The following is a 72,089-nucleotide window of genomic DNA, read 5'->3' on the forward strand; positions in this document are numbered from 1 at the left end:
GTAGCTCCCATTCTGTATCATGGCCCCCACAATGTATCATGGCCCCATTAGTAGCACCCACACTGTCATGGCTCCCTTACTAGCCTCTGCACTGTATGATATCCCCCTAGTAGCCCCCACTATGTATGATGGCTTCCCCTTAGTAGCCTCTAATATTTATGGGGGCCTGCTTAATATCCCCCACTATTTATAGAGGCCCCATTAGTAGCCTCACTATTTTTGCGGAACCCACACACACATTATGGCCATAACACAATTTTAAAAGAAAAAAATAATTATCATTGTAACGAATGGAAACAGAGGCACAGAAGTTGAAGTTCACATTCATTTTTATTAAGGTTTAACGTGGAACCTCTGGGCCACGGTCCAGGGGGCTCCAAAGGGGGCGTGACTACGTGAGCCCCAGACACCTGTGGTAAGTCCCCTCGAACAGGGTCAGAATGGTATGCCTCGGGGACATGAGTGCTACCTCCAGTTAGACCCCGGACTTGTGGTAGCTGTCCCAGTGGGACAAATGGACAAGCAGGGATAGTGGGAGGCGTGGAGCTAACCAGGTAGAACCAGGTGTACAGGTAGAAGCTGGTTCCAGCAGTACTGGTATTGTCCGGAGATGAGGATGGCAGATTGGCGGGACGAGATGGAACTGGCGTAGACAAAGCGAACATTGTCCAAGATAGCCAGGTAACTGATAGCTGATGATCTGTGGAAACAGACAGTATTAGCAGAGCACTGGCAGAGAGCTTTCAGAAACTGAAGCACATGCTGACAGGAACCGGAAGAAGCAACCATAGATACTTGTTGTTCCAGCGCCCTCCCTAAGGTGGAGGAGCTATAAATAGCATTGAACAACATGCCATTGGCCAGAAGCATATTTTAAAAAATGTGTGCTGTCTCTTTAAGAGACCAGGAGCGAGCGCGTGCGTGGCCTAAGCACTCTGCCTGAGAACCTGCTGGCAGCAGGAGCTTGGATATTCTCAGGACCAAAGCCCCTCCAATCCACCAGATAATAGGTCTTACCCCTTACTCTCTTAGTGGCCAAGATATTCTCTACCTCAAAAACATCTTCCTCACTGACGGGATCAGGAGTGTAACCTTGATCTTTAAAGAAGGAGTTCAAAACTACTGGTTTGCGAAGGGAAACATGAAAAGAGTTAAAGAAGGAGGCAATTTCAATTTGCACGAAACAGCGTTAATTTGTTTCAAGACCTCAAATGGACTGATGAAGTGGGGCCCAGTTTGTATGAGGGCATCTTCAGCTGGATATACCTGGAGGAAAGCCACACCTTATTTCCAGGCTGAAAGATTGTAGCGTCCAGACATCTTTTATCTGCATGCCTCTTCATACGTTGAGGCTTTCTCCAAGGCGATTTTTGTGTCACTTTATATCTTCGAGAATTCCCCAGTAAAGGTGTCAGCTGCAGGAACCCCTGAAGGCCCAGAGATGGAAGAAGGAATCCCGGGTTGGAGTCCAAACACAATCTGACAAGGAGATTTTCCAGAGGATTCACTTACTTGATTATTGTATGAGAATTCTGCCCAAGGCAGCAACTTGATCCAGTCATCATGATGCACATTGACAAAGTGACGCAGCAATCCAGTCAGGATTTCATTGGTCCTCTCTACTTGCCTATTAGATTGAGGATGGTATGCAGAAGAGAAGTCCAGCTCCACTTGCACAGATTTACAAACCGCTCTCCAGAACTTGGAGGTGAACTGGACACCCCTGTCGGACACAATGTAGAGAGGAAATCCATGAAGACGAAAGATGTGCTGTATAAAACGCTCCGTGAGCTCAGAAGCAGACCGAAGATCAGGTAGCGGTACGAAATGAGCCATCTTCGAGAATCAATCCACCATTACCCAAATGACAGAACAGCTAGAAGAAACAGGAAGGTCAATAATGAAATCCATTGCGATGTGCTGCCAGGGAACTGAAGGAACAGAAAGAGGGAATACTGCCCAGAGGGCAGATGCTTAGCAGTCTTGTAGCAGGCACACGAAGGACAAGCAGCAACATATTCCTGGACATCTTTGCCCATGGTAGGCCACCAGTAGTAACTAGTGTTGAGCGATACCTTCCGATATTTTAAAGTATCGGTATCGGATTGTATCGGCCGATATCCAAAAAATATCGGACATTGCCGATACCCGATACCAATACAAGTCAATGGGACACAAATATCGGAAGTGATCCTGGATGGCTCCCAGGGTCTGAAGGAGAGGAAACTCTCCTTCAGGCCATGGGATCCATATTCCTGTAAAAAATAAAGAATAAAAATAAAAAATATGGATATACTCACCCTCGGACGGGCCCTGGCTGTCACCGCTGCAAGTGTCTGCCTCCGTTCCTAAGAATGCAGAGTGAAGGACCTTCGATGACGTTGCGGCTTGTGATTGGTCGCGTGATCGCTCATGTGACCGTTCACGCGACCAATCACAAGCCGCGACGTCATCGCAGGTCCTACACTCACTGCATTCTTAGGAACGGAGGCAGACGCTTGCAGCGGTGACGTCCAGGGGCCGTCGGAGGGGTGCGTATATCCATATTTTTTATTCTTTTTTTTTACATGAATATGGATCCCAGGGCCTGAAGGAGAGTCTCCTCTCCTCCAGACCCTGGGAACCATAAGCACCGCACACGCCTGGGAACTTATAGGAACTTCCGATTCCGATTTCCGATATCACAAAAATATCGGAACTCGGTATCGGAATTCCGATACAGCGAATATCAGCCGATACCCAATATTTGCAGTATCGGAATGCTCAACACTAGTAGTAACAAGAAATGAGTCGCAGAGTTTTCTTCTCCCAGGCATGACAGGCCAACTTAGAAGAGTGACCCCAGCGGAGAACTCTAATATTTTCAGAACTAGATACAAGAGTCTTACCCGGAGGGAGACGAGCAAGATTGACTGCAGCCACGGACACAAATCTGGATGGTTCAATGATGTGTTGCGGTTCTTCCTCAGAGTCAGGAGGCAGGAACACTCTAGAGAGTGCATCCAATTTCACATTCTTATCAGCTGGACGAAAATGAAGAACAAAATTAAATCGAGCAAAAAATAAGTCCCAATGGGCCTGATGAGGATTCAATCTTTCAGCGGATTGAAGATAAGCAAGGTTTTTATGATCAGTGAAGATGGCAACCTGATGAACAGCTCCCTCAAGGAGATGCCGCCACTCCTGCAGAGCTAACTTGATTGCCAACAATTCACGATCTCCTAGAGAATAATTCCTTTCCGAGGCAGAAAAAGCCTTGCAGAAGAAACCACAGGTAACCATCCGACCAGTAGACAACTTCTGGGTGAGAACCGCTCCAGCACCTATAAAAGAAGAAGCGTCCACCTCAAGAAAAAATTGTTGATCAGAATGCGGATGATGGAGAACAGGTGCAGAAGAAAAAGCTTGTTTTAGAGAAACAAAAGCCTCCTCCACCTCGGGAGTCCACTCCTTGGCGTTTGCGCCTTTCCGGGTCAAGGCCGAGATGGGTGCCACTCGGGTGGAGAAGTGTGGAATAAACAAATGGTAATAGTTGGTGAACCCCAGGAAGCGTTGTATGGCTTTCAGGCCAGATGGACGAGGCCATTTTAGGATATTGGAGACCTTCTCCAGATCCATCTTTAAACCTGTGGACAAGACTTTGTGTCCAAGGAAGGGCAGAGAAGCTTGTTCAAAGAGAAACTTTTCAAATTTAGCATAAAGTCTGTTCTCCCTGAGTCTTTGTAAGGCCAGACGTCTTTGTCTCCAATGAGAGGCTAAATCTGCAGAGAAGATCAGGATGTCGTCCAGGTAAACGACAACACACGAATAAAGCAAATCTCTGAAAATATAATTTACAAATTCCTGAAAAACTGCGGGTACATTGCTTAGGCCGAACAGCATTACCAGGTATTTGAAGTGTCCATCCTGGGTGTTAAAGGCGGTTTTCCACTCGTCTCCCTTATGAATGCGTATCAGTTTGGTGAAGATTTTAGAACCCCTAAGACGGTCAAACAACTCAGAAATTAGTGGCAATGGATACCTGTTCTTTACCGTAATCAGATTCAGCCCCCTGTAATCGATACATGGCCATAGGGAACCATCTTTTTTCTTCACGAAGAAGAATCCTGCTCCAGCTGGTGAGGATGACTTCTGGATAAATCTCCTAGCTAGGTTCTCCTGAATGAATTCAGACATGGATTGAGTCTCTGCTTGAGAAAGAGGATAGATTCGTCCTCGAGGAGATGTTCCGGGGAGCAGATCAATGTGGCAATCATATGACCTGTGCGGAGGTAATCTCTCGGCTTCCTTTTTCCCAAAGACGTCAGCGAAGGACCAGTAAGAAGACGGTGGACCCGGCAGGCAATAGGCTGGACTGGAGGGAGGACAGGACGGATGGGGGTGATACACCGATCCAAGCAGGAGTCTCCCCAGCGCAGAAACTCTCCCATCTTCCAATTTAAGACTGGTTCATGTATCTGAAACCAAGGTAGGCCTAAATGCAAGGGGTGAGACGAATCTGGCAACACATAAAAGCGGATTCTTTCAGAATGCATTGAACCTAGCCAGAGTTCCGACGGCTCAGTCTGGAACCGAACGGGCTCGGACAGGGGTTTGCCATCCACGGATGTCACCTGCAATGGCTCCAGAAGGCGTTGGACTGGAATCTGATGACAAACCACTAGCACCTGCTGAATGAGATTTCCAGCAGCTCCAGAATCCAGGTGACAAAGTTGCAAAAATGTTACCTTGCCGAAGACCACGGAGACAGTTATTTGCAGTGAAGGAGAGAGATGATCCTTACCTAGGGTAGCCTCTCCTACAGACCCTAGGCACTGGAGCTTCCCAACTTCTTTGGACAAGTGTGGATATAATCCTTGGAACTGCCACAGTAGAAACAGCTCCCCTCCAGGCAGCGTGCATCCTGACGGTGGTTGCCCAAGCTTACTCGATCCACATCCAGGAGGTTGATGATTTAAGATTATTAGAAACCTGATGATTGGACCCCTTTTCATGTTTGGTCTTCTTGGATCATTCTTGAAACTGTAAATCTATCCAAACTGCCAGGGAAATCAGATCATCCAGAATTGTAGGTACGTCCCGTCCCGCCAGCTCATCCTTAATTCTTCCATAAAGGCCCTGCCAGAAGGTAGCCACCAAGGCTTTGTTGTTCTAGGATAATTCAGACGATAGGGTACGAAACTACACTGCATACTGAGTGTTGTGAACTCTGTTTTTGGGCTCCCTCTTGTGGTCACAAGTGGTACTGTGTGAGTGCTGTACTTTGGGCTCCCTCTGGTGGCTCTTTGTGTCATTCTGCAAGTCTGGGGCTGGCTTCAGCTGTCTTGTTATCTGTTAGCTGGTTTCCTATTTAGCTCACCTGGACTTTCAGTGGTTGCCTGCTGTCGATGTATTCAGTGCTATTTTGATCTCTCCTGAATTCCTTCGTTATCAGTCTCTCCAAGAGAAGCTAAGTTTCTGTTTGGTTATTTTTTGCTCATCAGTGTTCAATATGTTTTTTGGTTATTTATTTGTCCTTGTCCAGCTTGCTAATATGTGATTTCCTTGCTTGCTGGTAGCTCTAGAGGGCTGAGTTTCTCCCCTCACACCGTTAGTTGGTGTGGGGGTTCTTGAATTCTCAGCGTGGATATTTTGTATAGGGTTTTTTACTGACCGCACAGTTCCCAGTCTGTCTTCTGCTATCTAGTATTAGTGGGCCTAATTTGCTGAATCTGTTTTCATTTCTACGTTTTGTATTTTCCCCTTACCTCACCGTTATTATTTGTTGGGGGCTTCCTATATCTTTGGGGTCATTTCTCTGAGGCAAGTGAGGTCTTACTTTCTATCTCTAGGGGTAGCAAGTTTCTCAGGCTGCGTCGAGACGTCCAGGAATTTAGGCACGTTCACCGGCTACCTTTAGTGTGTTGGTTAGGATCAGGTTGCGGTCAGTCCAGTTACCACCTCCCTAGAGCTTGTTCTATGTTCAGTAACTTAGCTAGTCCATTCTGTGATCCTCAGCCACTAAGGATCATAACAACTGAGCCACTGTAAGATCCTCCTGTCGTAGTCGAAGAAGAGCCGAGGCAGTTGACGCAGCACGACCAGGTTCATCGAAAGTCCTGCAAAATGCCTCTAGAAAGGACTGAAGATTAGAAACCACAGGATTCATTCTCTCCCACAGTGGATTCAACAAGGCAAGAGCCTCTCCATCAAGGTGGGACATGATGAAGCCCACCTTGGCCCAATCAGAAGTAAACATATGCCCCAGGAGTTCAAAGTGCAACGTGTACTGATTAATAAACCCCGACACTGAACGGGATCACCTCGAAAGCGAATAGGAGCCACCAGATGAGGCCATTTATTTGCAGAACAGCTAGATACCTGAATACCTGTAGCAGAGACAGGTGCAGTCGAGGAGACCAGGGTATCCATGCGAGCAGACACATTGTACAGAAAAGTCATGATCTTATCCTGTTGATCCTTCAGAAGGGTAACTTCTTGACATAGCTCCACGGCCGGAAGAGTCTGGGATCCAGCGGGTTCCATGGCTAGAGCAATCTGTAACGAATGGAAACAGAGGCACAGAAGTTGAAGTTCACATTAGTTTTTATTAAGGTTTAATGTGGAACCTCTGGGCCACGATCCGGGAAGCTCCAAAGGGGCGTGACTACGTGAGCCCCAGACACCCGTGGTATGTCCCCTTAAACAGGGTCAGAATGGTATGCATGGGGGACACGGGTGCTACCTCCAGTTAGACCCCAGACTCGTGGTAGCTGTTCCAGCGGGACAAACGGACAAGCAGGGTTAGCGGGAGACATGGAGCTAACCAGGTGAAACCGGGTGTACAGGTAGAAGCTGGTTCCAGCAGTACTGGCATTGTCCGGAGAGGAGGATGGCAGATTGGCGGAATGAGACGGAACTGGCATAGACAAAGCAAATGTCGTCCAAGATAGCCGGGTAACTGATAGCTGATGATCTGTGGAAACAGAGAGTATTAGCAGAGCACTGGCAGAGAACTTTCAGAAACTGAAGCACATGCTGACAGGAACCGGAAGAAGCAACCATAGATACTTGTTGCTCCGTAGCCCTCCCTAAGGTGGAGGAGCTATAAATAGCATTGAACAACACACCATTGGCCAGAAGCATATTTTAAAAAATGTGCGCTGTCTCTTTAAGAGACCAGGAGCGAGCGCGCTGTGGCCTAAGCACTCTGCCTGAGAACCTGCTGGCAGCACGCCAGGAAGCAGGAGAGGAAGGAGAGGCAGAAGCTGCATCCTGAGAGCGTGAAGCCAGCACAGAGCGGGAGTCCCAACGGGGACCCCGCAAAGGTACAAAGACCTGACCAGGTGTAACAATCATATATTCACCTCACCCAAGGGAGCTCAGCAGCAGTCAGCGGCAGGTCCCGACACTGATGTCATCATTCAAACATTCAAGTTCTGTGCATACATCGCGTTTCAATGCAGGAGGCTGCAGGTCTAAAGAGAACTACAGCCTACAGAATGGATAGCAGCAGTGCAGGTGGATCAGGTCTCCCTGCTCTGCCTCAGTGTAACTGCATTGGTGCACTGCACATGCTGATACAGTTAAAAGTAGCGTCATATTTCTGAGTCGCGCAGGGCCAGGTCGACTGCATACTCTTCCCTGCAGCTTCACTATAGGATAATAATAAAACAAAACATCCATCCACAGGAGAGGAATTTTGTCAAAAGCAAATAAGAAAAATTCCGTACATCAAATCGTTACACAAATAAAGTGTCTCTGAAGCCCTCTAATGAAGCACCCCCTGAAAAAAGTTGATAACACAAATGCTGATATATCATCTCCGTCTGAGCCCAATTTGACCTCTGTATTCTCTTTCTCTTTGATAAATGCACCCATGAACACACCTGGGAGGTTATTTCCAAGCTCCTTTAAATTCATTTTATTCATCGATGCAGAGAAACATTTAGAAGTAGTGTTGAGCATTCCGATGCTGCAAGTATCGGGTATCGGCCGATACTTGCTGTATCGGAATTCCGATACCGGGATTCCGATACTCTTGTGGTATCGGGTATCGGGTATCGGAACAACATTTTATTTTAATTCTCTCTTTTACACATTTTAACATTGTTAAAATGTGTAAAAGAGAGAATTAAAATAAAAAATATCGCTATACTCACCTGTCCGACGCAGCCGGGACCTCAGCGCAGGAACCGGCAGCGTTGTTTGTTTAAAATTCCCGCTTTTACATGGTTACGCGAACTCCCGGCTTGTGATTGGTCAGGGCGCCCATGTTGCCGGGCCGCGGACCAATCACAGCAAGCCGTGACGAAAATACGTCACGGCTTGCTGTGATTGGTCCGCGTCCCGGCAACATGGCCGCCATTAACCAATCACAAGCCGTGACGTCACGGGAGGCTGGACTTGCGCGCTTTTGAAAAAGCGCGCGTGTCCAGCCTCCAGTGACGTCCCGGCTTATGATTGGTTGCGCCGCGATCAACCAATCACAAGCCGGGAGGCTGGACACGCGCGCAATTTTAAAATGCGCGCTTGTCCTGCCTCCCGTGACGTCACGGCTTGTGATTGGTTAATTGCGGCCATGTTGCCGGGCCGCGGACCAATCACAGCAAGCCGTGACGTATTTTCGTCACGGCTTGCTGTGATTGGTCCGCGTCCCGGCAACATGGCGCCGTGACCAATCATAAGCCGGGACGTCACTGGAGGCTGGACACGCGCGCTTTTTCAAAAGCGCGCAAGTCCAGCCTCCCGTGACGTCACGGCTTGTGATTGGTTAATGGCGGCCATGTTGCCGGGACGCGGACCAATCACAGCAAGCCGTGACGTATTTTCGTCACGGCTTGCTGTGATTGGTCCGCGGCCCGGCAACATGGGCGCCCTGACCAATCACAAGCCGGGAGTTCGCGTAACCATGTAAAAGCGGGAATTTTAAACAAACAACGCTGCCGGTTCCTGCGCTGAGGTCCCGGCTGCGTCGGAGAGGTAAAGTATAGCGATATTTTTTATTTTAATTCTTTCTTTTACACATTTATATGGTTCCCAGGGCCTGAAGGAGAGTTTCCTCTCCTTCAGACCCTGGGAACCATCAGGAATACCGTCCGATACTTGAGTCCCATTGACTTGTATTGGTATCGGGTATCGGTATCGGATTGGATCCGATACTTTGCCGGTATCGGCCGATACTTTCCGATACCGATACTTTCAAGTATCGGACGGTATCGCTCAACACTATTTAGAAGCAATTAAATAACAGATAAAAAAAGATCCAGAACGAAACAATCAATTCCCTCTCTCTCGTGGAAACAAAAGTTGTCTCCAACCTTTCACCTTGTCTCACAGAGTCTGTCCCTACACATTTGTCCTCCACATCCTCACCTAAGACTAATGAACCCTCTAAACTCACCTTTTATTAATCGTTTTGAACTATATAGGCCCAATACCACATCTGAAATGATAACTCAAATGCATATAAACAATAGGTCCTCTGTATCTAATAACACGATCGATAATCACGATCGACAACATGATCATGTATAACACAAGATCTGTCCCTTTTTACCCAGAGCTGTTTCACGAAAAAAGGGACTCGTAACAAATGATTATACTCCAAAGTCATTAACCCCTTTCTGACATTAGACGTACTATCCCGTCGAGGTGGGGTGGGCCCGTATGACCACCGATGGGATAGTATGTCCAGCGCGATCGGCCGCGCTCAAGGGGGGAGTGCGGCCGATCGCGGCCGGGTGTCAGCTGACTATCGCAGCTGACATCTGGCACTATGTGCCAGGAGTGGTCACGGACCGCCCCCAGCACATTAACCCCCGGCACACTGCGATCAAACATGATCGCGGTGTGCCGGCGGTACAGGGAAGCATCGCGCAGGGAGGGGCTCCCTGCGGGCTTCCCTGAGACCCCCGGAGCAACGCGATGTGATCGAGTTGCTGCGAGGGTCTCTTACCTCTCCTCCCTGCTCCAGGCCCAGATCCAAAATGGCCGCGGCATCCGGCTCCTGCAGGGAGGGAGGAGGATTACCGAGTGCCTGCTCAGAGCAAGAGCTTGGTAAGCCTGCAGCACTGTAAGTCAGATCGCCGATCTGACAGAGTGCTGTGCAGACTGTCAGATCAGCGATCTGAGTTGTCCCCCCCGGGACAAAGCAAAAATGTATAAAAAAAAATTTCCACATGGGTAAAAAAAAATAAAAAATTCCTAAATAAAGAAAAAATATATATATTATTCCCATAAATACATTTCTTTATCTAAATTAAAAAAAAAAATAAAAGTACACATATTTAGTATCGCCGTGTCCGTAACGAACCAACCTATAAAACTGTCCCACTAGTTAACCCCTTCAGTGAACACCGTAGGAAAAAAAAAACAAACGAGGCAAAAAACAACGCTTTATTATCATACCGCCGAACAAAAAGTGGAATAACACGCGATCAAAAAGACGGATATAAATAACCATGGTACCACTAAAAACGACATCTTGTCCCACAAAAAACGAGCCGCGATACAGCATCATCAAAGAAAAAAGAAAAAAGTTATAGTCCTCAGAATAAGGTGATGCAAAAATAATTATTTTTTCTATAAAATAGTTTTTATCGTATAAAAGCGCCAAAACATAAAAAAAGATATAAATGAGGTATCGCTGTAATTGTACTGACCCAAAGAATAAAACTGCTTTATCAATTTTACCAAACGTGGAATGGTATAAACTAGGGTTGAGCGACTTTTATTTTTATAGGATCGGGTCGGGTTTCACGAAACCCGACTTTCTCAAAAGTCGGGTCGAGTGAAATCGGCCGATCCTATAAAAAAGTCGGGGTCGGGGTCGGCCGAAACACGAAACCCAATGCAGTGCAATGGGATACTATGGTTCCCAGGGTCTGAAGGAGAGGAAACTCTCCTTCAGGCCCTGGGATCCATATTAATGTGTAAAATAAAGAATCAAAATAAAAAATATATTGATATACTCACCCTTGGACGCACCTTGGTACTAACCGGCAGGCTTCCTTCCTAAGAATGAGCGCGTGAATGACCTGCGGTGATGTCGCGGCTTGTGATTGGTCGTGAGCGGTCACATGGACAAGCCGCGACGTCATCTAAGGTCCTTCACGCGCTCATTCTTAGGAAGGAAGGTTGCCGGAAAGAAGCAGGGCGCGTCCGAGGGTGAGTATATTCCTATTAGGTATATACTCACCCTCAGACGCGCCCTGCTTCTTTCCGGCAGCCTTCCTTCCTAAGAATGAGCGCGTGAAGGACCTTAGATGATGTCACGGCTTGTCCATGTGACCGCTCGCGACCAATCACAAGCCGCGACGTCACCGCAGGTCATTCACGCGCTCATTCTTTGGAAGGAAGCCTGCCGGTAAGTACCAGGGTGCGTCCGAGGGTGAGTATATCAATATTTTTTATTTGGATTCTTTATTTAACACTTAAATATGGATTCCGATACCGATTCCCGATATCGCAAACATATCGGAACTCGGTATCGGAATTCCGATACCAGATTCAGAAGATCGCCGACCTCATGGACGACCCCACACAGGGGTCGGGTCCGGTTTCATGAAACCCGACTTTGCCAAAAGTCGGTGACTTCTGAAAATGGCCGACCCATTTCGCTTAACCCTAGTATAAATGCCTCCCCCAAAAGAAATTCATGAATAGCTGTTTTTTGTCATTCTGCCTCACAAAAATCAGAATAAAAAGCGATCAAAAATTGTCACGTGTCCGAAATTGTTACCAAAAAAAACGTCAACTCTTCCCGCAAAAAACAAGACCTCACATGACTCTGTGGACCAAAATATGGAAAAATTATAGGTCTCAAAATGTGGAGACGCAAAAACTTTTTTGCTATAAAAAGCGTCTTTTAGTGTGTGACGGCTGCCAATCATAAAAATCCGCTATGAAAAAAATGCTATAAAAGTAAATCAAACCCCTCTTCATCACCCCCTTATTTAGGGAAAAATAATAACATTTAAAAAATGTATTTATTTCCATTTTCCCATTAGAGTTAGGGCTAGGGTTAGGGTTATGGCTAGGGTTATGGCTAGGGTTATGGCTAGGGTTAGGGTTAGGGCTAGGGTTAGGGTTAGAGCTAGGGTTAGGGCTAGGGCTAGGGTTAAGGCTAGGGTTAGGGTTAGGGCTAGGGTTAGGGCTAGGGTTAGGGCTAGGGTTATGGTTAGGGTTGGGGCTAGGGTTGGAGCTAAATTTAGGGTTAGGGTTGGGGCTAAAGTTAGGGTTAGAGTTGGGGCTAAAGTTAGGGTTAGGGTTTGGATTACATTTACGGTTGGGATTAGGGTTGGGATTAGAGTTAGGGGTGTGTCAGGGTTAGGGGTGTGGTTAGGGTTACCATTGGGTTTAGGGTTAGGGGTGTGTTTGGATTAGGGTTTCAGTTAGAATTGGGGAGTTTCCACTGTTTAGGCACATCAGGGGCTCTCCAAACGTGACATGGCGTCCGATCTCAATTCCAGCCAATTCTGCATTGAAAAAGTAAAACAGTGCTCCTTTCCCTTCTGAGCTTTCCCGTGCGCCCAAACAGGGGTTTACCCCCACATATCGGGTATCAGCGTACTCAGGACAAATTGAACAACAACTTTTGGGGTCCAATTTCTTCTCTTACCCTTGGAAAAATAAAAAAATGGGGTCGAAAAGATCATTTTTGTGAAAAAATATGATTTTTTATTTTTACGGCTCTGCATTATAAACTTCTGTGAAGCACTTATTGGGTCAAAGTGCTCACCACACATCTAGATAAGTTCCTTAAGGGGTCTACTTTCCAAAATGGTGTCACTTGTGGGGGGGTTCAATGTTTAGGCACATCAGGGGCTCTCCAAACACAACATGCTGTCCCATCTTAATTCCAGTCAATTTTGCATTGAAAAGTCAAATGGTGCTCCTTCCCTTCCGAGCTCTGCTATGCGCCCAAACAGTGGTTTACCCCCACATATGGGGTATCGGCGTACTCAGGACAAATTGCACAACAACTTTTGGGGTCCAATTTCTTCTCTTACCCTTGGGAAAATAAAAAATTGGGGGCGAAAAGATAATTTTTGTGAAAAAATATGATTTTATATTTTTACGGCTCTGCATTATAAACTTCTGTGAAGCACTTGGTGGGTCAAAGTGCTCACCACACATCTAGATAAGTTCCTTAGGGGGTCTACTTTCCAAAATGTTGTCACTTGTGGGGGGTTTCAATGTTTAGGCACATCAGGGGCTCTCCAAACTCAACATGGCATTCCATCTCAATTCCTGTCAATTTTGCATTTGAAAGTCAAATGGCTCTCCTTCCCTTCCGAGCTCTGCCATGCGCCAAAACAGTGGTTTACCCCCACATTTGGGGTATTAGCATACTCAGCACAAATTGTACAACAACTTTTGCGGTCCATTTTCTCCTGTTACCCTTGGTAAAATAAAACAAATTGGAGCTGAAATAAATTTTGTGTGAAAAAAAGTTAAATGTTAATTTTTATTTAAACATTCCAAAAATTCCTGTGAAACACCTGAAGGGTTAATAAACTTCTTGAGTGTGGTTTTGAGCACCTTTAGGGGTGCAGTTTTCAGAATGGTGTCACACTTGGGTATTTTCTATCATATAAACCCCTCAAAATGATTTCAAATGAGATGTGGTCCCTAAAAAAATTGGTGTTGTAAAAATGAGAAATTGCTGGTCAAATCTTAACCCTTATAACTCCCTAACAAAAAAAAATGTTGGTTCCAAAATTGTGCTGATGTAAAGTAGACATGTGGGAAATGTTACCTATTAAGTATTTTGTGTGACATATCTCTGTGATTTAAGGGCATAAAAATTCAAAGTTGTAAATTTGTGAAATTTTCAAAATTTTTGCCAAATTTCCATTTTTTTTCACAAATAAACGCAAGTTATATCGAAGAAATTTTACCACTATCATGAAGTACAATATGTCTCAAGAAAACATTGTCAGAATCGCCAAGATTCGTTGAAGCGTTCCAGAGTTATAACCTCATAAAGGGACAATGGTCAGAATTGAAAAAATTGGCCCGGTCATTAACGTGCAAACCACCCTTGGGGGTAAAGGGGTTAAAAAAAAAATTAAAAAAAATACAGTGGAAAAAGAGCTGGGCACAAGCCAAAAAGGCAAGACACTAACACCAAACTAATCACTACAAACAATGTCTTCAATCTTTCTTACTATAAACTTGCTGTCCAAGAATCTGCAGAATTGGCCAAAGTCCTCTCATTTGATGGCATTCTTGACTTCCAAACCTTCATTAGAAAGATCACCCTAAAAATACATTTCAACGTCATTAAAGAAAAACCCAAAAATTCAAAAACATCACAAGCCCACGACCTCAACTTACATGTTGTTGTCAAGTGTAAATCAAAATTCTACCCGGTACAAAGCAAGAGACCCAATATAGCGTAAACACTTGCTATGAAGCCGCAATAGCTCTGCAATAACAACAATTTAGTAATAAGGTCTGCTGATAAAGGAGGGGCATAATAATCCTGAACTCTAGTTACTAAGTGCATGAGGTCCTAAGGCCCTGATTCTACCTTACTGCAATATCCCATCTCAACCCCTTCACATACATCTCATTGAAATATGAAATTCTTATTAACAAATCTGCATCCCTTTATATCCTCAACAATCAACAAAAAAAATTCCTCACAGTAAATACGCAAATGAACAGCATATTTATCACCTGCTTCCTTGGCTCCATTTATCTATAATCCTTTGTCCGGCAGCGCAAAATTTAACGCATTATTTTTCCACTTGTTGAGTACAAAAGTGAAATATTTAAATTTATAGAAACAGCAAAACAAACTTGTATCTAGATGTATCTACCTAAGGTAACCTCTTGTGCCTTTCTTAATTTAGAGCTTGTCTATTACATTCGATCCTCCATTCACTCACTGCAACAAAAGGGGACACTAGCCGCAGATTCATTTGTGTTCACTCCTACTACTCCCCATTTTTTTTCTGTTCAATGCAAATAGTATTTTATTTTCAGCCCTGATCATCAAGTTGTCTTCATATTTGCTGAATGTCTTACATTTTATACAAAGTTTAATTGAACCACTTCATGACATACCATTAATGCCGTACATACAGTATATGGCGCTGGAGGAGGTACGTTTCCGCAAACCACCAAACATGTAGGGCACAACGATCACGTTGACTCAGATACAAAGGTGGCACAATCATTGGTTGGTATGGGCTATATATTATAGCTGACACCCTGCAGAAATGCTCACGATTTGTGCTAGAGATGATTACGGGCATTTAACCACTATGATGTCGCTGTCAATAGTGACAGCAACATCAATTGGCTTAATTAAGGAGCTCTTTTTCAGCTCCAATTGGTACTATGTGATTCTGATTGCTTTTTGCCAATGGTCTACATGGTGACTCTAGGCCGAAAGATGGCTAAGGGTGACCTGTAAGTCCTCGCTTAGATCAGGAGCTGATATGCCTTCTCCCTGTGTGCCATAGACTGATCTAATACCCTGCAATGCAAAAGCATTTGTAGAGTATTAGATCAGCAACCTGGGCAGAGAAAGTTGATGCCTCATCCTCGGTCAAAGTTAAAAAGTAAAAATAAACTTTTAAAAAATGAAAAACTTTAAAAAAATGCCAAATAACAAAAAAAAAATATATACCAATAAATATGGCGCCATGGAATAAATGGCACTATAAAATGTATTATAATAATAATAGTAATAAATATATATTAATAAAAGTCTAACAAAGTACACGTATTTGGTATCGCTGCATCTGTCACGCTAGACAAACACAGTAAAAAAAAAATAAATTATCATGCCCCCTGATCAGAAAGTAGAATAAAATGCAAATAAAAAGTCAAATAAATTAAAATAGTATCTCTGAAAATGTCATCTTGCCCTGCAAAACCAAGCAGCCGTACAACTCCTTCACTGGAAAAAAAAGCTATAACTCTTTAAATACATTGGCGTAAAAACAATTGTTTCTTCTAAAACATTGTTTTAATTGCTTAAAAGCAACAAAACATTGAAAAGTACATATGTATCATTGAATCCAGAATGACCCAATAAACAAACCTGTCACACTACTTAACTCCTTCAGTGAACATAGCAAAAAAATATGCTTTTTCATCACACTGCCAAACAAAAATTGGAATAAAATGCAATAAAAAAGCTGAATGTAAATAAAAATGGTACAGATGAAAATGTAATCTTGTTCCGCAAAAAACAAGCTGCCATTTAGCTCTATTAGAACAAAAAAACAAAAAAAGCTATTGCCATTGAATATAATGGTGCAAATACAATCCTTTTCTTCATAAAATTGTTTTTATTGTGTAAAAGTGGTAAAAAAATAAAAACAAGACATAAATGTGGTATCGCTGTAATGGTACTGACCTGAAGAATAAAGCTGCTTTATCACTTTTACCACACGATGAATGACATAAAATGCAAAAACAAAATACAATTCCTCAATTGCTGCATTTTGTTAATTCTGCCTCCCAAAAATTGAAATAGAAAGGACTTAACAAAAGTTTATGTGCCCAAAAATTGTATCAATAAAAACTGTGACTCATCCAACAAAAAACAAGCCCTCACATGACTAACAGAAGAAATACAGAAAAATTATAGCTCTCAAAATATGGAGATAAAAATATATGTTTTAGTGTCTGACAGCAACCAAGCATAAAAAAAATATAAATCTGGTATCGCTGTAATCGCACTGACCCAAAGAATAAATTAATCTAATCACTTATACTGCACGAGGATTGGCTTATAAAATAAATGAAACCAATTATTGACCTGCTGTCAATTTGTTAATTCTGCCTCCCAATGTCTTCACTCACATTTATCTTGCGCTCTAAGCTGAGAGCTTACATCAAAGTTTCCGTTTAAATCTCTGAAGTATGTAAATCAGACAGAACTCCTGGCAGAAGATTCCTTATAAAAGAGGCAGATGGAGGCACTGTGGAAATTGTCTGGCGTATGATCTGGTGGTGTCCATCTTTTTAGGTGTGCATGAAAGTGTGGCCAGGCACAGTTTTGTGCTCATCTGAAAGGAAGAACACAGCTGAACAGAGACCAGATGTAGACAAGAGTAACTCTGCTGTCTTATTATAGTAGAGCATACGAAGGAGGAATGCACAGAAAACGATATGTAAAATGATAAATTTATTAAAGATAGTTAAAACAAACTAAAAAAGTGCATTAACAAAGGATTGCATGTGAAGACAATGTCCAGTGAGAAAAACAAGGGGACACCAAAGCCAACAGGAAAACAACAAATAGTGGTAGTTACAATTGTAGATGCACAATATGATTAAAACAAGTATACCAAAGTGCACATGTGTAAGAGACTATACCCAGTTATAAATAACCCACAGTAACAAGGGGGAAACTAACACAATAATACAGCAGAATAAAAAGCAATTATAAAGAAATGTGCAGAGCTGTGTTACCTGTTAAGCTGTGGTGCCACCACCCCAACGCGCGTTTCGGCTTCCATGCCTTCTTTTGGGGGAGTGGCATCACAGAACATCAGAGAAGATTAAATAGAAAACATGGACCAATTTGTTTTTTTTTCCTGTTGTCTGTCGTGTCCCTTGTTTTTCTGACCGAACATTGTCTTCATATGCAATCTTTTGTTAATGCACTATTTTAGCTTATTTTAGCTATCTTTAATAAGCTTAATGTTTTACATACAGTTTTCGGTGCATTCCTTCGTATGCTCGTCTTGCTCTTTTTTGCACTATAACCTGTACCTAGCATCCTTATTTTGAGAGTGTCACTTGACTGTTTTTGTCTGTTTAGCCTGCTCATATGTTCTAATACTTCTTCCTGTGTATTTTTGCAGACTTGCTTTTGTGGGCTATCGTGGATTACAGAACCAGGAATACAGCCTGGCAAACTCAGGTTGCTCAAGAGTTTGACAGTGATTCAGCCAGTATGAAGGGGGAGTGATCCAGGGGACATTAATTCTCTTCAAATCCAAATTAAACGTCTTTTACATAGACATATCAAAATGTGGTGGAATAGAGAATTTCTTGAGAATTATCATAGGAAGGGCCTCATTCCACGAGGCCTGCATATTCAGGTGTTCCCATCGTTTCCCATTAATGATGAAATGTTTATTTCCAAATGGGAGGAGATTTACAGTAAATGCTCATTCCAATTCATGTAATTGCTTGTCAATCTCAATAAAAAGTCTGTTATATCTATTGAGAGAGAAATTGATGATCTTTACATCAAATGCAAAAAATTATCTACACCAGCTAATTTAACAACTTTCAATGCAAATATGGACACGAATTCCGAAGAATGTGAAACAAACTACCCATGCAAAAAAACTACTTCAAGATAATACTGACTATGCGCAAAAAACGTTCTGTAGGTGGCAACGCATTCCACCATTGACTATGAATCAGAGATCATCATCGGTTTCATCTTTGTCATCATCTGGTGAAACTTCAGATACTTCCTTTAAAACTATGAAAACATGTTATGGAAACAATGAAAAGGAAGTGAGAACATAAATGCACAGCTAATAAATGCACACCTACTCAGAAAAAGGATACCCTTAAGGCAATTAATCTTTCCGATCATATTTTCAGTGAAAATGAATTGTCTGTTCTTTCTAAAGGCGTAACTTTTTCACCCACCATGCAATTTGATCCGTTCACTGCCCTGAAGGATTTACATATTTTTGTGAGGTCTCTTTTAAAAAAAAAAAACTGGCATCATAATGAGAATATTCCGAAATTATTTCCTATGCCCAGCGAACAAGCAGCTTTACAACCACTAGAGGAATTGGTGGTGGAACATATGAATCCTTCCCTGGGTAAGCTCCCAGCTTCTTTACGGCTAAAGTCTAAAAAAATTTCCACATATTTCGCTTTGCCCTAATATTAAAATATTTGTCAAGCTGGTAACTGATGATTTTGAAAAAATTCCACCTCATGTTTTTTAAAATAATTTAACAAAGACTGAACAGCAATGTCTTAAACGGCTAAAAAAAAAAAAAAATACATTGTTTATAAGCCAGCTGACAAAGGTGGCAACATTGTGGTTTGGCCTTCTAAACTATATGAAATAGAAGCTTAATGTATGTTCAAGATAGAACCATTCAAATTACAAGAAACTGACCTTTAATCCTTTATCAGCTTATGAGGAACTATCAAAAATTTTACATAAAGCATCAATTGATGATATCATCGCCCATGAAGTACAGGATATTCTTTTACCTAAGGATCCATGTATACCAACATTATATCTTCTACCAAAAGTACACAAAAATGTACAAGTACCTCCAGGTAGACCTATCATTTCTGGTGTGGAGAGAGTTAAAGAGAGCATCGGGAGGTATATCGATTCATTCCTCAAGCCGCTGGTGGAGAATATTCCATCATATTTGAAAGATACATCTGACTTTCTTAAAAAGATTGACTCTGTTCACATTGAGGATGACATGCTCCTTTTGACATGTGATGTAGAGTCTCTATATTCTAATATTGGCCACCATGATTGTTTGAGAGCAACATTTCATTTTCTGTCCATGTCTAACTTTTCACCTGACGACAATTTTTTGTATGCGGAGTGACTCCCTCGGTCATGATATAGGATATACTTGGCACACTCTCGTGGGTCTGATGCAATAAGGTGTTTATTATAATACATACAGTATTCACAAACGTTTCGGTCACAGGACCTTCATCAGTGTGCTCTATAAAAAGCGGGAAAAGGGTATGTGGCACAGACCCTTTAAGAGAGAGTATTGCATCAAAAAACATGGAGTAAGTAGGAAATCCTGAAGTAGAGGGCTATAAACCAGACGATTAAACCATAAGTAGAACTGGAGAGGAGGAGACAGACGCGGTATCCGCCGCAGGTCTGATAGCCAATCGCTATCAGACCTGCGGCGGATACCGCTTCTGTCTCCTCCTCAGCACACTGATGAAGGTCCTTTGACCGAAACGTTTGTGAATACTGTATGTATTATAATAAACACCTTATTGCATCAGACCCACAAGAGTGTGCCAAGTATATCCTATATCATATCCTAAGGTCTGGGCACCTACTTTTCTGGCACCTCCACCCTCGGGCTGTGCTTACCATTTATCGTACTGCACTAGTTTCCCTCGGTCATGTCAGCTTCCGAAGGTGCCGGTGGTACACGCACCAATAAAGAGCAACGTTACATTGTGGTGGATTAAGCCACGATCCATTATTGGTCCATGTTTTCTATTTAATCTTTTCTGATGTTGTGTGATGCTAATCCCCCAGAAGGCACGGAAGCCAAAACGCGCGTTGTGGTGGTGGCACCACAAGTTACAGGTAACACAGCTCTGCACATTTCTCTATAATTGCTTTTTATTCTACTGTATTATTGTGTTAGTTTCCCCCTTGTTATTGTGGGTAATTTATAACTGGGTATAGTCTCTTACACATGTGCACTTTGGTATACCTGTTGTAATCATATTGTGCATCTACAATTGTAACTACCACTTTTTGTTATTTTCCTGTTGGCTGTGGTGTCCCCTTGTTTTTCTGACCGGACATTGTCTTCACATGCAATCTTTTGTTAATGCACTATTTTAGATTGTTTTAACTATCTTTAATAAACTTAACATTTTACATATGGTTTTCTGTGCATTCCTCCTTTGTATACTCTAGTCTTGCTCTTTTTTGCACTATAACCTGTACCTATCATCTTTATTTTGAGACAGTGTCACTTGACTGTTTTTGGTTTTTACTGTCTCTTTAGCCTGCTCATATGTTGTCTTATTATATTGAATGGTTTTATCTGAATCAAGTAATTCGGAGATTTAGAAGGAAACCCCGATTTATGTGCTTAGTGCAGAGTGCAGAATAAATGTGATCCCAAAAGCTTTGTAAAATGTTCACAATAAAATCTAAAACTCAATCTGCAAAACAAGCAAGTCTCCACTCAGGTCCATCATCTGTCAATGGAAATACTGGGGTTTCCACATTACTAGTAGCACAAAGGCTTTGGAAAAGTGTAATAGCTCTTCGCTATAGGTGCATGTCTCCGGAAGCAACAGTTTAGCACAATGTACATGCACTACAATGGCAGATTTGCAATTTTCAACATCTATTGCTGTTTGTTTCTGGAAGACACCCATGGAGTCAAAATCGTCGCTACACCTGTAGAGAAATTCCCAGAGGGGTATAATTTCCAAAATGGGGTCACTTGAAGTGACTTGAACTGATGATTCTGTTGTTCTGGAACTTTGAACTTCTGTATAGGGAGTCCACAAACAATTTTAGAAAAATCTGTGGTTTAAGAGTCAAATAGTGATTTTTCCCTACCGAATCTCGTCATGTAACTAAGCAGTACTGCACAGCCACATATGGGGTATTTGAACATTCAGAAGAAATTGTTTGACACATTTTAATGTCACTTTTACTCATTTCCTCATGTGAAAATGTAAAATCTGGGGCTAAAACAATTTTTTTGTGGTAATAATGTAATCATTTTTTCTTCATCGCCCAATAGTAAAAGATTCCGTAACACACTTGTGTTGTTGATATGATCACTGCAATCTTAGATTAATTTATTGAGAGGTGTAGTTTGTAATATGGGGTCACTTGTGGGAGGGTTTTCCTGTTCTAGCACCTCATTGGCTCTGTAAAAATGACATTGCACCCACATACCATAACAGCAAATTCTGTACTACTATATGGAACTCGTTCTTTTCTGAGCTTTGTATTGTACCACAAAAGTAGATTTTGACTACATACGGTGTATCGGTGCACTCAGGAGAAATTTCACAATTAATTGTGCCATTTGTTTTCTCTTCTTTTCACTTGTAAAAATGTAAAAATTGTGGCTAAAGCAACATTTTTGTGGGAAAAAAAAAATGTATTTTTTTCATTTCCACGGCTCAATGTTATCAAATTTTGTGAAGTATCTGTGGGTACAGGTATCATATCACACCTCTATGTAAATTCCTTGAGGAAGAGGGTCCTTAAACTGACTCTTGAACTGAGACCGTAATTAATTATCTCTGTCCTAGGGGTACTTAAAGGTAGAGAGGCCTGAGTCTCTGGTTTTTCTATGCTCCTGTAAAAATCCTAATCTGTCCTCTCTCCCACCTCATGAGGCATGGGACAGAATGAAAAGTAAACCAGACAGAAAGACAAAACAGGGATAACAGAAAACCTTTATAATACAAAAGCACTAACCAACAAAAGGAATCATAGAATCATAGAATGGTAGAGTTGGAAGGGACCTCCTGGGTCATCTGGTCTAACCCCCTGCTCAAAGCAGGATTCACTAAATCATCCCAGACAGATGTCTGTCCAGCCTATGTTTGAAATCTTCCATGGAAGGAGAACTCACCACCTCTCGTGGCAGCCTAACCGCCAAACAGTTTTTTCTAATATCTAATCTGTGTCTCCTCCCATTCAGTTTCATTCCATTGCTTCTAGTCTTTCCTTGTGCAATGAGAATAATGTGCAAATAGGAAGGAGGATACGGACAGGGAGAAAATATACTGAATGGGAAAAGGAAACAGGAGATAAACACGCATACAACAGCAAACTACAGAACACCACAACTCCAACTCCAAACTTAAACTACTTAACTTTAGCTCACAGAGCAGGAAGATGAATATTTAACCAGTAGGTAATAAATGCCTAGAGCCTGTATATATAGTGGGAGCAAAGGATAAGCAGTTGCAGCTGAGAACGTCCTGGCTGTACGGAATCAGCCAGCATGGAAAGAGTCCTTAAACCTCTCCGCACTGAAGGAAACGAAAATCCGTTTAAATTAAGACCATGACGGTCTAACTGCAAGTCTTCCAGGGGGATGTGACACCCTCGTGACAGCAACATGGCGTCCACGATCTGTTCCAGCCAAGTTTGCAATCCAAAAGTTAAATGGTGCTTTTTCTCTTAAAAGCCCTGCTGTGCACCCAAACATTACTTTTCCACCACATATGGGGTATAGATGAACTCAGAAGAAACTGCACAACATATATTGAGTTCTATTTTCTCTTGTTACCCTTGTGAAAAAGAAAAATTGCAGTTAAAGCAACATTTTTATGGGAAAATTTAATATCTGATTTATCTACATTTTTTATTCTGCATTGCTTTAGTTCCTATGAAGCACTTAAAGGGTTAATAATAATAATAATAATAATAATAATAATAATTTTATTTATATAGCGCCAACATATTCCGCAGCGCTTTACAACTTATAGAGGGGACTTATACAGACAACAGACATTACAGCATAACAGAAATCACAGTTCAAAACAGATACCAGGAGGAATGAGGGCCCTGCTGCTCGCAAGCTTACAATCTATGAGGAAAAGGGGAGACACAAGAGGTGGATGGTAACAATTGCTTTAGTTATTTGGACCAGCCAGGATCTTCTAAAATATGGTTTTGAGCACCTTGTGGGGTGCACTTTCTAAAATCGTACCACTGTTGTGTACCTTCTGTCACATAGGCCCCTCAAAGTCACGTCAAGCGTGATGTGGTCCCTAAAAAATATGGTTTTGAAAATTGTGTTGAAAAATGAGAAATTGTTGAAAAACTTTTAACTCTTCAAAAAATTATGTTTAAAAAATGGCGCTGGCGTAAAGTAGACATGTGATAAATGTCATTTATTATCTATTTTTTGTTATATAACTTTCTGGTTTAATAGCATAAAAATTGAAAGTTTGAAATGCACAAATAAATGCAAAAAATATTAACCTAAATTTTACCGCTGCCATCAAGTACACTGTCTCATGAAAAAAAAAATTGGTGCCCGCAGATCTTTCCTCTCTCCCCAAACACTATTGGTCATATGTGGACGTATTCTCCAAGAGAGCTGTGGAAACAATTCCACCTCATTACCCCATGACTGTCTTATTGACCTCTTGCCTGGTGCTGAGCCTCAGTGGAGTCGAGTCTACCCGTTATCTACATACTATATACAGTGACTGCACTAGCAGAATAGTGAGTGCAGCTCTGGGGTTTATCCTTCTAGACTCCAGAGTGAGGAGACGTGTCTGCCTGAGCAGTTATTTGCACCCTTGGACATGAATCTAATACAACCACTGTCAACTACAATTCCGCAATGCACACAGAGTCTATCTTGTTGGTTATTGATGCAGCAATCTGGGTACAGAGGTGAACACTGGACACAGTCAGACACGGCGTGGACTGGAGCAAAGAAAAGGGTCACTGATCTGCTGGCTGTCCCAAAGCCCATCGCTAAACATGTTGTGCATTCAAGGAATCGACTTCTGGAGCTGAGCTGATTGAAGTCTTCTCCAGCTGTGGCCATACCACATATTCCTCGTGAAGTGTGGAGACCTTTCAGAGACTGCAGAGCAGGCAAATGTAATAATTATAGGGGATAACTCAGGAGACTCTTTGCATGGAACAAGACAACTACAGGACACAGTTTTATAAGTGGTAACGTCTATATTATCACACTGTGATTCAAACAGGGGCAGAGAGAAACTCAAGTCCAGAACACTTGGAGTAAATATTAAATGCAGCTTAGCAGTCTATAGGAAACTTCAGAGGAAAATGCAATCACGCAGAAAGTCTATGAAGCACAATTATTCTTGAGGATACTTGCCACGAAAAAGTCCTTGCTTAGTCCAAAACACAGATAGATGTGCTTACAAGGCATTTTAAATAATATCTTAGCTCAACCAGGGAGGCCTGGATAATAGTCTCAGGTTCTTGCAGAGCAGAAACAGCTTACATGTCCAGCAAATGCAGATGGAAGTAAACACGAGCAGCAGATGAAGGAGGATTACTGGAACTGGTGTTTGCAGCAGGAACTCAGAGCAGAGTAGCAGGATCACCACACAGGTTCACAGGAGCTGGTATATAGCCAGGGAGTAATCAGAGGTCAGGAGCTGGATGCAAGGCAGAATACTCTAGCACAGACTGAAGGCTGGGGTGGAGTTTTATAGCAGGAAGACACAGTGCACATGAGACCAAAGATGCCATCTTGGGAAAGGGCAGTAATGCACAAAAGATAATAAAAAAATGTTCAGAGTCTTGACATTATTCCCTCCTTAGAAGTGGCCTCAGGACGATCCTGGACCTGGTTTCTCAGGGAATCTCTGATGAAAACGAGAAATCTTCTGTTGGGCATTGATGTTTTCCACAGGTTCCAAAGAGTCTATCTCAGGGGGATATCCCTGCCATCTTATCAGATATTGGAGCCGATTCCTGCGAATCCTGCAGTCAACAATTTCCTCCACCACCAATTGTTCTTGCCCATCTATAACCACAGGCTGCGGAGGTGGCACAACACGTCCCTGGAAGGTATTAGGAGATACCAGCTTTAGTAAAGATACATGAAAAACTGGGTGTACCTTCATAGTCCTAGGGAGCTTCAGCCGGCAGGCCACAGAGCTCACAATACTGTTGATCTTGAAAGGGCCAATGAATTTCTGTCCAGTGAATTGGGTGATTGGAGTCAGAGACAACGCCTAGTTGTGGCTTTGCCTGTAGGCCACTGTGCACTCAGTCCACACTCCTCTATAGTTAGCGTCAGTTTTGCATTCGCCTGTGCGACACCGTGTGCACTCAGTGCGCCATATGTCTTTGTTTTCCGTTGTTAGTGGCATTCACCAGTTCAGTGCTGCACGCACTCTGTTCTAAATATAATTAGCGGCTCTGTGAGGTAACAGGGCTCACTGCATTACACACCGGGTGATGGTTAACCCATGTGTGTTCGGTACTGTACCGCCTTATAGTGTCAGCCTTTACTGAGCAGCAGTTTACATCTCTGCACAGTGGACCCTGGGCTGCAAACGCACCTTATTACTATCTTTATATTTATTTGGTGCGTTCCGCCAGCCATAACAATGTGTCAGCTGTGCACCCGGCATCAGATCACAAGGGTCCCCAAGTGTTTTTGATGTTGGCTGTCAGCTGCTGTGGCAGCCAGATTGCGACGGTGACCGTGGCAATGCAACATAGACCTTCCGGATCCTCACTATTGCACTTCCAGGATACAATATATATAAACCTCGCACTTTTGGGTTTTGTTGTGCCCCCGGAGGAAGAAATTATTACAAAACGTACGTTGGGGAGGGCAGATGTACCACTGGGCTCCTTGGGTGAAATCTTTCAGGTAATAACCGTTTATGTGACATGGTGTCTTTGTTCACTGATGAACAGTATTATCCATTATTTTCACTATACTATTTTTCTGCTAAGGGCGAAATGGTTTTGTGTCCCTATTATTTTCATGATAAAATTGCCCATGGTGTGCATCATGCCCTGATGTGTTTTTTTTCTGTAAATGAATGTAATTTATCCCTTGTCTGTCCTGACCTGTCAGTATGTATTTAAAATAAGTATTTAATAGTGATGAGCAAATTTACTCGTTACTCAAGATTTCCCGAGCACGCTCAGGTGTCCTCTGAGTATTTTTTAGTGAGATTTAGTTTTCATCACCACAGCAGAATGATTAACATCTCTTAGCCAGCTTGATTACATGTGGGGATTCCCTAGCAACCAGGCAAACCCCACATGTACTTATGCTGGCTAACAGATGTAAATCATTCAGCTGAGGCGATGAAAACTAAATCTCCTAGCACTTAAAAATACTCGGAGGACACCCGAGCAGGCTCAGGAAATCTCGAGTAACAAGTATATTCGCTCATCACTAGTGTTTAATAAACATTATATATTTTTACGACCTTGTGATCGTCTCTTTGGTGGTTCAGCCCATCTCCCTCTTTCTGGCTAGAGAATATGTAGTAAGTATATGCTATGAGAAATTGTAAGCATAATTGGAGCGCCCCCAGATGCAGGGCCGCGGGGTACTCGGTACCAGGCCTCTCTCTCTCTGTTCTGGGGTTGTCACGGTGGCTAGACCCGGTCCGTGACCCTGCTAAGGGGCGTCCAATGAAATATATATTGGTGATGCGTGGTGCAAGTCGTGATGAATAACGAGGACACAGGGTTGCAGTCTCTTTACCTCTTTACTGAAGGCTTCAGGATCCACAATCCAGAGTACTGCTAACAGGGCTGGCTGAGACCGGCCGGTCTGAAGGCACATCCAGAGTTTCCTTTGCAGGTGGAAATCAGTGCCTACCTTCTAGCGCCTGTGTGTTGTAGTACCTCCCTGCCGAGCACCACGGGATAGTCCTCACAACTGTTGTGTCTGTTTCTGATGTTCTTCTCTCACAACTCGTATCTGTTCTGATGTTCTTTCTCCGTCCCCCAGATGATATGGATAGGACGCAACCGTATGACGGGTAGGCCTGGAGTTCTTTCGGGACCCTAGCATCGCCCCTCTTCCACAATTGCCCCCTATGTCTGCTTAGGTGATTTAGGTGAGACAGCCAACCTAAAATTAACTGTCCTGCCGCTGTTTGAAGTAATGCTTGGAGCCTAATACTTCCTCGGCGTTCCGGCCACCGGCTACGCGCCTCAGTAGGATGTTGCCTCGATCTTACGGCACGACTCCTACTGGCTTTATCTCCTTTTTGCTGCGATCTCGTTTCTCACTTCTCCACAATAAACCTCGCTTCGTTTCCTTTCTTAGGATGCCGCCGCAACGGGTGCAGGCACGGCTCCGTAACGTTCTGTTCTGTTCGCTAGGCCACTGTCAGGATCCCACCCCTGACAGAGACCCCCTGAATCTTCCCCTGCAACACCCTCTGCCACAGGATGTTGCCTGGATCCAACCCTGACTAACTTCCTATCCAGCCCCCAGTTTTACCAGATTGTGAGGAGTGGCCTAATGCATAGAACCCTTTGCTCCCCCTGGTGGCCAGAATGTGAAGTGTAATGTGTGACTGTGATACCTGGTCAGGTGAACTCCTTAAGTGCCATCAGACGTACCATCACTCCCCTTAGCGGCGGAGGGTCAGTACTGCAACAACCAGGACTCTGGGGTGCTGCATAATGATAGGGAATTTAGATTGTGAGCCCCATCGGAAACAGCAATGATAATGTGTGCAAACTGTAAAGCGCTGTGGAATATGTTAGCGCTATATAAAAATAAAGATTATTATTATTTCAATTATTACAATATCAAAGTTAACTGTATAATCTGTACACGGTCTCCTCTGTCATTGCATCCTATTACAAAAAATGTGAGTTATTTTGTGCTATTTCTTATATTCTAATATTTCCTTAGTGAACACTTCCCAGTTCTTCTGTAATTTAATGTTACAGAATATGAGGAAACACACATTTGCTTGTGTATATTTTAAAGCTCCCACTCTGAACATTTTTGCTTATACCTATAATTGTTTGATGAGATAAATTCTGTTATTGACCATAAGCGTCCTAGCCTTAAAGCTTAACACCAGTTTTTGTTTCAATGGCTATTAAAATAATCACCTTTTTATCTTGTTTGTTATTTTCCTCATTACAGGGACCTTGCCCTTTCTTCTTTTTACTGCTAGCACGGAAGCACTTTGTTTAAATCAACCCTCATCAAATATCTGATTAGTAGAAATTGTTTTATCGATGGGACTTGCTAGGCATCTGTAAATTAGTTTAATTGGTAGAGCTAATAAATTACTATGTGTAGGAGTGTATTTATGGCACAAATGAAGTCACAAGTTATAAATTCTTTATTGTCACGTCACACTGATTAATGCTCATTGGATTTATGCACAATATACAATTCTATATGTAATTCTAACATTACAGCCATTCAACAATATAATATGGTCTATGCAATAACAAGAAACCTGTAAATGTAATTATTAGACCTATTATACAGATTAAGTCTACTTCAACCCATGTTTGCCATTACGTTTTGCAAGAGAAAACAAACACATCTTGATGGACAGGATGTAATCATACACAAATAAATGCATAAAGGATTGCAAATATGTACTCATTGCTCTCATTAAATGAATACTCAAAAATAATTCCAGACTTAAGCCTAACAAACATTGTCTAAAGTGATGTGGTGACTGTTAGCTATAAAGAAACCTATAGATGCTGTATTGTACATGTCTGGATACTTTTATTTTCAGATATATACAGTCAACATTATGGATAAATATGGTGTCAACCCACTGCTCATGTGATGGTGCCAATATCATAAACTCCACAAAGGGAAATCATAAAGCTATATGTTGAATTGTTTAATAATATGGTGTCTGATAAAACATAGCAACTAGCGACTTTTCAGTTTTTGAATTTCACAAAAATTTAAAATAACCAATACATTTCGTTCAACTACACAATTGGGTTCCACTTGTTGTTGATTCTTCACCAAAAATTTGGAATCTTTATGTTTGAAGCATGATATGTTGGAAAAGGTTGAAAAGTTCCAGGGAGCCGAATACTTTCGCAAGGCACAGTACAGTATATTCTTTCTTGGACAATGATGGAACTGCAGTGTGCGCCATGTTCTTTGACTTCTCAAGTGCTTTCAATACCTTACTCCTACTATGAACTAAGGTGACTGATATGGCGGCAGATGAGGGGATGGTGAATTGGATAAACGACTACCTGACGGACAGGCCACAGTTTGTAAGGATGTGGGAGGTGGTATCTGGCAGTGTACGGAGCAGTATTGGAGCCCCTCAGGGTACAGTGTTGTCGCCCTTCCTCTTCACATTGTATACAGCTGACTTTCAGTATAAATCAGATCTCTGTCACCTTCAAAAATTCTCTGATGACTCAGTGATTGCAGGTGGCATTGTGGGGGATCGGGGGAGGAGGAATATAGAAGGCTGGTTTCTGACTTTGTGGATTGGTGCCAGACTAACTGTATAGAAATAAATGTGAAGGAAACCAAGGAGATGGTGGGGAGTTATAGAAGGGAAAAGGATGATTACTTACCGATCACTATTGCTGGCCAGGAGGTAGAGATGTTTGAGAGCTACAAATATTTGTGGATTCACCTTGATGGCAATCTTGATTGGAGGTATCATACGGAAAAAGTTTACAAAAAGAGAATGAGCAGACTGTACTTTTTACGGAAGCTCAGGTCATTAAATGTGTGCAGTAAAATGCTTGAAATGTTTTACCAGTCCGTTGTGCCAAGCGCCATCTTTTTTTGCTATAATTTGCTGGGGCAGTAGTGTGCAAGTAGCTGACGCTAATAAGCTCAACAAACTTATCAAGAAGGCAAGCGCAGCTGTTGGCCTCCATCTTGACTCTTTTGAGGAGGTAGTAGAAGACAGAATTCAGATGAAGCGTAGGGCTATAATGAACAATAATACACACCCACTATACGAGCTGTTCGTGAAGCAGAAGAGCACATTCAGCAGTCGTCTAACCCTACTTAGGTGCAAGAAGGAGAAATTCAGGAAATCGTTTGTGCCTACTGTTATGATCTGGTGGCCTAAGAGCAGCATGGGACGTACTCTGGAGAAGGTGGTACCTGTACTGACTGCAGACCCTGAACCTAACACCGCAACTAGAAGTAGCCGTGGAATGTACCTAGCGCTCCCTAGACATCTCGACACAGCCGGAGGACTAATTACCCCTAGAGATAGAAAAGGGAAAACTATCTTGCCTCAGAGAAAATCCCCAAAGAACAGGCAGCCCCCCACAAATATTGACTGTGAGAGGAGAGGGAAAAAACATACACAGACTGAAATGAGAATTTAGCAAAGGAGGCCACTTCTAGCTAAATAGAAAGGACAGGACAGAGTACTATTCGGTCAGTATTAAAACACTAGAAAATATCCACCACAGAAAATTCAAAAACTCCACAGCTAACTAAAGACATGGAGGGTATATCTGCATCTCCAGAGAAACCAGCTTGGCTAAACAAATCCTTATACAGACCAAGCTGGACAAGACAAAACATGGAAAATAACTTAACAATAAGACCACAGCATATGGACAGCAAAATCAAGGCCAGAACTTATCTTTGTTGAAAAGAACTGCAAAGCAGAAGAGACCAGGCAGGGATGTGAATCTTCCAGGAACAATGGACAACTGGCACTGACTAAAGGGTGAAGCAAGACTAAATTGCCCTGTCCAAATTGCAAAAAGTGAAAACACCTGATAAATGCTGTGATTCAGAGACAGCAGCGCTACCACTTACAACCACTGGAGGGAGCCCTAGAGCAGAATTCACAACAGCCTACTGCTATGAGGATATATAACAATTCCCTAAGGCTGAATGATGACAATGACCTATGGCTGTGGCACTAATGGCAATGATCACAGATTTAAGAACCTACATTCACCCAAATTTGTTTGTTATGTTATGTGGTTAGTCATGTGCAAGATCTGTGTCTAGTAATTACGTTATGTAATGCAATTTGTAATGTTGTAATGTTTGAAATGCTGTTTGCAATGCTGCTGTAATATCATAATCTCCCTTGCGATCAATAAAGTGTACCGTACCATTTCGTATCGTATCTCTCCTGGAGATGGAAGCAATGTCTCAGTACATCAAGGAGAATCTCACAAGAGGATTCATTAGGAAGTCAGTGTCACCAGCAGAGGCTGGTTTCTTCTTCGTGCAGAAGAAGAATGGGGAATTACGTCTATGCATAGATTACAGGGTTCTTAATGCTAGTACTATAAAAAATAAATACCCTCTGCCTCTAATCTCCAAACTCTTTGATAAGTTGCGTGGAGAAAGGGTATTTACTAAATTAGATCTGTGGCGCCTATAACTTGATATGCATCCGTGAGGGAGACGAGAGGAAGATGGCATTTAACACCATGTGGTGTCAACAAACTGCTCATGTTATGGTGTCAATATCATAAACTCCACAAAGGGAAATCATAAAGCTATATGTTGATTTGCTTAATAATATGCTGTCTGATAAAACATAACAACTAGTAATGAGCATAAGTGCTCGTTACTCAAGTTTTCTTAGGGGACTGGGATATGTAGTGAGCAGTGCGCGTGCTCGAAAGAGATGTTCGTGTACTGGACGCTGTAATATAGCATCAAAACATGGGGGATTGCATGTTTAGTGACTGTTTAACATCCGCCAAACATCCGCTGGATGTAATCATTTCATTTGCGAGCACCCGCACTACTCAGAGCATATACGAGCACCATCAGCAAAACTCCAGTAACGAGCACTTGCACTCATCACTAATTACAACATTTAATTTTAGACAAAAAGGAGTTGTTGGTGCTACATATTCATCTCACATAATTGCTTTTAATATGAATACATGTCACAAACAGATTTTTGCACCAGTGAAATGTGACATGCGTGCAATCCACAACAATTCTGTGGCTGATTGCAGATGTTTTTTTGGGTGTGCCATGTACAAACCATTTCTTCATCGGTCCTTTTTGAGAAAGGGGGAATAGTTAAAATGAATACAAAAGTTAGCAGAAAAATTACATACATTTAACTGTGTCACTGTCTACCTCACAATCAGTGTTTGCAACAAATTGCAAATTATTTGCACACCTGATTTATTACTCTAATTTGACAGAAATACACACCAAACCAAAATTTTGGCTTGTTGTCACTGCTGTCATGAAGAAACATTATCGACTCACATGGGTAAAAAGACAACTCACCAGTAATATGAGCTAAGTTCAAGCTGTCCTCCTTCTAGTAATCATCTTTCTGGTAGCTAGAAAATATTTTCAAGTGCTGACTAGTCACTATCATCATCATTTACTGCTTTCCATGCTCATCGTCCTCTTCTTTCTTACATGATCTGTTATCAATATGTAGATAGAGACCTGGCACTCAAATAAGGTGAAAGGATGATTTATTTATGGCAGCAATCAAGAAAATAAATGATTCGGTCTAAATAGTTTGACCTACTGAGACCTTTCAAAAAGTCTGCAAAATTTGTTTGTAGGGACCATTGTTGCAAAGAATTGTCAATCCCTTTTTAATTATATTGGAAAAATGTTTTAAAGGATGTATCAAGGAATGGCGGAAGAATAGTATCTTCCAAATGTATACTGCCACCCTGGATTTGTTGGAGCCCCATTTTTTCCTTTCCATTGTGTTTCAGTATTTGGTCAGTATTTTAAATTCAGTATTTGAAATCAATATTTGGAAGCCAAAATCAGTAGAAGAACAATCAGGTGCCTCTACTCATGACTAGTGTTGAGCATTCCGATACCGCAAGTATCGGGTATCGGTCGATACTTGCTGTATCGGAATTCCGATACCGAGTTCCGATATTTTTGTGATATCGGAAATCGGAATCGGAAGTTCCCAGTGTATAGTTCCCAGGATCTGGAGGAGAGGAGACTCTCCTTCAGGCCCTGGGATCCATATTCATGTAAAACATAAAGAATTAAAATAAAAAATATGAATATACTCACCCTCTGACGCGCCCTGGTAGTAACCGGCAGCCTCCATTCCTAAGAATGAGGAGTTTAGGACCTGTGATGATGTCGCGGCTTGTGATTGGTCGCGTGAGCGGTCACATGAGCGGCACGCGACCAATCACAAGCCGCGACGTCAGCCGCGACGTCATCGAAGGTCCTAAACTCCTCATTCTTAGGAACGGAGGCTGCCGGTTAACAGCGGTAACGTCCAGGGGCCGCCGGACGGGTGAGTATATCCATATTTATTATTTTAATTCTTTATTTTTTACATTAATATGGATCCCAGGGCCTGAAGGAGAGTTTCCTCTCCTTCAGACCCTGGGAACCATCCAGGATACCTTCCGATACTTGAGTCCCATTGACTTGTATTGGTATCGGGTATCGGTATCGGCGATATCTGATATTTTTCGGGTATTGGCCGATACTATCCGATACCGATACTTTCAAGTATCGGAAGGTATCGCTCAACACTACTCATGACATCTCACACCAGTCGGTGAGCTGGCACTTATATGCACTGCTGCAGTACTGCCAGAGTGGCAGCATCTATAGATGACTTGCACAAATGGATGCTGACATGGCGTACCTTGACCAGAAGCTCTGACAAATCTGGGTAGGTTTTCAGAAACTGCTGAACCACCAAATTGAGTACATGGGCCAAGCATGGTATAGAGCTCTGGCAAAAATTAAGAGACCACTGCACAGTTTTTTTTTTTTAAATCAGCTTTCCTACATGTCTGACAGCCATTCCATTCTAGTATCATTTGAATTCCAACCAGACTACACCTCATTTTACTTAATGTGCTTCTGATTATGTGATCACCTGAGCCAAATCTTATTTAATGAATGAAAGTTTAAAAAACCCTGCTGTGGTGTTCACAATCCTCTTGCAATAGGACAAACTGGATGGCAAAACAAGTGCTAGTAATATCCCAAAAGTAATAGGAATGAAAAATTACCTTAACCATGCCAAAGGAGTTGAAAAGAAAAGTCTTGAGTGAGGAAAAGAAGGGCTCTATTCTGGCTTTACTGGCAGAGGGATACAGTGAACGTCATGTTGCCTCCATCCTTAAAATTTCTAAAATGGCTGTCCATTATAACAAGGTCAAGCATCAGATATTGAGGACAATAAAGCTACGGACCGGCAGAGGGCGAAAATGACTCTCCACTGACCTGGGATGACTGTCATCTTATTTGAATGTCACTCAGCAACCGCAGGATGACATCAAGTGACCTACAAAAGGAATGGCAAATGGCAGCTGGGGTGAAGTGCACGGCAAGAACAGTTCGTAACAGGTTCCTAGAGGCAGGGTTCAAGTCATGTAAAGCGAGAAAAAAGCCTTTCATCAATGAGAAGCAAAGGAGAGCCAGTCTGAAGTTTGTGAAAGACCATAAGGATTGGACCATAGAGGACTGGAGTAAGGTAATCTTCTATGATGTCTAATTTTCAGCTTTGCCCAACACCTGGCCATCTAATGGTTAGACAGAAACCTGGAGAGGCGTACAAGTCATAGTGTCTTGCACCCACTGTGAAATTAGGTGGAGGATCAGTGATGATCTGGGGATGCTTCAGCAAGGCTGGAATTGGGCATGTTAGTCTTTGCGAAGTACGTATGAATCAAGCCACATGCAAGGTTATCCTAGATAATTGATTCCTTGATTAATTAATTCTTTCTGCTCAGGCAATGTTCCCCAACTCCGAGGACTGGTTTTTCCAGCAGGACAATGTGCCATGCCACAGAGCTAGGTCAATTCAATGTGTGGATGGAGGACCACCACAACAAATCCCTGTCATAGCCAGCCCAATCTCCAGACCTGAAACCCATTCAAAACCTCTGGAATGTAATCAAGAGGAAGATGGATAGTCACAAGCCATCAAACAAAGAATAACTGCTTAAATGTTTGTACCAGGAGTGGCATAAGGTCACCTAAAAGCAGTGTGAAAGACTGGTGGAAAGCGGTTCCCTGAAAAATGCCCACAGGAAAATTGCCCACAGGAAAATTGCCCACATGAAAAATGCACACAGGAAAAATGCCCACAGGAAAATTTCCCACGCAGAAAATTCCCCACACGGAAAATTCCCCACATGGAAAATTCCCCACACGGAAAATTCCACACACGGAAAATTCCCCACATGGAAAATTCCCCACACGGAAAATTGCCAATTACAGCATCACAAAAGTTTCAGATCTATGATATTTCAGGAGCAAGGTGAGGATGTTCACATAATATGTGATCAACTTGTGATTTACAGTTGACCTAGTGCAAAACTGCAAAAATGAAGATCTGTGGTTTGCAGCAATCTGTCATTATCAGCGATAGATCTAGTCTGCTCTCATCTCTCACTGATTCTGCCTTACTCCTCCCACCAGCCCAAAACAGCAGCACATGCAGAACCAGCAGCAGTGTGATCCAGAGGAGCCATCACTGCTATCAGTGCTCACAAAAGTATCACTGCTGCTGGCAGAGATATTTGGTCCTGAAAGCCCAGAAGGCACAGCAGAAAGGTGAGATTCTGTCACTTGTACCACTTTGTGTTCTTGCTGAGAATGTATGATATGCTTTTGCAGTGGAGTCCGATGGGCCCCAGTGCGAAATTTGGCCCTTCCCCCCCACACACACACGTTGGTCAGATGTATGGGCCCCTGTAGTGTTCTAAATTCTATAAAGACATATGAATTGCCCCCCTCCCCCTTCATTATGTAGTAATGTCCCCCATACTGGTATATATGCCCATCATCCTGGTGAATATGTCTGCATCCTGGTATATATGTCCCAATGCTGGTATATATGGTCCCCATCCTAGTATGTATGGTCCACATGATCTCCATCCTGGTATTTATGCCCCCTTTCTGGTATATACAGTATGTCCCTATCCTGGTTTACATGGTCCCCAATCCTAGTGTATATGTGTCCCCGTTCTGACCCTAATGCACTACTCACCTTTTCTCTGCTCCCACGTCGCCCAGTGTCTTTTGTAGCCACCGCACAGCCCGGCAGCTGACATCGGAGTGTGCACCATTTCATGCACCGCTCCCTGTGGCTGCACCTCTGATGTCAGCTCACAACCAACGCGCCGGCAGCATGTATCGCAGTGCTGGGACCCCACGGGTCTCTGCAACATGGTGCATGTCATCTGGATCTGCACCTTCAATGAAGACGCAGATCCAGCAGAAGCAGGCACCTGTACCCCCTTGCCTGGTTGTGGACTTGATGCCTGCGACCACAGTCGCACAGGGGTGAGACAGCTCAAACGGAACAGCACATGAGGGGAGAACACAGCACAGGAAGAAGAGAGACAGCAGACAAGAGGGATAGCACATGGGGTAGACAGGTCAAAGAAGAGAGCACAGACGGGAGAAGTCAGCACATGGGGAAAGAGAGAGAGGATAGGTGGGTGAGCACATGGGGGGGAGATTCTCAACGCTGCAAAGCCTGTCCCCATCGTGACATTACCGTTCTCCCGATGCTATAGCATGTGGCCTCCATCTAGTGCTGTATAACGTACGAAAAGAGAAGACAGAGAGATAGGATAGATAGATTGAATAAAATAGACAGATAGATAAATGCTGTAAAAGGTAGATCAGGCTTACCAGTCTTCCACCCATTAAGCCTCATGCATATTCACTGCATTGACTACATTGACCTGAAAATGGCGCTAGTGTGGCTGTACCCATACCTGTATACTATCCCCCTGTCCTGCAGAGCATCTCACCTATAATTCTATATTATTCTCCTGCCCTGCAGAGCATCTCACATATACCTACATACTATCCCCCTGTCCTGCAGAGCATTTAGCCTATAGCTCTATGCTATTCTCTGTCTGCAGAGCATCTCACCTATAACTCTCTACTGTTTTCCTGTGGGTATTCATGTCTGTGGGCACTTTTCACATATCATGTGAACACCTTGCACCTGAGATATCATAGATCTGAAACTTTGTGATGATGCAATTGGCAATTTTCCGTGTGGGGAATTTTCCATGTGGGGAATTTTCCGTGTGGGGAATTTTCCATGTGGGGAATTTTCCGTGTGGGGAATTTTCCATGTGGGGAATTTTCCGTGTGGGGAATTTTCCGTGTGGGGAATTTTTCTGTGGGCATTTTTCCTGTGGGCATTTTTCATGTGGGCAATAGGGTTGAGCGACTTTCATTTTTTTAAGATCGAGTAGGGTTTTGGGAAACCCGATTTTGTCCAGAGTCGAGTCGAGTGCAGTCGGCCGATTATCGCAAAAAGTCGGGGATCGACCGAAACACGAAACCCAATGCAAGTCAATGGGGAAGCATAGTCGGCAGTGAGTGGAGGCCAGGAAAACACCTACAGTGCCCATTTTAATGCCAAAAACATCCATTCTTGTTTCTGAAGCTTGCCAATCTTAATTAACTGTATAATAATAGTTGGGCATAGGGAATTGGGGGAAAGTTGTGGGGGGAGTAGGGCTGGCTCAAGTTTTTCGTGGGCCCAGGAAATGCGGACTACGTCACGGCGGTGTTGCAGGGAAAGGTAAGTATTTAAACGTTGCAAGTGCTGTGATCCTGAGCAAGCAGGGGGGGGCCCACTCGTTCGCATTGCCACTGGCACAGGGCCCCTCAAAGTACGGCGGTGTGTTTGCATGGCGGGGGCGCCTCCCACCAGCAGCGACACTTTTGCGTACTCTGAGGGGCCCTGTGCCAGTGACGTCGCCAACGAGTATGCCCCCTCACCTGATGAAGGAACCTGCACTTTCATCTGCACCTTCCTCTTTGTCCCTGTGTAAGGTGGTATAACATGCGGGAAGGGGAACCTTACTTTCAGCAGGGTCAGATTCTGGCTGTGTAGAGTACAAGGGGAATGTAGTGGTCTAGGTCAATGTACCAGCAGACTCATTTAGCAGTGGCTGGGCAATGGGCAGGATGAGGAGAAAACAGATATAGGGCCAAAGAATAAAGTAGGCTAAATGCAGTTCAAAATTGGTAACAGGACTAAACAGGCGGCATTGCTGTGTTCAGTGGAGTAGCAAACCCAAGAGCAGCAGACACTGTTTCAAGGGCCTAACCACACTAGTAGGCCAAATGCAGTTTAATATCTGATAGTATAGGGCGAAAGCCAGAATGTGGAAGCTCAGCTTTGTTCAGTTGAGGACAACACCAGGGAGGGGCAGACACCTTTAGTAGGCCGGAAAAGCCTATTGCATTTTTTAAAATGGTAATTTGGAGCAGAAGGTTGAAGCTCAGCTTTATTTAGTTGAGGACAACACCAGGCAGGGGCACACAGACAGACACCTTTAGTAGGCCGGAAAAGCCTATTGTATTTTTTAAAATGGTAATTTGGAGCAGAAGGTTGAAGCTCAGCTTTATTTAGTTGAGGACAACACCAGGCAGGGGCACACAGACAGACACCTTTAGTAGGCCGGAAAAGCCTATTGCATTTTTTAAAATGGTAATTTGGAGCAGAAGGTTGAAGCTCAGCTTTATTTAGTTGAGGGCAACACCAGGGAGGGGCAGAAGCCGTTAGTAGGCCCTAACCACCATTTTTTTTTTTTAAAACCACTTAATGAGAGCCGGAAGGTTGAAGCTCAGCTTTATTTAGTTGAGGACAACACCAGGCAGGGGCACACAGACAGACACCTTTAGTAGGCCGGAAAAGCCTATTGCATTTTTTAAAATGGTAATTTGGAGCAGAAGGAAGGTTGAAGCTCAGCTTTATTTAGTTGAGGACAACACCAGGCAGGGGCACACAGACAGACACCTTTAGTAGGCCGGAAAAGCCTATTGCATTTTTTAAAATGGTAATTTGGAGCAGAAGGTTGAAGCTCAGCTTTATTTAGTTGAGGACAACACCAGGCAGCGGCACACAGACAGACACCTTTAGTAGGCCGGAAAAGCCTATTGCATTTTTTAAAATGGTAATTTGGAGCAGAAGGTTGAAGCTCAGCTTTATTTAGTTGAGGACAACACCAGGCAGGGGCACACAGACAGACACCTTTAGTAGGCCGGAAAAGCCTATTGCATTTTTTAAAATGGTAATTTGGAGCAGAAGGTTGAAGCTCAGCTTTATTTAGTTGAGGACAGCACCAGGCAGGGGCACACAGACAGACACCTTTAGTAGGCCGGAAAAGCCTATTGCATTTTTTAAAATGGTAATTTGGAGCAGAAGGTTGAAGCTCAGCTTTATTTAGTTGAGGGCAACACCAGGGAGGGGCAGAAGCTGTTAGTAGGCCCTAACCACCATTTTTTTTTTTTTAAACCACTTAATGAGAGCCGGAAGGTTGAAGCTCAGCTTTATTTAGTTGAGGACAACACCAGGCAGGGGCACACAGACAGACACCTTTAGTAGGCCGGAAAAGCCTATTGCATTTTTTAAAATGGTAATTTGGAGCAGAAGGTTGAAGCTCAGCTTTATTTAGTTGAGGGCAACACCAGGGAGGGGCAGACAGACAGACACCTTTAGTAGGCCGGAAAAGCCTATTGCATTTTTTAAAATGGTAATTTGGAGCAGAAGGTTGAAGCTCAGCTTTATTTAGTTGAGGACAACACCAGGCAGGGACACACAGACAGACACCTTTAGTAGGCCGGAAAAGCCTATTGCATTTTTTAAAATGGTAATTTGGAGCAGAAGGTTGAAGCTCAGCTTTATTTAGTTGAGGGCAACACCAGGCAGGGGCACACAGACAGACACCTTTAGTAGGCCGGAAAAGCCTATTGCATTTTTTAAAATGGTAATTTGGAGCAGAAGGTTGAAGCTCAGCTTTATTTAGTTGAGGACAACACCAGGCAGGGGCACACAGACAGACACCTTTAGTAGGCCGGAAAAGCCTATTGCATTTTTTAAAATGGTAATTTGGAGCAGAAGGTTGAAGCTCAGCTTTATTTAGTTGAGGACAACACCAGGCAGGGGCACACAGACAGACACCTTTAGTAGGCCGGAAAAGCCTATTGCATTTTTTAAAATGGTAATTTGGAGCAGAAGGTTGAAGCTCAGCTTTATTTAGTTGAGGACAACACCAGGCAGGGGCACACAGACAGACACCTTTAGTAGGCCGGAAAAGCCTATTGCATTTTTTAAAATGGTAATTTGGAGCAGAAGGTTGAAGCTCAGCTTTATTTAGTTGAGGACAACACCAGGCAGGGGCACACAGACAGACACCTTTAGTAGGCCGGAAAAGCCTATTGCATTTTTTAAAATGGTAATTTGGAGCAGAAGGTTGAAGCTCAGCTTTATTTAGTTGAGGACAACACCAGGCAGGGGCACACAGACAGACACCTTTAGTAGGCCGGAAAAGCCTATTGCATTTTTTAAAATGGTAATTTGGAGCAGAAGGTTGAAGCTCAGCTTTATTTAGTTGAGGACAGCACCAGGCAGGGGCACACAGACAGACACCTTTAGTAGGCCGGAAAAGCCTATTGCATTTTTTAAAATGGTAATTTGGAGCAGAAGGTTGAAGCTCAGCTTTATTTAGTTGAGGACAGCACCAGGCAGGGGCACACAGACAGACACCTTTAGTAGGCCGGAAAAGCCTATTGCATTTTTTAAAATGGTAATTTGGAGCAGAAGGTTGAAGCTCAGCTTTATTTAGTTGAGGACAACACCAGGCAGGGGCACACAGACAGACACCTTTAGTAGGCCGGAAAAGCCTATTGCATTTTTTAAAATGGTAATTTGGAGCAGAAGGTTGAAGCTCAGCTTTATTTAGTTGAGGGCAACACCAGGGAGGGGCAGAAGCCGTTAGTAGGCCCTAACCAAAGTTGAAGGCCAAATGCAGTTTAATTTCTGATACTATAGGCCGAAAGCCAGAAGGTGGAAGCTCCGATTTAGACAGTGGAGGACAATTTGAATTAGGGACTGCAGACAGACTTAGTAGGCTGTCCCCTGTGGACCATGCATCCACCACATTAACCCATTGCGCCGTAATGGACACGTAATCTTCCGTGGCCATGCCTACAGGTCCATGCGTCTGTTGTCAGGTGCACCTTTGTACTCACAGATTGCCAGAGTGCATGGACAATGCGGTCTTCTACATGCTGGTGGAGGGTTGGGATGGCTTTTCTCGCAAAAGAAGTGTCGACTGGTTAGCTTGTAGCGTGGTACAGCGTAGTCCATCATGGCCTTATTAATAGTAAATAAAATATATAACTAGGCTCTATGAACTTTTAAATAGGTTCCAGGGGTACACGGGCAGCATTGGTGTGGTCAGTGGAGGAGTATTGCAAGTAGGGGCTGCAGACAGGCTATCAAAGGCCTAAAATAACAAACAGTAGGCAGTCATGGCAGTTTTACATCGGTTACATGGATACACAGGCAGGCACTCCAGGCAGCATTGTGGTCAGTGGAGGAGTATTGCAAGTAGGGGCCGCAGACAGGCTATCAAAGGCCTAAAATAACAAACAGTAGGCAGTCATGGCAGTTTTACATCGGTTACATGGATACACAGGCAGGCACTCCAGGCAGCATTGTGGTCAGTGGAGGAGTATTGCAAGTAGGGGCCGCAGACAGGCTATCAAAGGCCTAAAATAACAAACAGTAGGCAGTCATGGCAGTTTTACATCGGTTACATGGATACACAGGCAGGCACTCCAGGCAGCATTGTGGTCAGTGGAGGAGTATTGCAAGTAGGGGCCGCAGACAGGCTATCAAAGGCCTAAAATAACAAACAGTAGGCAGTCATGGCAGTTTTACATCGGTTACATGGATACACAGGCAGGCACTCCAGGCAGCATTGTGGTCAGTGGAGGAGTATTGCAAGTAGGGGCCGCAGACAGGCTATCAAAGGCCTAAAATAACAAACAGTAGGCAGTCATGGCAGTTTTACATCGGTTACATGGATACACAGGCAGGCACTCCAGGCAGCATTGTGGTCAGTGGAGGAGTATTGCAAGTAGGGGCCGCAGACAGGCTATCAAAGGCCTAAAATAACAAACAGTAGGCAGTCATGGCAGTTTTACATCGGTTACATGGATACACAGGCAGGCACTCCAGGCAGCATTGTGGTCAGTGGAGGAGTATTGCAAGTAGGGGCCGCAGACAGGCTATCAAAGGCCTAAAATAACAAACAGTAGGCAGTCATGGCAGTTTTACATCGGTTACATGGATACACAGGCAGGCACTCCAGGCAGCATTGTGGTCAGTGGAGGAGTATTGCAAGTAGGGGCCGCAGACAGGCTATCAAAGGCCTAAAATAACAAACAGTAGGCAGTCATGGCAGTTTTACATCGGTTACATGGATACACAGGCAGGCACTCCAGGCAGCATTGTGGTCAGTGGAGGAGTATTGCAAGTAGGGGCCGCAGACAGGCTATCAAAGGCCTAAAATAACAAACAGTAGGCAGTCATGGCAGTTTTACATCGGTTACATGGATACACAGGCAGGCACTCCAGGCAGCATTGTGGTCAGTGGAGGAGTATTGCAAGTAGGGGCCGCAGACAGGCTATCAAAGGCCTAAAATAACAAACAGTAGGCAGTCATGGCAGTTTTACATCGGTTACATGGATACACAGGCAGGCACTCCAGGCAGCATTGTGGTCAGTGGAGGAGTATTGCAAGTAGGGGCCGCAGACAGGCTATCAAAGGCCTAAAATAACAAACAGTAGGCAGTCATGGCAGTTTTACATCGGTTACATGGATACACAGGCAGGCACTCCAGGCAGCATTGTGGTCAGTGGAGGAGTATTGCAAGTAGGGGCCGCAGACAGGCTATCAAAGGCCTAAAATAACAAACAGTAGGCAGTCATGGCAGTTTTACATCGGTTACATGGATACACAGGCAGGCACTCCAGGCAGCATTGTGGTCAGTGGAGGAGTATTGCAAGTAGGGGCCGCAGACAGGCTATCAAAGGCCTAAAATAACAAACAGTAGGCAGTCATGGCAGTTTTACATCGGTTACATGGATACACAGGCAGGCACTCCAGGCAGCATTGTGGTCAGTGGAGGAGTATTGCAAGTAGGGGCCGCAGACAGGCTATCAAAGGCCTAAAATAACAAACAGTAGGCAGTCATGGCAGTTTTACATCGGTTACATGGATACACAGGCAGGCACTCCAGGCAGCATTGTGGTCAGTGGAGGAGTATTGCAAGTAGGGGCCGCAGACAGGCTATCAAAGGCCTAAAATAACAAACAGTAGGCAGTCATGGCAGTTTTACATCGGTTACATGGATACACAGGCAGGCACTCCAGGCAGCATTGTGGTCAGTGGAGGAGTATTGCAAGTAGGGGGCCGCAGACAGGCTATCAAAGGCCTAAAATAACAAACAGTAGGCAGTCATGGCAGTTTTACATCGGTTACATGGATACACAGGCAGGCACTCCAGGCAGCATTGTGGTCAGTGGAGGAGTATTGCAAGTAGGGGCCGCAGACAGGCTATCAAAGGCCTAAAATAACAAACAGTAGGCAGTCATGGCAGTTTTACATCGGTTACATGGATACACAGGCAGGCACTCCAGGCAGCATTGTGGTCAGTGGAGGAGTATTGCAAGTAGGGGCCGCAGACAGGCTATCAAAGGCCTAAAATAACAAACAGTAGGCAGTCATGGCAGTTTTACATCGGTTACATGGATACACAGGCAGGCACTCCAGGCAGCATTGTGGTCAGTGGAGGAGTATTGCAAGTAGGGGCCGCAGACAGGCTATCAAAGGCCTAAAATAACAAACAGTAGGCAGTCATGGCAGTTTTACATCGGTTACATGGATACACAGGCAGGCACTCCAGGCAGCATTGTGGTCAGTGGAGGAGTATTGCAAGTAGGGGCCGCAGACAGGCTATCAAAGGCCTAAAATAACAAACAGTAGGCAGTCATGGCAGTTTTACATCGGTTACATGGATACACAGGCAGGCACTCCAGGCAGCATTGTGGTCAGTGGAGGAGTATTGCAAGTAGGGGCCGCAGACAGGCTATCAAAGGCCTAAAATAACAAACAGTAGGCAGTCATGGCAGTTTTACATCGGTTACATGGATACACAGGCAGGCACTCCAGGCAGCATTGTGGTCAGTGGAGGAGTATTGCAAGTAGGGGCCGCAGACAGGCTATCAAAGGCCTAAAATAACAAACAGTAGGCAGTCATGGCAGTTTTACATCGGTTACATGGATACACAGGCAGGCACTCCAGGCAGCATTGTGGTCAGTGGAGGAGTATTGCAAGTAGGGGCCGCAGACAGGCTATCAAAGGCCTAAAATAACAAACAGTAGGCAGTCATGGCAGTTTTACATCGGTTACATGGATACACAGGCAGGCACTCCAGGCAGCATTGTGGTCAGTGGAGGAGTATTGCAAGTAGGGGCCGCAGACAGGCTATCAAAGGCCTAAAATAACAAACAGTAGGCAGTCATGGCAGTTTTACATCGGTTACATGGATACACAGGCAGGCACTCCAGGCAGCATTGTGGTCAGTGGAGGAGTATTGCAAGTAGGGGCCGCAGACAGGCTATCAAAGGCCTAAAATAACAAACAGTAGGCAGTCATGGCAGTTTTACATCGGTTACATGGATACACAGGCAGGCACTCCAGGCAGCATTGTGGTCAGTGGAGGAGTATTGCAAGTAGGGGCCGCAGACAGGCTATCAAAGGCCTAAAATAACAAACAGTAGGCAGTCATGGCAGTTTTACATCGGTTACATGGATACACAGGCAGGCACTCCAGGCAGCATTGTGGTCAGTGGAGGAGTATTGCAAGTAGGGGCCGCAGACAGGCTATCAAAGGCCTAAAATAACAAACAGTAGGCAGTCATGGCAGTTTTACATCGGTTACATGGATACACAGGCAGGCACTCCAGGCAGCATTGTGGTCAGTGGAGGAGTATTGCAAGTAGGGGCCGCAGACAGGCTATCAAAGGCCTAAAATAACAAACAGTAGGCAGTCATGGCAGTTTTACATCGGTTACATGGATACACAGGCAGGCACTCCAGGCAGCATTGTGGTCAGTGGAGGAGTATTGCAAGTAGGGGCCGCAGACAGGCTATCAAAGGCCTAAAATAACAAACAGTAGGCAGTCATGGCAGTTTTACATCGGTTACATGGATACACAGGCAGGCACTCCAGGCAGCATTGTGGTCAGTGGAGGAGTATTGCAAGTAGGGGCCGCAGACAGGCTATCAAAGGCCTAAAATAACAAACAGTAGGCAGTCATGGCAGTTTTACATCGGTTACATGGATACACAGGCAGGCACTCCAGGCAGCATTGTGGTCAGTGGAGGAGTATTGCAAGTAGGGGCCGCAGACAGGCTATCAAAGGCCTAAAATAACAAACAGTAGGCAGTCATGGCAGTTTTACATCGGTTACATGGATACACAGGCAGGCACTCCAGGCAGCATTGTGGTCAGTGGAGGAGTATTGCAAGTAGGGGCCGCAGACAGGCTATCAAAGGCCTAAAATAACAAACAGTAGGCAGTCATGGCAGTTTTACATCGGTTACATGGATACACAGGCAGGCACTCCAGGCAGCATTGTGGTCAGTGGAGGAGTATTGCAAGTAGGGGCCGCAGACAGGCTATCAAAGGCCTAAAATAACAAACAGTAGGCAGTCATGGCAGTTTTACATCGGTTACATGGATACACAGGCAGGCACTCCAGGCAGCATTGTGGTCAGTGGAGGAGTATTGCAAGTAGGGGCCGCAGACAGGCTATCAAAGGCCTAAAATAACAAACAGTAGGCAGTCATGGCAGTTTTACATCGGTTACATGGATACACAGGCAGGCACTCCAGGCAGCATTGTGGTCAGTGGAGGAGTATTGCAAGTAGGGGCCGCAGACAGGCTATCAAAGGCCTAAAATAACAAACAGTAGGCAGTCATGGCAGTTTTACATCGGTTACATGGATACACAGGCAGGCACTCCAGGCAGCATTGTGGTCAGTGGAGGAGTATTGCAAGTAGGGGCCGCAGACAGGCTATCAAAGGCCTAAAATAACAAACAGTAGGCAGTCATGGCAGTTTTATATCGGTTACATGGATACACAGGCAGGCACTCCAGGCAGCATTGTGGTCAGTGGAGGAGTATTGCAAGTAGGGGCCGCAGACAGGCTATCAAAGGCCTAAAATAACAAACAGTAGGCAGTCATGGCAGTTTTACATCGGTTACATGGATACACAGGCAGGCACTCCAGGCAGCATTGTGGTCAGTGGAGGAGTATTGCAAGTAGGGGCCGCAGACAGGCTATCAAAGGCCTAAAATAACAAACAGTAGGCAGTCATGGCAGTTTTACATCGGTTACATGGATACACAGGCAGGCACTCCAGGCAGCATTGTGGTCAGTGGAGGAGTATTGCAAGTAGGGGCCGCAGACAGGCTATCAAAGGCCTAAAATAACAAACAGTAGGCAGTCATGGCAGTTTTACATCGGTTACATGGATACACAGGCAGGCACTCCAGGCAGCATTTTGGTCAGTGGAGGAGTATTGCAAGTAGGGGCCGCAGACAGGCTATCAAAGGCCTAAAATAACAAACAGTAGGCAGTCATGGCAGTTTTACATCGGTTACATGGATACACAGGCAGGCACTCCAGGCAGCATTGTGGTCAGTGGAGGAGTATTGCAAGTAGGGGGCCGCAGACAGGCTATCAAAGGCCTAAAATAACAAACAGTAGGCAGTCATGGCAGTTTTACATCGGTTACATGGATACACAGGCAGGCACTCCAGGCAGCATTGTGGTCAGTGGAGGAGTATTGCAAGTAGGGGCCGCAGACAGGCTATCAAAGGCCTAAAATAACAAACAATAGGCTCATTGCAGTTTTACAGCGGTTACATGGATAGACGGGCAGGCAGCTTGGTGGTGAGTGGAGGAGTATTTAAAGTAGGGACCGCAGACAGGCTATCAAAGGCCTAACATAACAAACAATAGGCTCATGGCAGTTTTACAGCGGTTACATGGATACACGGGCAGGCAGCTTGGTGGTCAGTGGAGGAGTATTTAAAGTAGGGACCGCAGACAGGCTTCAAAGGCCTAACATAAGAAAATGGGCTGGCTGTAGGCACTTTATAATTGGTTCCAGGGGTACACGGGCAGCAGTGGTCTGGCCAGTGGAGGACTAGTGGAAGGAGGGACCGCAGACAGGCTTCAAAGGCCTAACATAAAAAAATGGGCTGGCTGTAGGCACTTTATAATTGGTTCCAGGGGTACACGGGCAGCAGTGGTCTGGTCAGTGGAGGACTAGTGGAAGGAGGGACCGCAGACAGGCTTCAAAGGCCTAACATAAAAAAATGGGCTGGCTGTAGGCACTTTATAATTGGTTCCAGAGGTACACGGGCAGCAGTGGTCTGGCCAGTGGAGGACTAGTGGAAGGAGGGACCGCAGACAGGCTTCAAAGGCCTAACATAAAAAAATGGGCTGGCTGTAGGCACTTTATAATTGGTTCCAGGGGTACACGGGCAGCAGTGGTCTGGCCAGTGGAGGACTAGTGGAAGGAGGGACTGCAGACAGGCTTCAAAGGCCTAACATAAAAAAATGGGCTGGCTGTAGGCACTTTATAATTGGTTCCAGGGGTACACGGGCAGCAGTGGTCTGGTCAGTGGAGGACTAGTGGAAGGAGGGACCGCAGACAGGCTTCAAAGGCCTAACATAAAAAAAATGGGCTGGCTGTAGGCACTTTATAATTGGTTCCAGGGGTACACGGGCAGCAGTGGTCTGGTCAGTGGAGGACTAGTGGAAGGAGGGACCGCAGACAGGCTTCAAAGGCCTAACATAAAAAAATGGGCTGGCTGTAGGCACTTTATAATTGGTTCCAGGGGTACACGGGCAGCAGTGGTCTGGCCAGTGGAGGACTAGTGGAAGGAGGGACCGCAGACAGGCTTCAAAGGCCTAACATAACAAACAATAGGCTCATGGCAGTTTTACAGCGGTTACATGGATACACGGGCAGCTTGGTGGTGAGTGGAGGAGTAGTGCAAGGAGTGTCTGTCCCAGTACTCCCAAAATATAAATAGATGTTAATGTCTCGCAAAACAACCAAAACAAAAAAAAAGGTGGCATACTTAGGTACAGGGGTGGGCTCATCTGCTGAGTTTCTGACATAGTAATTTGGCAGTAACTATTTAATGGTGCCAATATAGGACACAGACACAGACTACTTTAAGTTGCATCATAGATGTCTACAAATTTGTATTGTCAGTGCCAGACATTGAATGATGTCAGCGAATAGACTAAAGATTGGTGGAGCTGTGCGACATAATTTTGCATGTGGTAGAGCACATTTTGAGCTGGGGTAGGGGGGAACTCTCTAGAGGCCGGCGGACCGCCCCAGGGCCCCTCATGTTACAACGGTGTGTCTGACGTTGGGTGCGCACCACCACCGCCAGAGACACTACATTGTACTATGAGGGACCCAGTAGCAATGCCGTCAACCAAAAGCGAGCACACCCACCTCTTCAGACAAACAGCAGTCTCACGGGTGCTTGCGCCAAGTCGCGATACCACGGCCCCGTGTGGGGAGTTTGGCCATTTAGGGAGGTGTAAACATGTCGTATGCTGTACAATCAGCTGCAGCAAATTAGACATTAGAAAAGTAATTCACAGGCAAGAGCTTTTCATAGGAAAGCTAGGTGTCGGCCGGGCAAGGTGGGGCAAAAGATTTCGAAATCCAGTTGTGGTTCATTTTAATGAATGTTAGATCGTCAACATTTTGGGTAGCCAGACGAGTCCTTTTTTCGGTTAATATTGAACCTGCAGCACTGAATACTCTTTCTGATAGGACACTTGCTGCCGGGCAAGCAAGCTCCTGCAATGCATATTCTGCCAATTCTGGCCAGGTGTCTAATTTGGAGGCCCAGTAATCAAATGGGAATGACGGTTGAGGGAGAACATCGATAAGGGATGAAAAATAGTTAGTAACCATACTGGACAAATGTTGTCTCCTGTCACTTTCAATTGATGCAGCAGTACCTGTCCTGTCTGCGGTCATAGCAAAATCACTCCACAACCTGGTCAGAAAACCCCTCTGTCCAACGCCACTTCTGATGTGTGCACCCCTAACACTCCTAGTCTGCTGCCCCCTGGAGCTCGTGTGAGAACGATCACGTGCGCTGTGTGCTGGGAATGCCTGAAGCAAACGGTCAACAAGAGTTGATTGTTTGGTTGCTAATATTAGTTCCAAGTTCTCATGTGGCATAATATTTTGCAATTTGCCTTTATAGCGTGGATCAAGGAGGCAGGCCAACCAGTAATCGTCATCGTTCATCATTTTCGTAATGCGTGTGTTCCTTTTTAGGATACGTAAGGCATAATCCGCCATGTGGGCCAAAGTTCCAGTTGTCAAATCTCCAGTTGTGATTGGTTGAGGGGCAGTTGCAGGCAAATCTACGTCACTTGTGTCCCTCAAAAAACCAGAACCCGGCCGTGACACGCAACCAATTTCCTGTGCCCCCGGGAAAGGTTCGGCATTAAAAATATACTCATCCCCATCATCCTCCTCATCCTCCACCTCCTCTTCGCCCGCTACCTCGTCCTGTACACTGCCCTGACCAGACAATGGCTGACTGTCATCAAGGCTTTCCTCTTCCTCTGGTGCAGACGCCTGCTCCTTTATGTGCGTCAAACTTTGCATCAGCAGACGCATTAGGGGGATGCTCATGCTTATTACGGCGTTGTCTGCACTAACCAGCCGTGTGCATTCCTCAAAACACTGAAGGACTTGACACATGTCTTGTATCTTAGACCACTGCACACCTGACAACTCCATGTCTGCCATCCTACTGCCTGCCCGTGTATCCTCCCACAAATAAATAACAGCACGCCTCTGTTCGCACAGTCTCTGAAGCATGTGCAGTGTTGAGTTCCACCTTGTTGCAACGTCTATGATTAGGCGATGCTGGGGAAGGTTCAAAGACCGCTGATAGGTCTGCATACGGCTGGCGTGTACAGGCAAACGTCGGATATGTGAGCAAAGTGCACGCACTTTGAGGAGCAGGTCGGAGAACCCAGGATAAGTTTTCAATAAGCACTGCACCACCAGGTTTAAGGTGTGAGCCAGGCAAGGAATGTGTTTCAGTTGGGAAAGGGAGATGGCAGCCATGAAATTCCTTCCGTTATCACTCACTACCTTGCCTGCCTCAAGATCTACTGTGCCCAGCCACGACTGCGTTTCTTGTTGCAAGAACTCGGACAGAACTTCCGCGGTGTGTCTGTTGTCGCCCAAGCACTTCATAGCCAATACAGCCTGCTGACGCTTGGCAGTAGCTGGCCCATAATGGGACAACTGGTGTGCAACAGTGTCATCTGCCGATGGAGTGGTTGGCAGACTGCGTTCTGTGGAAGAGCTGTAGCTTCTGCAGGAGGACGAGGAGGAGGAGGAGGAGGGGGTGCGAACGCCTACAGCCAACTGTTTCCTAGACCGTGGGCTAGGCACAACTGTCCCTAAATTGATGTCGCCTGTGGACCCTGCATCCACCACATTCACCCAGTGTGCCGTGATGGACACATAACGTCCCTGGCCATGCCTACTGGTCCATGCATCTGTAGTCAGGTGCACCTTTGTACTCACAGATTGCCTGAGTGCATGGACGATGCGCTGTTTAACATGCTGGTGCAGGGCTGGGATGGCTTTTCTGGAAAAAAAGTGTCAACTGGGTAGCTCGTATCGTGGTTCAGCGTACTCCATCAGGGCTTTGAAAGCTTCGCTTTCAACTAACCGGTAGGGCATCATCTCTAACGAGATTAGTCTAGCTATGTGGGCGTTAAAACACTGTGTACGCGGATGCGAGGATAAGTACTTCCTTTTTCTAACCAGAGTCTCATGTAGGGTGAGCTGGACTGGAGAGCTGGAGATCGTGGAACTTTCGGGTGTGCCGGTGTACATGGCAGACTGAGAGACGGTTGGAGACGGTATTGTTTCCGCCGGTGCCCTAGATGCAATATTTCCTCCTACAAAACTGGTGATTCCCTGACCCTGACTGCTTTTGGCTGGCAAAGAAACCTGCACAGATACTGCCGGTGGTGCGGAAAATGGTGGCCTTACAGTGACGGAAGGGATGTTGCGTTGCTGACTAGCTTCATTGGCCGAGGGTGCTACAACCTTGAGGGACGTTTGGTAGTTAGTCCAGGCTTGAAAATGCATGGTGGTTAAGTGTCTATGCATGCAACTAGTATTTAGACTTTTCAGATTCTGACCTCTGCTTAAGCTAGTTGAACATTTTTGACAGATGACTTTGCGCTGATCAGTTGGATGTTGTTTAAAAAAATGCCAGACTGCACTCTTCCTAGACTCGGATCCCTTTTCAGGGATTGCAGACTGAGCTTTAACCGGATGGCAACGCTGTGCTCCAACAGGTTTTGGCTTTGACACGCGTTTTGGGCCAGATACGGGCCCGGCAGATGGAACCTGTTGCGATGTTGATGCCTGCTGCGGCCCCTCCTCCACCTCCGCTTCTGAACTACTGCCGCCTGCACCCTGTTCCCCCAATGGCTGCCAATCGGGGTCAATAACTGGGTCATCTATTACCTCCTCTTCGAGCTTGTGTGCAACTTCGTCTGTGTCACTGTGTCGGTCGGTGGTATAGCGTTCGTGGCGGGGCAACATAGTCTCATCAGGGTCTGATTGTGGATCTGTACCCTGAGAGGGCAATGTGGTGGTCTGAGTCAAAGGAGCAGCATAGTACTCTGGCTGTGGCTGTGCATCAGTGCACTCCATGTCAGAATATACTTGTAATGGGCATGGCCTGTTAAATGTTTCACTTTCTAAGCCAGGGACGGTATGTGTAAAGAGCTCCATGGAGTGACCCGTTGTGTCGCCTGCTGCATCCTTCTCTCTTGTTGTAGTTTTTGCTGAGGAGGACAAGGAAGCGACTTGTCCCTGACCGTGAACATCCACAAGCGACGCGCTGCTTTTACATTTACCAGTTTCGGAAGAGGAGGCAAAAGAGCTAGAGGCTGAGTCTGCAATGTAAGCCAAAACTTGCTGTTGCTGCTCCGCCTTTAAAAGCGGTTTTCCTACTCCCAGAAAAGAGAGCGTTCGAGGCCTTGTGTAGCCTGACGACGAAACTGGCTCCACAGCTCCAGACTTAGGTGGAATATTTTTATCCCCACGACCACCTGATGCTCCACTACCACTACCATCATTACCAGCTGACAATGAACGCCCACGACGACCTCTTGCACCAGACTTCCTCATTGTTTTAAAATCTTAACCAAAGTAACTTTATTTGTTGCTGTCAAACAACTTACACGGTGAGCTATAACTTCAGTATGATTTCAATATCCCTTAACAGGTTGGTGAGACCACAAGGAAAATCAGGCACAATGTTACACACTCTGTTTTCTGTGGCACAAAATCACAGAGATGACACACACGCAGGACTGTCACTCAAGCACTAATGTCAATATTAATCTCCCACCTAATTTTTTTTTTTTTTTTCTCAGGGAGACTTTAGAAACCAAATAATATTAAAAAAAAAAAAAAAAAAAAGGCTTTCTATGGCCCACAATTAGAGAGAGAGAGGTGGCACACCCAGGAGTCAAGACTGGCGCACAAGCTGAAAGGGCAATATTACTCTCCCACTGTTTTTTTAAGTTTTTTTTTTATTTCAGGGAGACTTTAGAAACCAAATAATATTAAAAAAAAAAAAAAAAATAGGCTTTCTATAGCCCACTGAATGAGAGGGAGAGAGGTGGCACACCCAGGAGTCAAGACTGGCACACAAGCTGAAAGGGCAATATTACTCTCCCACTGTTTTTTTATGTATTTTTGGTTTTTTAAGGGAGACTTTAGAAACCCAATAATATTTTAAAAAAAAATAAATAGGCTTTCTATGGCCCACTGAATGAGAGGGAGAGAGGTGGCACACCCAGGAGTCAAGACTGGCACACAAGCTGAAAGGGCAATATTACTCTCCCACTGTTTTTTTATGTTTTTTTTTTTTTTTTTCAGGGAGACTTTAGAAACCAAATAATAAGAAAAAAAATAAATAAATAAATAGGCTTTCTATAGCCCACTGAATGAGAGATAGCACACACAGCAGTGGCACACAAGCCCTGACTGAGGCCAATATTTTTCTCCCACTGATTGATGTAGTGTTTTTGTGTTGAGGTAGATTTTAGAACACAAATCAAGGAAAAAAAAAAATGCTTTCTATGGCCCACTGAATGAGAGAGAGGTGGCACACCCAGGAGTCAAGACTGGCACACAAGCTGAAAGGGCAATATTACTCTCCCACTGTTTTTTTATGTATTTTTTGTTTTTTAAGGGAGACTTTAGAAACCCAATAATATTTAAAAAAATAAATAAATAGGCTTTCTATGGCCCACTGAATGAGAGGGAGAGAGGTGGCACACCCAGGAGTCAAGACTGGCACACAAGCTGAAAGGGCAATATTACTCTCCCACTGTTTTTTTAGGTATTTTTTTTTTTCAGGGAGACTTTAGAAACCAAATAATATTAAAAAAAAAAAAAAAAAATAGGCTTTCTATAGCCCACTGAATGAGAGATAGCACACACAGCAGTGGCACACAAGCCCTGACTGAGGCCAATATTTTTCTCCCACTGATTGATGTAGTGTTTTTGTGTTGAGGTAGAATTTAGAACACAAATCACGGAAAAAATAAATAGGCTTTCTATGGCCCACTCAGTGAGAGATGGCACACACAGGGATGGCACTGTAGCAGAAATGCCAATCTTAATCTCCCACAAAAAAAACAAAAAAAAAACCAGGGACTGTCCTACAATTACTATCTCCCTGCAGTAATCTAAGCCAGGTATGGCAGGCAGCAATAGGAGTGGACTGATGCACAAATTAAATAAAAAGTGTGGACAAACAAAAAAGATAGCTGTGCAGAAAGGAAGGAACAAGAGGATATGTGCTTTGAAAAAAGCAGTTGGTTTCCACAGTGGCGTACACACAGCAATACAGCTATCACGGAGCCTTCTAGGGCAGCCCAATGAGCTACAGCGCTGAGGGAAAAAAAAAAAAAATAGCTTCCACAGTCCCTGCACACCGAAGGTGGTGTTGGACAGTGGAAATCGCTGCAGCACAAGCGGTTTGGTGGTTAGTGGACCCTGCCTAACGCTCTCCCTGCTTCTGACGAAGCGGCAGCAACCTGTCCCTAAGCTCAGATCAGCAGCAGTAAGATGGCGGTCGGCGGGAACGCCCCTTTATAGCCCCTGTGACGCCGCAGACAGCAAGCCAATCACTGCAATGCCCTTCTCTAAGATGGTGGGGACCAGGATCTATGTCATCACGCTGCCCACACTCTGCGTTCACCTTCATTGGCTGAGAAATGGCGCTTTTCGCGTCATTGAAACGCGACTTTGGCGCGAAAGTCGCGTACCGCATGGCCGACAAGCACAGGGGTCGGATCGGGTTTCATGAGACGCCGACTTAGCCAAAAGTCGGCGACTTTTGAAAATGATCGACCCGTTTCGCTCAACCCTAGTGGGCAATTTTCCTGTGTGCAATTTTCCTGTGGGCATTTTTCTTGTCACCGTTATTTCTAAGTGATTATGACCTTGTTTTCTTAGCATTAATTGAGGTCTGCAAGCACTGCTTTTTTGTGTTATTTTGACCATTTCTCATTTTCAGAAAATAAATGCAAAGTTTAGTGCTTGGAAATTCGGAGACATGCTGTCAGTAGTTTATAGAGTAAAAGAACAATTTACACTTTACTCAAAAATATACATATAAAGAGAAAAATCAGACAAACTGAAAATTTTGCAGTGGCCCCTTAATTTTGGCCAGAGCTGTATGTGTGAGCTTGCCAAGCTTCACATCTGCCACAAAGTTACGACCATTATCAGACATGACCATGCCTATAGTGGGTACAGAAAGTATTCAGACCCCTTTAAATATTTCACTCTTTGTTTCATTTCAGCCATTTGGTAAATTCAAAAAAGTTATTATTTTCACATTAATGTACACTCTGCACCGCATCTTGACTAAAAAATCTTACAGAAAAGTAGAAATTTTTGCAAATGTAATAAAAAATAAAAACTGAAATATCATATGGTCATATGTATTCAGACCCTTTGCTCAGTGTTGAGTAGAAGCACCCTTTTGAGCTAGTACAGTTATAGTTGATGTGGATAACAAGCTCTGAAGTAATAAATTGGAGATGGAGGATGAGAGAAGCAGGAGGGGATACAGAAACTGATGTAGAAGGTGGAGGAAACCCAGATAGAAGTAAGGCCAGAAATCCTCGTCATCAATCACACACGTAGTGTTCCTGGATGGGACTCGGTCCTGGCCTCCACAATGTTCACTCAGTATGCTGTCAGAGAAATGTTGCGTCCCTGGTCTCAAGCGCTTGTCCACATGTTGGTCACTAAGTGGATAATCCCAGAAAGTACGTTGTTAAGAGCATGGATGATGCTCCTGAAAACGTGATGGTTAACAGGCAACAATTCCATGGCAAACAGCATTGAAATGTGCCCGTTTAGCATTTAGGCCTGTGAATGGGTGTCTGGAAACTTTCTTTTTTGCTCCAAGGCCAGGGATAGGGATGATAGGGATAGCTGAATGCTGTGCTTGGACAAAAAGTTGGAAGTGCCTGATGATGGTGCCCCAGAATTTACAAGGACAGGTGCAGAGAGGGAGGCATCTGTGCCAGTGTCATGGAGAGCGGATTGGCAAGCATCTACCAGAGGGGAAGAGGCAGTGGTATCAACCATTTCCACCAATTGGGGACCCATGCATTCAGCCCACTGAGTCAGGTGCTTAGATGACATATGCCTGATCATGCTGGTGGTAGTTAGGCTCTTAGAAGTCAGGCCCCAGCCGATCTTGGCATGGCACAGTTTGAAAATGACATTTTTTCTGTCTCAGAACTCTCTTTAAAAAACGCCTGACTTTTTGACCGAGAAAATTCACAAGTGTTGGTTGCCCGCCTTCTCCCTCTGGTCACCCCATTGCCTCTTCCTGCTTGCTATGGTGCTGCTGATTTCTTCCCCTCAGTGCTGCTTGCCTTACTCTACATGCCAGCATCCCAGGTTAGTTCAGTGACTTCATCAACTACCTCATCTTACACCACAACACGCTGGTTCTCCTGACTTGGTGACATATCAGGGTGAGGGTTAAGTGATCCAGACTCTTGGCTGGTGAGACTGGGCCTTGTGGAATACAGGTTGGTAAAGACAAGCATGCTGGAAACATTATCTGCTATCCAACCGACCACCTGTTTGCACTGGTGTGGCTTCAGGAGTGGTATCCCGTGCCTCCCTACAAAGTGGAACAGGAAACTATGTGTCATGGATGGGCATGTTTCTTTTACTCCAGCTACAGGAGCAGTCACACCTGCCTCAGGTTCTCGGCGTGTGCATGCACCATCATCAACACTTCCACTTCTCTGTCTGTTACCGCAAGTCTGATGAAGGCTGCACTGTAAAAATAGCAGCCGAAATGTGTTGTTAGGGCTGGCGGAATGCACCAAGTATATTTAGATATTATTATTGGTGCGTTCGCAGCCGGGGTCCACCGTGCAGGAGACCAACCTGCTGCTAGCAAATGGTGGCACAATATGGCGGTAGAAGCGAACTCTGTTACTTCACAGAGTCGAACAGAAGGGAAAACACTGTGCCTGGTTAGCATCACAGGGGAACACAGCTGCCTAACAGAGCAAAAGCAATCAGTGGTCAGGGAGTAGCAAGTACACAAACACCTCCTCTCTGGAGGAGCCGGAATTCTAATGGCTTTACGCCAGCCCTGAATTCACCATACAAACTCCTCACCAGAGGTGCTAGTATTCTAGTGGCTTATTTCAGCTGGACCCTGACCACAAGCAGACAAGACCACTGAGTAGCTAAAGCTCATAACATAAGCTGGTAATAGCGCATGGCCGGGCAGCCATGCGAAACTTTTATAGCTGCAGCAACTTCAGGACCATCCTAGAGGACCAATGGGAGCTGCTACAGTAACTGAGCGACTTCAGGACATTCCTGGAGGACCAATGGGAGCTGCCACAGTACCTGAGCATGTGACCCCCTACCTCCAATGAGAGGTCTTACCTCTGGCATGCTCAGAAGGGGAAAAGCAGGACTTAGTCCCAGAGACGTCTGCTCGCCACTGACCAGCACTGGCTACAATGGCTGAGCCTGGAAAGGCAGCATTAACCATCCGCACAGTATCAGTCTGAGCCAGACGCAGGAACCGACGTTTCCGCTGAGCAGGCTCCACTGTGGCTGGAGAAAAACAGGAGACCGCAGCGGAGATGGCTCGAGATTTCACCTGTGCAGAGGGGGGAACTCGATCCCTAACACGCGTTGTACTATAATTTAAATATATAATTTATTTTTTTTTCCTTTTTTTGTTTTGAGAAAATAAATTAATTTTTATTAACATTTTTCACTGGAAGTTATGCATTCAAAAAATCCTAAGGTGCTTGGAGTTTATTTATGAAACCGCAAGTCTGAGGGATTTTTTTTTATTGCCCTCTGCATGGAAACCAGGTTTTACTTTACCTGTAGCAGGCAAAGCATTTTTTAGTTTATTATATTTGTAAAATAAAACAAACAACCTAAAACTATATGAATGACAAATTCAATCCAGCAATTTTTTTTCAATGATTTTTTGGAGTTTTGCCTGAGAATCTCTCTCATGCAAAAGTAGCAAAATCTTCATGCAAAAAATAGGATGGCGTTCCAGCTTCTTGAAATCCAAAATGTTGTTTGAAAATGATTAAAATTAGATGGTAGAAAAAGGTTCACATATTAAGTATGCATTTCTAAAGCTCAAAGCGCCCTTTATCAAAGCTAAACATGTTAGGTCTTAAAGGGATTTCATACAATGTTTAACCAATAGGACTTTTGAGCCTAAATCACATGACTAATGTGCAATTAAATTAAACTAAACATCAGACAAAATAAAACAAAACAAAAAAAAAGGAGAATCAAAAATAAAATAAATGATGCACAAATATACACAACCATTTGAACAAGATTAATAAATCAGATGGCTAATTAAGAAACATTATTTCATTGTGGGTATTTTGTCCCGCAGGATGACAAATTCCCAGGTAAAAGTTCCAGAAAGCCTTTCTGGTCATCTCATCAACTGTATCTTGGTATCTCCCCTCCTCAGTGAGTTTATGATTCTCTCAATCCCAGATTTTCTGAGCGATGTTGTGCGTCTTTCATGACAATTAATAAAGTGCTTGGATGCAAATGAAATAGTGCGATTAGTTATCAGTTATATGTTCCGAAATTCTAACTTTTAAATTCCGTGTGCTACAACCGATATACCTCAAATTGCACTCCATGCATTTAATCATGTATACCACATATCCAGAATTGTAATGTATATATTGTAGAATTCTATAATGTTCTGTATTGTCAGTTTTGGAAAAAGTGCGTGTTACTGCAGAATATTTACACATCTCAAATCTCCACATTTGAAAAAACCCAGATGACACAACCACATTTTGTGCTTATTAATAGACTTAAAAAAGCTGGGGGAGATAATATTTCCCAGCAAAGTTGCACTTTTGGCAACGACAAGACAACCCAGTTCTATTATAGTTGATGGAGTGACATTCTCTTATAATATGGGAATGTGTTTTGAATCAATTATTATATTTTAGTGAATTGACAGCTTTAATGAATAGAAATAAATGATTTATTCCCTGCTGCAGATTTTATTTTTTGCTTATTGGTGATTAAATCCTGCCAATTTTTGTTTTTTACAACATTTAAAGCCCTACTGAAAGTCCACAGAAGATAACCCCTTGTGTTAGGGCTAGCGGAACGCACCTAATGAATGTATACATTTTATTAGGATAGATGCGTTCGCAGCCCGGGGTCCACCGTGCAGGAGAACCTGCTGCTAGCGAATAGCGGAACTAAATGGCGGTGTTAGCTAACTCTGTTACTTCACAGAGCAGCCGCGAACTCAAAGCACTGTGCCCTGTTAGACTCCACAGAGGCACAGGCTAACTGTCTAAACAAGAACAGTCAGTGGTCTTGCATGCACACGAAACTCCTCGCCGGAGGTGCCAGCATTCTAAGGGCTTATTTTGGCCAGGTCCCTGAATACCCAAGCATACAAACTCCTCGCCGGAGGTGCCAGCATTCTAGGGGCTTATTTCAGCCGGGTCCCTGAACTCACTCATACAAGACCACACTGGCGCAAAGTACATAAATGAAAGCAATACTAGCGCATGGCCATGCGGCCATGCGAGCCTTAAATAGTTGCAGCACGTACAAGAAGGACCAATGAGAGGCTGCCACAGAGCGTGAGCACCTACAGGACCTTAGCTGCAGTGTCTGACCATGTGACCCTCTATCTCCACTGAGAGATCTTACTCTGGGCATGCTCAGAACAAGAAAAGCAGGACTTAGTCCCAGAAGCGTCTGTTCGCTGCTGCCCAGCACTGACTTCAATAGCAGAAGCAGGAAAAGCAGCAGCAACTCTCTGTACAGAGTCAGACTGGGCGAGACGCTGGGACCGACGTCTCCGCTGAGCAGACTCCACTGTGGCAGGAGAAGAATGGGAGACTGCAGTGGAGATGGTCCGAGATTCCCCCTGTGCAGAGACGGGAACTCGAACCCTAACATTACCCCCCCTCCTAGGGCCCCCCCCCTTGGGCCTCACTACGCTCAAAGGCAGCAATGAGCTGCGGAGCCTGAATGCACTCAGCAGGCTCCCAGGACCTATCCTCAGGACCGTAACCCTTCCAGTCCACCAAAGAAAATTTTTTGCCACGAAACACCTTGCACCCCAAAATAGCGTTCACCTCGTAATCATCTATAGACGAACCCGATGTCCTGGCAGATGACTCGGAAAACCGGGACATGTATACAGGTTTCAAGAGGGACACATGAAAGGTGTCGGTGATACCCAGGCGTGGCGGAAGGGCTAAACGATAGACCACAGGGTTAACCTGTTCGAGGACCTTGAAAGGGCCCAAGTAACGAGGTGCAAACTTAGTGGACTCAACTCGCAGCCTGATGTTACGGGCGGAAAGCCACAATAAGTCGCCGGGGGCAAAAGTCGGAGCGGGGCGCTAATGTGCATCGGCAGAGGACCTCATTCTCTCCTTGGAGGCCTGAATGGCATCCTGAGTGCGGTCCCAAATATCCTGTGCTTCCACAGCCCAGTCTGCCACCCTGGAGTCGGCAGAAGACACGGGCATAGGCACAGGTACTCGCGGATGCTGACCATAGTTGAGGAGGAATGGGGTTTGTCCAGTGGAGTTGGCAACCGCATTTTTCAGCGCAAACTCTGCCCATGGTAGCAGGGATGCCCAGTCAACCTGCCTGGCTGAGACAAAATGTCGCAGATATGTGACCAAGGTCTGATTGGCCCTCTCTACCAATCCATTCGTCTCGGGATGATATGCGGAAGAGAGATTTAACTCAATGCTGAGAAGACGACAAAGCTCTCTCCAGAACCGAGATGCAAACTGGGGACCCCGGTCACTGACAATCTTGTCTGACATACCGTGTAGGCAAAAGATGTGCTTTATGAACAACGCTGCCAAGGCCCGTGCCGAAGGTAACCGCGGAAGCGGCATCAAATGCACCATTTTGGAGAAGTGATCAGTGATAACCCAAATGATGGTACAGCCCCGAGACTTGGGCAAACACACCACAAAGTCCATCCCGACCATCTCCCAGGGCCTGTCTGCCACCGGCAATGGATAGATTAACCCAGCTGGCCGTTGTCGAGGAGACTTATTTTTGGCGCAGGAGACACACGCCAGAATATAATCCCTGACATCACGGACCATATGTGGCCACCAATACATCCTCGCCAACAGCTCAGATGTCCTTTTTGTCCCAAAATGTCCACCTACCTTGGTCGAATGAGCCCACGAGAGAACCTCCAGTCGCAAACTAATGTGTACAAAAATCTTGCCCGGAGGCACAGACTCTAGCAAAACCGGAGCTACGGTTCTCAGGCTCTCAGTGGGGACAATAAGCCGAGGCTCCTCTTCCTCCTCCACAGATGACACAACGGACTGAGAGAGAGCATCGGCACGAATGTTCTTCTCCCTAGAGAGAAAATGTAGGGTGAAATGGAACCGGGAGAAGAACAAGGACCATCTAGCCTGGCGAGAATTTAATCGCTGGGCAGTCTGCTGATACACCAAATTTTTATGGTCTGTGAAGACTTGGAAAAGAAAAAGAGCTCCCTCCAAGAGATGTCTCCTGTTATGATCCTTAGTGGCTGAGGATCACAAAAAAGACTAGCTAAGTTACTGAACATAGAACAAGCTCTAGAGAGGTGGTAACTGGACTGACCGCAACCTGATCCTAACAAAACACACTAAAGGTAGCCGGTGAACGTGCCTAAATTCCTGGACGTCTCGACGCAGCCTGAGAAACTTGCTACCCCTATAGAGAAAGTAAGACCTCACTTGCCTCAGAGAAATGACCCCAAAGATATAGGAAGCCCCCAACAAATAATAACGGTGAGGTAAGGGGAAAATACAAAACGTAGAAATGAAAACAGATTCAGCAAATGAGGCCCACTAATACTAGATAGCAGAAGACAGACAGGGAGCTGTGCGGTCAGTAAAAAACCCTATACAAAATATCCACTCTGAGAATTCAAGAACCCCCACACCAACTAACGGTGTGAGGGGAGAAACTCAGCCGCCTAGAGCTACCAGCAAGCAAGGAAATCACATATTAGCAAGCTGGACAAGGACAAAAAAATAACCAAGAAACATATTGAACACTGATGAGCAAAAAATAACCAAACAGAAACTTAGCTTCTCTTGACGAGACTGATAACAAAGGGATTCAGGAGAGATCAAAATAGCACTGAATACATCGACAGCAGGCAACCACTGAAAGTCCAGGTGAGCTAAATAGGAAATAGCTGAACCAGCCTCAGACCTGCAGAATGACACAAAGAGCCACCAGATGGAGCCCAAAGACAGCACTCACACAGTACCACTTGTGACCACAAGAGGGAGCCCAAAAACAGAGTTCACAACAGTACCCCCCCCCTTGAGGAGGGGTCACCGAACCCTCATCAAAACCCCCAGGGCAATCAGGATGAGCCACATGGAAGGCATGAACCAAATCGGCCGCATGAACATCAGAGGCGACAACCCAGGAATTATCCTCCTGACCATAGCCCTTCCACTTAACCAAATACTGAAGCCTCCGTCTAGAAATATGAGAATCCAAGATCTTCTCCACCACGTACTCCAATTCGCCCTCAACCAGCACTGGGGCAGGGGGCTCAACAGAAGGAACCACAGGCACCACATACCTCCGCAACAAAGACCTATGGAACACGTTATGAATGGCAAACGACGCTGGGAGGTCCAAACGAAATGACACTGGGTTAAGGATTTCCAAAATCTTATAAGGACCGATGAAGCGAGGCTTGAATTTAGGAGAGGAGACCTTCATAGGAACATACCGAGAAGACAGCCATACCAAATCCCCAACACGAAGTCGGGGACCCACACCGCGACGGCGGTTGGCAAAGCGCTGAGCCTTCTCCTGTGACAACTTCAAATTGTCCACCATATGGTTCCAAATCTGCTGCAACCTATCCACCACAGAATCCACCCCAGGGCAGTCAGAAGGCTCGACCTGACCCGAGGAAAAACAAGGATGAAAACCAGAATTGCAGAAAAAAGGCGAAACCAAAGTAGCAGAACTAGCCTGATTATTAAGGGCAAACTCGGCCAATGGCAAAAAAGTCACCCAATCATCCTGATCAGCAGAAACAAAACATCTTAAATAAGTTTCCAAGGTCTGATTAGTTCGCTCGGTTTGGCCATTCGTCTGAGGATGGAAGGCCGACGAAAAAGACAAATCAATGCCCATCTTAGCACAAAAGATCAGCCAAAATCTGGACACAAACTGGGATCCTCTGTCAGACACAATATTTTCAGGGATGCCATGCAAGCGAACCACATTCTGAAAAAATAGAGGAACCAAATCGGAGGAGGAAGGCAACTTAGGCAAGGGCACCAAATGGACCATTTTGGAAAAACGATCACACACCACCCAGATGACAGACATTCTCTGAGAGACTGGAAGATCCGAAATAAAATCCATGGAAATGTGCGTCCAAGGCCTCTTCGGGACAGGCAAAGGCAAAAGCAAACCGCTGGCACGAGAACAGCAAGGCTTAGCCCGAGCACAAATTCCACAGGACTGCACAAAGGAACGCACATCCCGCGACAAGGAAGGCCACAAGAAGGACCTAGCCACCAAATCTCTGGTACCAAAAATCCCAGGATGGCCTGCCAACACCGAAGAATGAACCTCGGAAATAACTCTGCTGGTCCATCTATCTGGGACAAACAGTCTCTCTGGTGGGCAACGGTCAGGTCTATCCGCCTGAAATTTCTGCAGCACTCGTCGCAAATCTGGGGAAATGGCAGACAAAATCACTCCCTCTCTGAGGATACCAGCCGGCTCTGAAACTCCCGGAGAGTCAGGCACAAAACTCCTAGAAAGAGCATCAGCCTTCACGTTCTTCGAACCAGGCAGGTACGAGACCACGAAATCGAAACGGGAGAAAAACAACGACCAATGAGCCTGTCTAGGATTCAGCCGCTTGGCAGACTCAAGATAAATCAGATTTTTGTGATCAGTCAAGACCACCACACGATGATTAGCTCCCTCGAGCCAATGTCGCCACTCCTCAAATGCCCACTTCATAGCCAAAAACTCCCGATTACCAACATCATAATTCCGCTCGGCAGGCGAAAACTTTCTTGAAAAGAAAGCACAAGGCTTCATCACAGAGCAATCAGAGCTTCTCTGCGACAAAACAGCCCCTGCTCCAATCTCAGAAGCATCAACCTCGACCTGAAAAGGAAGAGAGACATCAGGCTGACACAAAACTGGAGCCGAAGAAAACCGGCGCTTCAGCTCCCGAAAGGCTTCCACGGCCGCAGGAGACCAATTAGTCACATCAGAACCCTTCTTGGTCAAATCCGTCAAGGGTTTAACCACGCCAGAAAAATTAGCAATGAAGCGACGGTAAAAATTAGCAAAACCCAAGAACTTCTGAAGACTCTTAACAGATGTAGGCCGAGTCCAGTCATGAATAGCCTGGACCTTGACTGGGTCCATCTCAATAGTAGAAGGAGAAAAAATAAAACCCAAAAAGGAAACCTTCTGTACTCCGAAGAGACATTTTGAGCCCTTCACAAATAAGGCATTAGCACGCAGGACCTGAAATACCATCCTAACCTGCTTCACATGGGACTCCCAGTCCTCAGAAAAGACCAAAATGTCATCCAGATACACAATCATAAATTTATCCAGATATTCTCGGAAGATGTCATGCATGAAGGACTGGAACACAGAAGGAGCATTAGAGAGTCCAAAAGGCATCACCAAGTACTCAAAATGGCCTTCGGGCGTATTAAATGCTGTTTTCCATTCATCCTCCTGCTTAATACGCACAAGGTTATACGCACCACGAAGATCTATCTTGGTGAACCAACTGGACCCCTTAATCCGAGCAAACAGATCAGATAATAATGGCAAAGGATACTGAAATTTGACCGTGATTTTATTTAGAAGACGATAATCTATACAAGGTCTCAGAGAACCATCCTTCTTGGCCACAAAAAAGAATCCTGCTCCAAGAGGGGAGGAGGACGGGCGAATATGTCCCTTCTCTAAAGACTCCTTTATATAACTCCGCATCGCGGCATGTTCTGGTACAGACAAATTAAAAAGTCGTCCCTTAGGGAACTTACTACCAGGAATCAAATTTATAGCACAATCACAATCCCTGTGAGGAGGCAGGGCACTGGATCTGGGCTCATCAAATACATCCTGGTAGTCCGACAAAAACTCAGGGACCTCAGAAGGAGTGGAAGAAGCAATTGACACCAAAGGAGCATCGCCATGAATCCCCTGGCAACCCCAACTTGAAACAGACATAGCTTTCCAATCCAGAACTAGATTATCAGCCTGCAGCCATGGCAGACCCAAAACGACAACATCATGCAAATTATGCAGCACAAGAAAGCGAATCACCTCCTGATGTACAGGAGTCATGCACATGGTCACTTGAGTCCAATACTGAGGCTTATTCTCAGCCAATGGTGTAGCATCAATTCCCCTCAGTGGAATAGGGAATTCCAAAGGCTCCAGGACCAAACCACAGCGCCTGGCAAACGACAAATCCATCAGGTTCAGGGCAGCACCTGAATCCACAAAAGCCATAACCGAATAGGAAGACAAAGAACAAATTAAAGTAACAGACAAAATGAATTTAGGCTGTATAGTACCAACGGTGGCAGATTTAGCAATTTTTTTTAAGCGCTTAGAGCATGCTGCGATAACATGAGTTGAATCACCACAGTAAAAGCACAACCCATTTTGACGTCTATGATTTTGCCGGTCAATTCTGGTCAGAATTCGGTCACATTGCATAGACTCAGGTCTCTGTTCAGAAAACACCGCCAGATGGTGCGCAGATTTGCGATCCCGCAAACGCCAATCAATCTGAATGGCCAAAGCCATTGAGTCATTCAGACTTGCAGGCGTGGGGAACCCCACCATAACATTCTTTATGGCTTCAGAAAGACCTTCTCTGAAATTTGCAGCCAGGGCACACTCATTCCATTGAGTAAGCACCGACCATTTCCGAAATTTTTGACAATACACCTCAGCTTCATCCTGGCCCTGAGAGAGAGCCAGCAAGGCCTTTTCTGCCTGATTCTCAAGATTAGGTTCCTCATAAAGCAATCCAAGCGCCAGAAAAAACGCATCCACATTCAGCAATGCAGGATCTCCTGGCGCCAGGGAGAAAGCCCAATCTTGAGGGTCGCCACGTAACAGGGAGATAACAATTCTAACTTGCTGAGCGGAATCACCAGAGGAACGAGGTCTCAAAGAAAGAAATAATTTACAATTATTCTTAAAATTCAGAAACCTAGATCTATCTCCAGAAAACAACTCAGGAATAGGTACTTTTGGCTCAGACATAGGATTGTGAACAACAAAATCCTGAATGCTTTGCACCCTTGCAGCAAGATGATCCACACTAGAAGTCAGACTCTGAATATCCATGTCTGCAGCTGAACTCAAAACCACCCAGAGATTAAGGGGATGAGAGAAGCTGGACAGACTGCAGCAAAGGGAGAGGGAAAAAAAATTGTACTCAGGACTTCTCTTATCCCACTTCTGCGATGCATTAAACACTTTTTGGCCTGCTGTACTGTTATGATCCTTAGTGGCTGAGGATCACAAAAAAGACTAGCTAAGTTAATGAACATAGAACAAGCTCTAGGGAGGTGGTAACTGGACTGACCGCAACCTGATCCTAACAAAACACACTAAAGGTAGCCGGTGAACGGGCCTAAATTCCTGGATGTCTCGACGCAGCCTGAGAAACTTGCTACCCCTATAGAGAAAGTAAGACCTCACTTGCCTCAGAGAAATAACCCCAAAGATATAGGAAGCCCCCAACAAATAATAACGGTGAGGTAAGGGGAAAATACAAAACGTAGAAATGAAAACAGATTCAGCAAATTAGGCCCACTAATACTAGATAGCAGAAGACAGACAGGGAGCTGTGCGGTCAGTAAAAAACCCTGTACAAAATATCCACGCTGAGAATTCAAGAACCCCCACACCAACTAACGGTGTGAGGGGAGAAACTCAGCCCCCTAGAGCTACCAGCAAGCAAGGAAATCACATATTAGCAAGCTGGACAAGGACAAAAAAATAACCAAGAAACATATTGAACACTGATGAGCAAAAAATAACCAAACAGAAACTTAGCTTCTCTTGACGAGACTGATAACGAAGGGATTCAGGAGAGATCAAAATAGCACTGAATACATCGACAGCAGGCAACCACTGAAAGTCCAGGTGAGCTAAATAGGAAACCAGCTAACAGATAACGAGACAGCTGAACCAGCCTCAGACCTGCAGAATGACACAAAGCGCCACCAGAGGGAGCCCAAAGACAGCACTCACACAGTACCACTTGTGACCACAAGAGGGAGCCCAAAAACAGAGTTCACAACAGTCTCCACTCCGAGAAGGCCAACTTCATGGCCAGCAACTCCCTGTCCCCGATGGAATAATTCCTCTGTGCTGGTGAGAAGGTCTTTGAAAAGAAGAAGCAAGGATGCTTCCGACCTTGAGCATCTTTTTGGAAGAGGACTGCTCCAGCACCAACAGATGAGGCATCCACCTCCATGATAAATGGTTTGTCTACATCGGGGCGATGTAGGATGGGAGCGCTAGCGAAGTGTGACTTTATGGAATTAAAGGCCTTGGAGACCTCCTCAGACCACAATTTGGGATTTGCTCCCTTCTTGGTAAGGGCAACCAAGGGAGCTACCAACGTTGAGAAGTGTGGAATGAACTGTCAATATTAGTTAATGAACCCCATAAAGCGCTGAACCGCTTTAAGAGAATGGGGTTCCTGACAGTCCATCACAGCCTGTAGCTTGGCAGGATCCATAGCCAAACCCTGAGCAGAGATGATATAACCAAGAAATGGCAAGGACTCCAGCTCAAACACACACTTCTCAAATTTGGTGTAGAGAGAGTTTTCCCGTAACAGGTCAAAGACTTTGCGAACATCTCTCAGATGGGAGTCGATATCTGGAGAGTAGATGAGAATATCATCCAGATAGACTACGACAGAGGTGGTGAGCATATCCCGGAAGATGTCATTCACAAAGTCTTGGAAAATGGCTGGGGCATTACAGAGCCTGAAGGGCATCACCAAATACTCATAGTGCCCATCCCTGGTGTTAAAAGCAGTCTTCCATTCGTCCCCCTCACGGATGCGAATCAGGTTGTAAGCACCCCGCAGATCTAATTTTGTAAATACCCTTGCTCCCCGTAGCCTATCAAAAAGCTCAGATATCAGGGGTAATGGGTATTTGTTCTTAACGGTGATGGCGTTAAGACCCCTGTAGTCTATACATGGATGCAGTTCCCCATTCTTCTTCTGAACAAAGAAGAACCCAGCCCCAGCAGGCGACACTGACTTCCTCATGAACCCTCTTGCCAGATTTTTTTGGATGTACTGAGACATAGCCTCCGTCTCCAGGAGAGATAACGGATAAACTCGACTCCGGGGAGGCTCAGCACCAGGCAAGAGATCAATAGGACAGTCATAGGGGCGGTGAGGGGAAGGGTCTCTGCCGCCTTTTTGGAGAACACGTCCGCATGAGACCAGTATTGTTTGGGGAGAGAGGATAGATATGCGGGTACCTCTGTAGTAGCAACCTGAACGCAATCCCTTTGACACCTACCCTCACAAGACTCACCCCATCCCAAAATTCTGCCTGAAGACCACTTGATATGTGGAGAGTGGTACCGTAGCCAAGGTATCCCTAACAGGACCTCATCAATTCCCTCAGGAATGACGAGCAGAGATATTGTCTCCTGATGGGATGGCGACATGGACAGAGTAAAAGGAATAGTCTGGTGAGTTATCTGTGAAGGCAGTGTAGACCCATTCACCACTCGTACCGTAACTGGTTGCGCTAGCATAACCAGGGGTATTGCGTGACGTTGGGCTAAGGCGGAAGACATGAAATTGCCCTCCGCCCCAGAATCCACACAGAGCTCTACTGAGTGGGAAGATGAGCCAATAATAATTGTCCCCTTAAAGGACAATTTTGAGGCAAACGTCGCCGTATCTAGAGTACCTCCACCGACTACCACTAGAGGCTGACGTCTCCTCGACCGCTGGGAACATCTGGTGGCAAGATGTCCAGACTGCAGGCAAACATGACAGACCTTGGATGCCCAAGCGGTCCGGGACTTAGAATCCGCTCGTGACACCTCCCTGGCCTCATGTGACTCAGGAACCAGGACCGGAGATTCCAGAGGTCTGGCGAAGGTGGGTGCCAGCCGAAACCTCTGCCTACACTGGGCTCGCTCTAACCTCTGCTAGTAAAAACGGAGGTCAATACGGGTAGAGACAGTTATTAACTCCTCCAGTGTGGCTGGAATCTCCCTAGTGGCCAGAGCATCCTTAACGTGATCAGCCAGCCCCTCCAGAATATGGGGATAAGGGCTTTATCTGACCACTCCAGCTCTGACGCTAAAGTTCGGAAACGGATGGCAAATTGGCTGACCAAGGACTCACCCTGAGTAAATGCCAGCAGTTGGAGCGCCATATCATGGGTGACTTGAGGTCCTAGGAAGACCTGTTTCAGAGTGCTCAGAAACAATGGAGCACTCTGCACCACATGATCGCCACGCTCCCACAGCGACGTAGCCCATTCCAATGCCCTGTCCGACAAGAGGGACACAATAAATCCCACCTTAGCCCGCTCCATGGGAAAACGTGCAGCCAGAAGCTCAAGGTGAATAGAGCACTGACTCATGAATCCCCTAAAAGATCTGCTTTCTCCAGAAAATTTTTCTGGGAGCGGGAGGCACGAAAATATCGGAACAGAGGTGGCAGTGGACAAGGTTGCTGCAGCCACGCTAGCAGCCTGTACAGCAACTGTGGAAATATCCACAGCTGAGGTTGAGCTCTCAAGAGCTGACAACCTACCCTCCAGCTGCTGGATATACCGCAAACATTGCTGTATGTCCGCCATTTACTAGCCAGACCCTGGCGCTAGTATTATGTTATGTTAGGGCTAGCGGAAGGCACCTAATGAATGTATATATTTTATTAAGATAGATGCGTTTGCAGCCCAGGGTCCACCGTGCTAGCGAATAGCGGAACTAAATGGCGGTGTTAGCTAACTCTGTTACTTCACAGAGCAGCCGCGAACTCAAAGCTTGTGCCCTGTTAGACTCCACAGAGGCACAGGCTAACTGTCTAAACAAGAACAGTCAGTGGTCTTGCATGCACACGAAACTCCTCGCCGGAGGTGCCAGTATTCTAGGGGCTTATTTCGGCCAGGTCCCTGAACACACAAGCATACAAACTCCTCACCGGAGGTGCCACCATTCTAGGGGCTTATTTCAGCTGGGTCCTTGAACTCACTCATACAAGACCACACTGGCGCAAAGTACATAAATGAAAGCAATACTAGTGCATGGCCGTGCGGCCATGCGAGCCTTAAATAGTTGCAGCACGTACAGGACCTTCCAAGAAGGACCAATGAGAGGCTGCCACAGAGCGTGAGCACCTACAAGACCTTAGCTGCAGTGTCTGACCATGTGAAACTCGATCTCCACTGAGAGATCTTACTCTGGGCATGCTCAGAATGAGAAAAGCAGGACTTAGTCCCAGAAGCGTCCGCTCGCTGCTGCCCAGCACTGACTTCAATGGCAGAAGCAGGAAAAGCAGCAGCTACTCTCTGTACAGAGTCAGACTGGGCGAGACGCTGGGACCGACGTCTCCGCTGAGCAGACTCCACTGTGGCAGGAGAAGAATGGGAAACCGCAGCGGAGATGGCCTGAGATTCCCCCTGTGCAGAGACGGGAACTCGATCCCTAACACCCCTTCTCTTTAATAATTTATTACAGCAAAGTCTCTTCTCCTCCTTCAGATTAGTGGCATCACTGAATTTCCTACTGATTTGTGGTTTACCTACCAGTATGGATTTGACTGTATGATCAGGATGGCTGCTTTGGGCATGCAGTATAGTGTTAAATACAAAAAACAAGTGCTGGTTTAGTGGGTATATATTTAGGAGAAAAAATAGAAAAGAACAAAAACCCTAATAAAAATTAACTTTTGTTTACTTACTTTACTTTAGTTAAGAGTGGTAACTCACAGATTCATTAGAGAATAAAGAAAAAAAAATGCCTCCCAAGCCCTTTAAATTAGGGGGATATTTGGGATGAAAAATGTGTTGCTGGGATTAAGTGTTATATGCTAAATCAATCCTCCATTGACCCTGATTGGTCCCTTTAAACTATAGTCCTACCTGACAGCGGAGGTTGGCACCCTAAAATTCGATGTGGTGCCCCCTGCTCAATGTCGTCAGTTCCTTCAAATCCCTACATGTCCCTATTAGTGTTGAGCGAGTGTACTCATTACTCGAGTTTTCCGAGCATGCTCGGGTGTTCTCCGAGTATTTTGGGCGTGCTTGTAGATTATGTTTGAGTCACCGCAGCTGCATAATTTGCAGCTGCTAGACAGCCTTAATACACGTGGGATTCCCTAACAAACAGGCAATCCCTGCATGTGTTCAGATTGTCTAGCAGCGGCAAACCATGGGGGGACACAGACATATTCTACGAGCGCACCCAAAATACTTGGAGAACACCCGAGCATGCTTGGAAAACTCGAGTAAAGAGTACACTCGCTCATCACCAGTCCCTATGTTAAAGAGCTATAGCAATAAGTCAAAATGCATACGGTTAGATTGTCTATGGTTTCACTAGGCTCTGACTCTAAGGAAGGCTATAAATATATCTCAATATAGCTGTACTATAAGGCTTATTATTGCTGGATTGCTCCCAAAAATATACTGCAAATGTATTGGAGCAGTCCCTCCAGCCTTTAAGTCTAAATAGCTGTCCCTCACAGTAGTATTCAAGACTCATATATTGCAAAAAGAAACTAGTTGCTAGGGTGGACCTATTAGATAAACCTCATAGTGATTTTAATGACATCACAAAGACTACATAATAGATAAAGTGCACATGTGCCTGAAGCAAATCCGAAAATGTTCATAGAGCATAGAAAGAAAATACATACATGTCAACTTGTAGTACCATTAGAGTGTTCTTAGACATAGATTTAGAGTTTAGTCAATAGTCATAGACAACTTAAATCTAAAGGGGAACATTTTGATACTCGATACATTCACTTATCTGATTTTGTGATTTTGGTAGTTCCCAGTGTTGAATTGTCCCTTTTCCCTATGCATTCAGCCCTCCCGTTATCGTGGCTCATCAGGGGAAACAAGATGGAAGTGTGCCATAGTAATCTTTTTTTTTTTGTTTAGTTCTACCGTCATATAACACGAAGTACGTTAAACTGTAAGGATGACAAATTCAATCCATTACTTTTTTTTGAACATTTTATTTGGAGTTTAATACCCCCATAAATGACACATAGCAGGCAAACTGTTTGGAGGATGATAATAATAATAATAATAATAATAATAATAATAATAATAATA

General features: G+C 44.8%; 1 long non-coding RNA gene across 1 annotated transcript; it reads right to left on the minus strand.

Annotated features, from left to right (window-relative positions):
• Positions 1-6,699: 6,699 nt before the first annotated feature.
• On the minus strand, positions 6,700-32,486 carry LOC143784956 (uncharacterized). Its single transcript, XR_013217931.1, has 3 exons — positions 32,430-32,486; positions 29,762-29,835; positions 6,700-6,955 (listed from the first exon to the last, which is right to left on the minus strand). It is a non-coding gene; the product is annotated as an uncharacterized LOC143784956 (long non-coding RNA).
• Between the last annotated feature and the right edge of the window lie 39,603 nt (positions 32,487-72,089).

The sequence above is a fragment of the Ranitomeya variabilis genome, chromosome 7 (genome assembly GCF_051348905.1).
Source record: "Ranitomeya variabilis isolate aRanVar5 chromosome 7, aRanVar5.hap1, whole genome shotgun sequence".
NCBI lineage: Eukaryota > Metazoa > Chordata > Amphibia > Anura > Dendrobatidae > Ranitomeya > Ranitomeya variabilis.